The sequence below is a fragment of the Cryptomeria japonica genome, chromosome 7 (assembly GCF_030272615.1).
Source record: "Cryptomeria japonica chromosome 7, Sugi_1.0, whole genome shotgun sequence".
In the NCBI taxonomy this organism is placed as follows: domain Eukaryota; kingdom Viridiplantae; phylum Streptophyta; class Pinopsida; order Cupressales; family Cupressaceae; genus Cryptomeria; species Cryptomeria japonica.
In genome coordinates this window covers 178,167,421-178,235,726 of record NC_081411.1, presented here as the reverse complement: position 1 = coordinate 178,235,726, position 68,306 = coordinate 178,167,421, and the positions used below count along the sequence as shown (strand labels likewise).

The 68,306-nt window shown below is 33.3% G+C and overlaps 2 protein-coding genes across 2 annotated transcripts; both read right to left on the bottom strand.

The window, feature by feature from the left end:
• Window positions 1–44,508: 44,508 nt before the first annotated feature.
• Window positions 44,509–46,116, bottom strand: LOC131048453 (probable disease resistance protein At4g33300). The gene is made up of 2 exons (XM_057982400.1): window positions 45,915–46,116; window positions 44,509–45,381 (listed from the first exon to the last, which is right to left on the bottom strand). The coding sequence occupies exons 1-2, from the start codon at window positions 46,063–46,065 to the stop codon at window positions 44,564–44,566; spliced, it is 969 nt and encodes a 322-aa protein (XP_057838383.1). The 5' UTR covers window positions 46,066–46,116; the 3' UTR covers window positions 44,509–44,563.
• Window positions 46,117–46,206: 90 nt separating this feature from the next.
• On the bottom strand, window positions 46,207–48,625 carry LOC131048469 (probable disease resistance protein At4g33300). Its single transcript, XM_057982420.1, has 3 exons — window positions 48,387–48,625; window positions 47,203–47,609; window positions 46,207–46,566 (listed from the first exon to the last, which is right to left on the bottom strand). Exons 1-3 carry the CDS (start codon window positions 48,607–48,609, stop codon window positions 46,207–46,209), a joined length of 990 nt encoding a protein of 329 aa, XP_057838403.1. The 5' UTR covers window positions 48,610–48,625.
• Window positions 48,626–68,306: the final 19,681 nt, after the last annotated feature.

Genomic DNA, 68,306 nt, shown 5'->3' with positions numbered 1-68,306 from the left:
AAAAATTACCTTTAATTATTAATTAAATTTATAATATTTCTACTAAAATTTAGATAAAATGTCTCTCTGTCTTCATAATATTACCCAAATTTTATATTAATACATCAACACATGTTTTTACCTTTAGAAAATAATTGCTCTCTAAGAAACATTCCTTGGCCAGATCATCTAAGGAATTCAGTACTAGAATCCAAACATCTAAGTATCCCATCTTCCTGATACTTTGACATAGTTTCTTCAAATCTTGTTCTTGCCAGCTCCCAAACTACTTGAATTTGTCCGTCTAAGCAGCTTGCTATAGCCTTTAGATCAAGTGGCAAACCACCATATTCTTCTTGCACCTATAATTAATGAAATGACCTATTGTGAACCTCATCTGTGTCACTGACTGGCAAGACATGAACACATATGGGCTCGCATCCTACTATTTCTTCATAATTAGCGCTAGCCCAACATGAATGCAACTCTATGAAGTTTTAAATTTCGGCTTCTCCAATACTGATATGGTAGAGCATTCCGTAGTCTCTTGTATAACTGGAAACTCTCAGTTTTGTGTAGGGTTGAAAAGAAGTATTGAGCAATTGAAGGTGCCATTGTTGGAGATAGCTGCCTCTGTTGTTGGCGTTCATTGCATTGGAGGTGGTGGGAAAACAACTCTCGCATTGGCTCTCTGCAAATTAAAGGTTATCTTACTTTCACTACAATAAAACAATTGATTATAAGAAGACCATAATAGTAGTGAAAGGGAGATAACATTTAATTTGAGGATCATTGCAGAGAGCCAAGGCGAGTGTTGTTTTCCCTCCATCTCCCATGCAATGAACCTCAACAACAGAGACATCTCTCTCCAACAAAGGCACCTTCAATTTCTCAATTCTTCTCTTCATCCCCACACAAAACTGAGAGTTTCCAGGAGTGTGACTGACTTATTAATATTAGGCATTCCTGGGGCGGCTTAATATACAATTATTAGAGAAGCCAAAATTGAAAACTTCATAGACTTTCATTCATACTGGGCTCTGGGAAATTATGAGGAAATAGTCTGATCTCAGCCCATTCGTGTTCATGTCTTGTCACTCAATGACACGGATGAAGTCATAGATTGAGCTAAACGTCAGCATCAAGCACATTATAAAATGTACCAATAGTCAGATGACCATTGGTTTAGTTCGCCCACTATCTATGGTGGGCCAGGGCTTTGAATGTCAAGCCCATCCTTTTGAGTAGCCAACACGTTATGTGACCAAATTTCTGTAGAATTTTCGGATATAGATGTTTCAGAGTAGTGCCCGAGATTTGGATTGGTAATTCTGATGTGTGAACTTTAGTAAAATTGCCGGCTTCGTGCCTTAATCTTGTTAATGACAACGTCGCTGCGTGCTATGTCCTTTGTTTCTCTCTGTTGTCCGATATAGTTATCTGTATTCAGATAGACACTATCGATTATTCAAACTTGTATTGAATATGGGTTGTGCTAAATTTTGGACGGCAATGCAACAACGGGTTTATTTCCATAAGATTGCGAGTCTTTCGAGAATTGAAATTTGATAAAGCCAGGCGTTTGTTCATCCACGAATATATGAAAACGTAGTTAGTAGTTGTTCCAAGTGCCATCTCTTTTCTCTAAATTTAGGTAGTTACTACTTTAAGTAGAATAGTGTACATACTATTTTTTTATATTTTTAATACGGGACTTATAATTTTGATACACAATTTAACTATTTTGGTATGCTAATTAAATTAGTATTTAATTTAAATATATTATTATTAAAAAGCTATACAGCATGGTCATGAATAGAAACCAAGGGAGGGATAGTCCAATGCAACTATGACTGAGCCTGGAATTGGTATAACCAATAGCGATGGATGTTCAATTACTAACACCTCTCGTTAGAGTATCTAAGCACCCTTGAAAGAAAATATTAAAGTTCTCCATTCTGATTGTGGTAGAATCACTAGGCTACATTGGCAATAGTTTATGCCCTATCGCATAGAAAGCTTTTGTTGTATCTTCAAGTTCTCCAAAGTCTTCATAGTGATAACCTTAAGAAAGCTAGAAGAAAAATTGAAAAAAAATGAAAAAATTTCATTTGTTCAAAAAGAAATATTAATTTTAATGGGTGAATTTTTTATTTTTGGAAAGAAAAAAATTAATTTCTTTTAGTGATTCTTTTTTCCAAAAAATTATTAATTTTATAAATGGTTTTGCTTATATCACTCAATTTTTGTAGAAAATTTCCATGCAAATGGTAGGAAAATGTATTAATTTCAAAGGCAAATCTTTTCATTTAATAAATCTTAAATTCTTATGAAAATGTAGGGGCTTGAGGGTGGAAATGAATGATGGGTTTAAGTGTTAGACTCTATAATATTTAGTTTGGATTAATAAATATCGGGATAGGCTCGAACCTTTACATAACTGCTAAAAAAAAAGACTTAGGACACATGAGGAATGCACACCTAGCGAAAGATAGAAAACACCAAAACCTGCAAGGGGCCACCCAATGACCGGACAAAGACCAAAGACAAAACCTAAAAAGAAAAAAATAAAACCAACAAGCTAGCCACAAAAGACATGGAGGGATGGTCTACTAGATAGAGACGTTACTCTCTTGCCAATGTTTACACAAACAAATGACTTTATAAGAAAGAAATTTTCTTGTTAGAGTCATTAGGAAAGGTTGGAGTACCAGAATCTTGAATAGCTTTGATCATAGAGGTAGGGGGCTCAATTGAAGCAGAGGGGGACATCACATTTGTCTTTTGTTTCACTTTGTTGTGGTCAATTTCCCCTAAAAGAGCCTGTAAGGAAGCCATATTCCTCAAGGCAATCTCCTAGCTTAGCTTAGACATTTCCTCAACTTTTCACCTTAGAAAATTCTAGCTTTCCTTCATCACCATTACTTCCTTACTTTCAATGCTCTAAGAAACCTTTACACTAAGGTCATTTCACATGCCCTTGACCTTATCCCATTTCTCAAGATTTCTAGCAATACTGCTAGAAGCCTCCTAAACCCATTCATCCTTCTCCTACATTGTCCATTTATCAATCCTAGCTCCCACCTCAATCGTTGCATCAAGCCTATTGATCTTTCTAATAGCCACATTGAACTGTGAGAAACACCACTTAATAACCAATTCCTACACCCCAATTCTCTCTTCTATCCTTAACACCTTAGCAACTAGAGTAGGGGGTCAAAATTGGGGTTAGGGACATCCTATTTAGAGACATCATCCCCCAAGGTCGTAGGAGACCATTCAGATTCTAAAGCCAAGGAGGATACATAATCCTCAAAAACTTCCTCCTAGGCCAAATCTAGCAACTCCACATCATTTAAAGGTATATTAAGAGAGATTTTCTATTTTAGACCTCTGATAGGGTTAAAACGGGCAGGAACTAGCTTGTGTTTAGAAGAAGAGGTAAGTTTAGGGTCAAGTTTCACAATAGGGCACCTGAGAGCTCCATCACTAAAATAGGAATTGACAAGGGGGCAAGGGGATTGAATAGGAGCCCACTAATTGTGGATAAATCCAGATGAAAACTATAGAGCCTAAGGTTTAAACCTTGATGAAGGGGAAGGAAATTTTTGGACTTGGCTCTAGCAACCAATTGAGTCAAGTAAGAATAGACCTAGAAGGAAAAATTCATTTTTTATAAAATACCTTAGATGGTTTAGCATAGAGAAAAGTTGGGTAAAAAGTTTCTTAAATATCCCATCCAAAGTGAAGTACTTCACAAGTAAAAGGGCATCATCCTTCCAAATTTTGGGTAGTTCTTCTCTATTATACCCACTCTGTAGCCTTGAAACCCCTTTTTTGAGCTTGAAAAACCTCATAAATTCCTCCTTGTATAATCTTTTTGGATTCTTTTGAAAATTTATACCCTCCTATGGTAAATTAGTGATAGTGACAATCAAGTCCAAGGAGACTCTAAACGCAACTCCCCCAATGTTCACCTCCCCCTTCTCCCAAGACTAAGAAATTTTTTTGGAATGCTCAAGATCAAAACCTTATATGCCTTCAACATAACTGGCAAGGTTCCCCTTAACCAACTTCTACCACAACTTGGCATTAGTTCTTAGCTCATCACAAGTATCAGGTTTAGTTTGAATAAGGTCTCCCCCCATCATTATCATAGAAGGAACTAAATATGGATAGCTAAAGATAGCAGTATGAATGTGACAACAATTAGGAGGGAAGATTAAAGTGATATTATTATTTAAAAAAGAGATTTGCTACCTAAACCATAACGAACATGCCAAAAGGGCATCAATAATAATGAAAAAAGTAAACCTTGGATTATACTCCATAATGATCCTATATTTCCTCAAAGACAACAACACAAATCATATTTGAGAATCATAAATACTTGTCCATATTTTTAAATGATTGCAAAATGGACCTAATGAAGCCAGCCTTTCTGTGATTTTATTTCTTTCCCTTCATGTGTGACAAAGGAGAATGTGTCTTAACTTGTGAATGAGATCTTGAAACTTGGGAATGAGATATTCACATTTCTAGTTGAGTTTGGCTTCATTCCTGAATAATAAGATATTATTTTTTGAATCACCTTGTATGATGATTTGATTGTACCTTCTTTCATTCACAATAACTAGGCCATAATATATCCTTTCCACCTCTGCAAAACTCAAATTCTATGAACCAAAATTGGTCATGTGGGTGAGGATTAGATTACTTCAATGGTCATGAATGACCCCAACCCCACCTACTCGATCTAGATTTCCTTTAGAAGAGTCTTTGATGTTCAATTTCAGCAAACTAGAGTTGGAGGGCCCATCCATAATATTTATTTTTCACCATCGATTTAAAATATAATGTATCAGCTCTAGCTGTATTCTATGAGGTAAAATATATCAAAAAAAATTAATTCTCATAGGGCTCAAAATTTCTCTTAGACCATCGTTCTCTTTTGAGATTAATGATCAAGAGAAATTTCAGGCTCCATGAAAATTACAAATCATGAGTACATTTTACATCGTTGAAGAAACTAAGGTTCATTAGATTATATTCCAAATCAATGGTTGGAATAAAGATAGTGGATACGGCCCTAAAGGTGCCCTAAAGTAACTAATAGCTATGATATATTATTGGTAAATTAAACTAGATTTCTATAATAAATTTAAAAAACCTATGATATTCCAGATCCTCGAAGGACATCAAACCATTTATTGTCACAAGAAAATTTTAAATTTACTTCACTTCAGGACTTTGGGTCCCTAATAAATCAAGATACATCAATAACATGGCCTCTAAGTATCAAACCTAGATTGAAAACTCAGAGCCAACACCTTATACAACTAAACACATCTTCTTTGGGGCTTTAGGTCCTGATGGAACCCAAAGACAAAGCTCACATAAACCTCAAAACTTTAGATATCTGAAGCATGCAATCTACTATAGCATTGAGTTTATTATTTAGGACTTCTAGTCTTGATAAAAATCTTGAGCTTGTCCTTTGAGCCTAAGAACTTTGATGCAGCCATGGTTTGGAGGGTCCTCAAAGACAACAATCTGGATCATGCAACAAGAGTGACACAATCGAAGCAACAACACATGCAATAGAAAATGCAAGATCAGAATCTGCAATATCATAGATTAATCATAAACTAGCCGATAACATGCGGGCAAACATGCAAGCTTACAAGCCTTATTACAGAATATATTCTATAATACAATCCATCCAGACCTCCAAGAGGTGCTCTGACTATAAATCATGAATTGATATCATAATACCTCTTTTTTATCTCACACATGACCAAATACAAATATATATATACATAACATCCCAAACACATCTAGGCTAGTCACAAAATGTTACATTCTCCAAGACAAGAAAATGAAATATGTAAAATAGGTCAGACCCAAAGCATTGAGATATCCTCCGCCAAAGACATAAATGAAGTGTGGGCCATAAATGAAGGTCAGCCAAGGGTTTGTGAACATTGTGTGAGGTGCCAATTAGATTCACAAGTCAAGAAAACATTCCAAAAGAGAAGAAATCCCCATCTAGTTGTTAAGCTCAAAACTGCTCTAGGAACCAAGAAACAGACAATCTGAAAGTGACAACTTGCCAAAAAATGGTCCAAATGAACTAAAAATCTAGAATAATGAACAAGAACGAGTCTGGAAGCAAAATATCTTATCCACAATGAGAAATGAACAACTTTCGGAGGATGCCAAAAGAAAAATAGAAGCTACAACACAGAACTAAATAGGAACAAAAATAAGAACAAATATTTTTGGTTGATGCAAGATTTCTCATTGATCGAGGATGCTCCTACATAAGACACCCAAAGTAGGAAAGATGTTCCATGAGAGGAAGCTCATGAACATCAAAAGGGATTCAGGATATAGACCCCATGCTCATTTCTAATCCAAATGTCTTCTTTGTCTGCAAATTTCTTCCTGCTTACCTCTTTTGATACTTCTGGTAGATTCTGCAACTTCTTCTTCTCTTCTACACTATTTCCCTACTTCATACCTACACACTGCCCCTTACCACTATTCTCCTTTTGCTGCAAATCTAATTTATTTCTTCTACCAAAATTCATCTTATTTGCTACCATAACTCCACCTTTATTGTCATCTGGTACCACCTTTCTACCAGACCTATCCATAGGGTGTTTCTTCAAATCCATGCCATCCTCTCCATCCTCCTTCTCAAAACAACAACTCTTCATAAAACTCAGGTTCTTCATTTCCTTCTCCTTATCCTTCAAAGAAGCCAAAGTAAACTTTTGTCCATCCTTAATAGTGATCAGGTTTCTTCTACAATCATAGATAGCTCCTCTATCAAATTGCCAAGGTCTACCTAGCAAAATAATACAAGCACTAATAGACACAACATCACACGAGACTCCATCTTTGTAAGTTCCAATATTAAAATTTACCCAACACTTCTCTCTCACTTCTTCCACATGATCATCTTTCAACCTACTCACCTTATAAGTACAAGGATGCTCAAGCCTCTTTAAACCAAGTTTCTCTATCATTTCCTTAGATACCAGATTATCAACACTTCCGCTATCCATAATAACCTTACAATACTTACGTCCTGATTTGCATAAAGTCTGAAAAATATTATTCCTTTGTGTATGTTCGGTCTCCTTTCTACTTTGCAATACTCTTCTATACATAAGGGATTCTCCTTGCTCCAGTTGTACCATACTCACATCTATAGCTCTAGTTTCCTAGTCTTCACATGCCAAGAAATTCCTTGTTATTCCTTTGCTACCAGTTCTTGGAGAACACTCATAAGATCTATGTTTAGTTTCTCCACACTTGAAGCATGTTAGCATTGTGTTGTTATTGATGTCAACCGGTATAGGATGTGATGTCTTGGAAGTCACCGATAAGGAAAAGAGTGTCATTTAGCATAATGATCATTGGAGTCATCGGTACACAAGTTAAGTGTTGACTTGTGTTGAAGACATGGACTGGAGACAGGTATGGTATAAGACCGATAAGTGACATGTTGGCAATGCATAGTTTCCAACCGACAAGAGAGAAAATGTTGAACTTTTGATTGTGATGAAGAGACAGAAAGTTACAAAAATCACATCAACATTGGAGGGAAAGTATGTGCAAGCAACCAGTATGGTTTTGGATGTTTGGTTGTCAAACAATAGGACTCCCACTAGATAAAGATGCGGTCACTAAATGAAGAAGATATCACAGGGTAAAGAGAAGTCTGACAGTGAGTGTGCCCAACTGAATTATATGTGCCTGATTGAAGATGTATATGATCAATGTCAGCCAAGGCATGTCAGTACAATACCAAAAGTAGAATGAGATGACAAGGATCATCTCCCACCGGTAGGTGACAATATTGAGATTATCTCTCAATATGCATGGAATGCAGAATATCTCTCTGAGATAAGACAAAAGAATTAAAGACATGTGATTGAATGATCACACCAGATCAACCAGTGAAATACTAAGTTGCCTTAGGTGCATGAGATCAGAGATATGCACTGGATAAGTCAGGTAGACATGATGATTTGTTGGTACAAAGAAGGAAGAATATGTTTGTCACTTTGACAAACCAATTGATAGGTGAACCAATCTATTGGTGAATAAGGAAAGTTGGAACAACAATAGATAGAGAATGTTTCCCAAATGAAGATGAAGTATGGTGCCACCGGTGTGCATGGTATCTTGCTAGTATACATGCAAAAGATACTACCGGTATAGATGTCAATCAGTAAGATGATAAAGTAGAGATGCAGAAGGATCCCATCTGTTGAAGATGTGCATGAGGAAGGTTGGCAAGAGTGCTGACCAGTTTAGGTGTTCCTCCAAAAGAGAAGTAAAGGAGAAGACAAATCGAATAGGGTATAATCAGTAGGGTTCTTGTGAATCGGTAGATGAGCCCGGTTGTGTGGTTGGCCAGTGATCTTGTTTGGACCAACAGAAAAGACTTAGCAGAGGTGGATGTCGAGTATAATGACACGTAGGAGATAGGTGTCATGCATACGGTGGTCAGTGAAGAGTTGTCGGTGAGGTAGGTGGTGACTGGTTGACATTAATATCGATAGCGTGTTTCATAGGTCAAGAGTAGAAGAGTGTAGCTCGAGACTGAATAGCAGACAAAGACCTGATTTGATGACTCCATGATCAAGACCAAGTGTCTAGGTGTTGATCAAGGTAGGTGAAGCTATCTGCATGATCACCTCATAGGTGTTTGACATGTATAGACCAAAGAAGGTGTCATTTTTGCCAAATAGGGTAGACGTCTTCTAGACGCAACACGATTGGCGGTGATATGTGTTCAATTGTAGGTGGTCGATCTCTAGAAGGAGATCTAATTGGATTTGGTCTACCTCAAGTTCGATGAAGAAACCCTAGTGAGCCAAAAGTTTGAATGTTGGTCATGGCAAGAAAAATCAAGTATAAGTATGTCGACTCATGACTGAAGAGGATTGATGATGTTGCAGGCTAGATGATAAAGGATAAAGAGTGAAATACCATCAGTGAGAGAAGCAATGAGCCAACTAGTCAGAGACCTCATTGAAGATCATAGAGACTGAGTGTTTAAGGTGCAACCGGTGAGAGGTTTTGGTAGTGGCAAAACTGACATGGACAAGGAAACTGGCAAACTACAAAGTGAGTTGCAGTGGTGTAAATCGGTAGTGCTAGAACCTGCAAAAATGTAGAGAAGGAGTTGCAATGCAGTGCAAGTAGTTGAGGAGATATAGCAAGGTAGAGAGTAGTGCAGAGTTAAACTGATAAGCTGAGAACTAGTAGTGATCAAAGAGTAATGAGAAGAGAGTAGAGTGTCAACAAATAAGAAACAAAGGTTGAACCAATAAGGTTGCAGTGGTGAGAAGGTGTGCAAAAATTGGCAGATAATTGGATAGAGGAGAATTGGTGGAGAGACTTGCATAAGAGTTACAAAGTTCTTTTGTAACAATGATATTACTCTTGTATCTGATATATGTTCACTATCGATCACTGAGTTGGAGCTCGATGCAAGGGTTAGTGCCCTAAAGCAAGAGTGGTACTCCTTGGCTTGGTGCCCTAAATGTTGTAACCAAGGTTTTCATTACGAGGATGGATTGGAGTAGTAGTCTCTAGTAGCATTTCTCACCAAGGTTTTTCACATATTGGGTTTTCCTCATACATCTGGTATTATGAGATGTCCCTTTTATGTGTGATTGCTTTTGTATTATCCTCTCATCTAACCAGTATGTCTGCTTTATGTTAGATCAGTTAACCGATATATACTTATAGGATAGAAAAGGGAAAAGCTTTGGAAACCACTAATTCACCCCCCCTCTCAGTAACATCTAGTGTTCAACAAAGTATTTACCAAAGAGCTCCCTATTGCTACTACCATTTCCTTTTCTTTGTGTCTTTTGGTCTGGTTCTTTAGTCCATTTAGATTTTGATTCTTCTTCAGTAGTCTGCTTCTCCATACTGACACTCATTTGCCCTTTATTCACTACATATCTATCTCTTCCTCTAGGGTTATTTTATTGTGTTCTTTCCACCTTATCTTGTGCTTTTAGAGCATATTGGTAAGCCTCCTCAACTATATAAATTTTCAGCATACTCATCTCATTCTTAATGTTAAATCTAAGTCCATTTATGTATCTAGCCACCTTCTCCCTATCCATCTGTCAATGTCTAGATCTAATCGTCACCTTGTACAACTCCTCAATATACTCTTTCACACTCATGTCCTTCTGCTTCAAGTTCTGCAACTTCTTAAATAATTCCAACTCATAGTCTATCTCTTTGTAACTCTTTCCACCATAAAGAAGCATGCCCTTTTAACTTAATTTGTGCTAGCCTAACTGTTGGCAATTGACACTCATCCAGTGACTTCTGGTGATTGATTATTGGTTTAAGGTTGTCATTGATGTAAACTCTTCATGAGATTAATATCCAGTGATCACGAATCTTAATTTCTGGAACAGGATGTTAACCAATAGACAGTTAACCAGTATTTCAAGTTAAACAAAGCAGTTTTGGTCCAGAAGCTTTTCGATGATTGTGGTGTATTAAATCATGTATGGGATGATTGAGTCGACATAGAAACATCATTTTATCATTGTTTTGGTGATTTGGTCAAGCCAACATATGACTACATGTTACATTAGCAGGCCGACATGACAAATGATCTATTTTGTGATTGTGGGTATATAAGTTTGGTGTAGATAATCTTTTTGAGGTATGGTGTGATTTTATGAAAGCAAGTGGTGATTGTGACTCCATTTTGGCGTAGTTTCACATGCAAATTCTTGATCCACTAGCTAACTGAGATAGTTAACAGAGTAGAATAAAGCAGAACAATAGAGGTGATATAGTCAATATATTTAGCTCTTAACCAAAACTCTTCCAAGCATTGTAGATGCTATTTTGGAGTTCACTTGCTATAATTCATCATTGTAATCAAGGCAGTGAGCCTTCCAGAGTTGAATCCCTTATTGTATTTATGTAGTGATCTCTAGGAAGTGTGCCTGAATACCTGTGCATTCCCCATGTTCTAATATTGTTTTGCTACTGGCCATAGTGGAATAATATTGTGCGTTCAAATCCCACTGTGGTCTTTCTGATTTGGGTTTCCACATAAGAAATCCGGTGTTATCACCTTGTGGTTGATTATTTTATGTTTCTACATTTCATGTGTATGCTTTTAGTGGTTTAAGGTTAAGTTTGATAGATTTCTAACCAGTAGATCACTGATTCACCCCCCCTCTCAGTGATCCCTAAAACTAAAAATTGGTATCAAAGACTAGTTCCTCTGAGGAAGCTTAACCGCTTGAGGAAGGTCTAGGAGATTGAATCAATGGATTCTGGTTTTCAGGGACAACTTAGTGTGGGACTTGAGGACCTTGATGCTACTAGAAATGAGATCAGTTCAATGAAAAGAAACCCAAATATTGTTGATGATTTCATAAATGACTTGAAGGATCAAGTGAACACATCAAGAGACAAGAGTAAATAATTGATGGACAAGTTGAAGAAGAAAGAAGATCAAAACATGTAAAATCAAGGTAATGCTGATGAAGTTGACAAACTTGAGAGAGAGAATCTTGCCTTGAAGAATGAGATGCAATCCATTCAGATGAGGCTCACTAAGGAGATTGAGGATCAAAAGAAGAATGAAGAGAATATGGTGCACTCATTGAAGGAAAGAGTTGACTAATGCTACAGGCTTACTTATGAGAATGATTAGTTGAAGCTTGAGTTGACATAGTCAAGAAATAATGGTCAAGAAATTGAAAGATAGATTGTTACTCTAAGAGATGAACTTGCTACTATAAATGAATACAAAGACAAATTCAAAGCTAGCTTAGCAAGGATTGATGAGATGCTAGAAAGTCAGAGACATGGAAAGGACATAAGAGGACTGGGATTTGAGAAAGGTGAATCCTCTAGATCTAGACAAGGCAATGCAAAACCTAATCAAAAGAAGAGCAAAAATCCTCCAATAAGACAACCTAATGCCCATAAATTCAATGGTAGATGTTTTACTTGCAATAAATTTGGTCATATCACAAGTCAATGTATAAGTAGGATGAATAATAAAATTAACAACATGAATAATGTTCCTACCTTCACTGGTCAGTGTTTCATATGCAATAATTTTTGTCACAAGTCAAATATGTGTAGAGAAGTAATGAATAACTTCTAAAATAAGATACGATATGCTGGTGGGATGTTTGGACATATCTCTAACTAGTGCAGGATGAAACCAAATCAGATGAACTTCAGACCTATGCAAAATATTATTTACCATGCATGCAATAAAACTGATCACATTGCAAAGTACTGTAGAAGCAAGAATAGTGCTTCAATAGACAAGAAAAAATCAGATGAGAAGGGAAAAGAAAAGGTAGAAGAAATTAGAGAGAAAAATGAGAAGACGTGGGTGAGAAAAGATGAAACTAAAGTAGACAATGGATCTACACACAAATCCGATGCAGGATCTTCATCTGGTAACTAGGGATTTATGCCTTAGGGGGAGCTTTTTCATGTAGATTATAAGAACCACCTCTTCGCTGATCTGCAATCAATTTTGAAAGGTTGTAGAAAGTTAAATAATATGTGAAGATGTTATCTAGAAGTTTTAGAAGAGATTTGATACTTCGATAAGCAATTCTATGAAAATCTAGGTAACAGGTTGCTGCATTTATTGCAATGAAGAATTAAGTTTTCGAAGGTTAAAAGAGAATTTCAATGCTCCATTTATCACAATGTGATCAAGAAAATAGTGAAAAGAAAAAGAACTAAGAAATTTGGTCATCTCAATAGTGATTTCAGCGATCCTAAAGAAAATTCCAACATCCAATTGCGAGTTAAGGTATTTATCTATTCAAAATATCATATTTTACAAGCCCTAAGTTCAAAATGGCTTCAACTTCTAGAATTGCTAGCCCATTGGTAGTCGAGATTAAGGATAGATCCAAACCTGTTTTCATGACCCTTTCAAGTATGTTGAAGACTATCCGGAAGGCGTATTTTCTTTGGTAACCTACGGTATTCTTCACATTGAGAATATTAGGGCATACATCCATTGTAATCTTCAAGAGATTGGCAATGCTAACATGTTGGCCCTGTATAAAAAACATTTAGCAAACAGTTTGGGGAACCTCAAACCAGAATATAAGGTTCTCCAGGACAAGGGTTTTTCACGGTTTGTCCATTTTCCATTGTTTGACGAAGCAGAGTTGATCCGATATATTCTCAATAGAGACCATGATGAGTTAATATTTCTTGATAGGCCTCACAAGATCACCAACACAGGAAATTCAATTTGTGACATACCTCAGTAAATCTGGTGAAGTACCTAGCCTAAGAAAAGTATTGATGACATAGTTATAGTGACTACTAGTTCCAAGTTCGACAACAAAGCAATGACCAAGGACACTATCTACCAGCAATATAGATAAAAAATGAAAGAAAGAGAGTTGATAAAGGTTTTCTCCTATATCACCCAAGATGAAGTCAAAAGACTCATTGAGGAAGCCAACAACAAGGAGTTCAGAAGGAAAAATAGGGTAAACAGACTGATGATAGGTAAGGAGGAAGAGGTTAGAAAGGAAATGAAAGAAATATGGAAAAAAATAATTGTGAATGACCCCTTATCCAAAGATACATTTAAGTCTTCATAGCCAGAAGAAAAAGGAGGCATTTCTGGTGAAAAAAATGATGAAATTCAAACTGGTGGACATTCGGAAGACCAAGGTAACACAAATCTTGATAATCCTTCGGTGGTAGACAATTCAGCAGCCCCTAAGATCCAAAAGGATGATACTGGACCAAGTGACAACACCGGTGCACAAGATAAAGGTGATGGAGTAGAGAAAAAGGAAGATGAGAATGCAGAGGTAAAGGTTGTAGAGGCAGAAAATGACAAAGGAGTTGTTTATCCAACAATTGACACTCCTCAGTTTAAGACCCTACCCCAGATATCAATAAATTTTGATGGGCCATTAGATATTGGTAAGATGTCTCCCATAGAGAAGCTAATGCTAGTTGTAGCAGTTCAGGTCCAAACCAGTCAAGACCTAATTAAGTCAGAGAGTGAGGATAGAAAGATTATTCAAATGTTATTTGATGTTTTGTAGAAGGTGGCTCTGGATGTACAATTGGATTCCAATGCTAGCCCCTCTGGTAAATTGTCACAATTGATTAATAGTGTAAATACTAATTTTGATTCTTTAGAGAAGTCTGCTACTAAGAAAGTTTTGGATAGATTTAAGGATGCAGACATTCTGGATGATTATTGAAGATGATAGAGTTAGATTGAATAAAAGTCTATAAATTATTTTTGATGCATTGAGAGAAGGTGGTGAATTGTATAAGTCTTTTCTAATTTTGCCTAAATTTACTGTAGATATAAACAAGCAAATAAGAGTTTTCCAGGGAAAACTTGCTAGTATTTCACAGTCCTTTGATCCCAATGTAGCTCTAACCAACAATGTTGAAGGCAAAATATTGGCTCTAAATGATCACATATCAAGCCTCAATGTGGACAAGGATAGAATTTTGAGGAGAGTTGGTGAGCTCCAAAACCTGATTGCCCATCGGTTGGACACCATGTTAAGCAATAAGGTAGATTGTATAAAGGAAATGGCTCAACCTATACCATTTGATCTGAAGAAAGTAGAGATTCATACAACTGTATTTAGCACATTCATTACAATTTTGGATAACTTAAAGAGTGGGTGGGACACTCAACTAGGATTTTTATAGACCATTTATGCTAACATTTTTAACTATTTGTAAAGTCTCTGGCAAGTATCTCTATATATAAATTTTGGGTAGCACCCAATCTTTGGCATTATTTTCAAAGGGGGAGAGATAAGGTAAAAAATGTACAGAAGAGTTTAATTATAGATTTCATAATTCTTTGTCTAAGGGGGAGCCTTAGAAATTCTTTTGATCTGGTGTGCAGTTTTTAACACTTAGCCATTGGTCATGAGTGTTGCCATCAATGCAAAAGGGGAAGATTGTTGGAAATTGACACTCATCTGGTGACTTCTGGTGATTGATTATTGGTTTAGGGTTTTCATTGATGGTGAATCTTCATGATATTCCTATTTTGTGACCATGGATCTTGATTTCAAGAAAAGGATGTTAACCAACAACTAGTTAACTAGTATTTTAGGTTGAACAGAGCAATTTTGGTCTGGAATCTTTCCGATGATTTTGGTGTATTTAATCGTGTATGGTATGATTGAGACGACATAGAAACATCATTTTATCATTTTTTTGGTGATTCGTATTTATTTTTGGTGATCTAGTCAAGCTGACATATGACTACATGTTACATTAGCATGCCAACATGAGAAATGATCTATTTTGTGATTGCAGATATATAAGTTTGGTGTAGATGATATTTTTGAGGTATGGTGCGATTGTATGTGAGTGAGTGGTGATTGAGAATCCATTTTGGCAAAGTTTCACGTGCACATTCTTGATCTAGTAGTTGACTGAGATATTGAACATAGCAAAACAACAAAGGTGATCTAGTCAGTGTATTTAACACTTAACCATAAATCATCCAGGCATTCTAGATGCTATTTTGGAGTTTATTTTCTACAATTCATCATTATAATCAAATATTAAGGTAGTGAGCCTTTTGGGGTTGTAGCCTTTATTATATTTGAGTACTGAGCTCTAGGCAGTGTGCCTGAATGCATGTGCATTCTCCATATTGTAATATTGTTTTTCTACTGGCTATAGTGGAATAATATTGTGGGTTCAAATCCCACCATGGTTTTTCCCATTTGGGTTTCCACGTAAAAAATCTAATGTTATGATCTTGTGGTTGATTGTTTTATATTTTTCATCACATGTGTATGCTTTTGGTAATTTAAGGTTATGTTTGATAAATTTATAACCGATAGATCACAGATTCACCCCTCCCTCTCAGTGATCCTTGAAACCAACACTAACCCTTTGTGGGTCTTTAATATCTTCAAACTCAAATTAGTCCTCCAACTCTACAATCCAATCGATCAAGTCTTCCAAATTTAATGTACCAAAAAAGTTAGAAACCTCAACTTTATGAAATTTACTCATTTGTGCCATCGCTCTCAGAAATCTATCTTCAACCTCATATGTCGGTCCTTCAACCTCTTCGACCTCTATATCTTCTCCTGCCTCTTCATACTCATCCTCTGATTCTGGATTCCTCCACAAACCAACCAGAGTGTTTCAGATCTTATTCCTCATCTCATTTTTTAAATCCTCCATTATCTGCTCTACCCTTGTAGAGTTCATCCGTCTCGATGGGATCTCCTCCATTGATTAGGTGCAAGTACCTCAGCTTCACGTTCTGACTACAAAGTTCCAATTGCCTCTTAGCTGACAATCTATTGAACACACTTGCAGCCTATCCCAATTCGGTTCTCTGTTCACCCAAAAGAATACCTCAAGGTTCACAACCATCTCTGATACGATCTAATGTAGCCATAGTCTGGAGGGTCCTCAAAGAGAATAATTTGGATGATGCATCAAGCATAAGACAATGGAAGAAACAACATATACTGTAGAAAATGCAAGATAAGGCATCTTCAATATCATAGATTCATCATAAACTAGCCAGAAACAAAATATATTTCTAAAATACAATCCATCTGGACCTCCAAGAGGTGCTTAGACTATAAATCGTGAATTTATATCATCATACCTCTTCTCTATCTCTCAAAGGACCAAATACAACAATATATATATATATATATAGCATCCAAAACACATGTAGGTCGGCCACAAAAGGTTACATTCTCTAAGACAGGAAAAAGAAACATGTAAAATAGGTCGAACCCAAAGTGTGAAGATCTCCTCCACCAAAGACACAAATGAAGTGCGGAGCACAAAGTTAGGTCGGCCAAGGGCCCATGAACATCATGTGAGGTACCAATTAGATATGTAAGTCAAGAAAACACTCCACACGAGAAGAAATCTCCATCTATCCCTTAAACTCAAAACTACTCTGGGAACCAAAAAATAGACAATTTGAAAGCAATAACTTGCCAAAAAATGGTCCAAATGAACTGAAAATCTAGAATAAGGAACAAGAACAAGTGTGCAAGCCAAATATCTGATCCACAATGAGAAATGAACAACTTCCAAAGGATGCTAGAAGAAACATGGTAGCTCCAACACATAACTGAATAGAAATAAAACTAAGAACGAATATTTTTTGTTGATGCAAGATTGCTCATTGCTCGTGGATACTCCTACATCAAACTTCCAATTTTACATTTCTCAAATTTACACTTAACCATATCAAAATGATTCTTTTAAGATTTTGTGACTAGAATTCAGCTTTGGACATCATTCTCATAACCTCCAAACTCCCAAAGCCATACTTCTTGAACTATAGTTTACCCTTCAAAAAAAATTTCATCAAGACTTCAAGACTTGAAAGAATATTATGATCAAGTCCTAATATCCTTATTCCATTCATAAACCCTCTTTTCAAAACTCAAATGTGACTCTTTCAAATCCCAAGGTGAGGAAATTTCCTTTTAAAACTTGAATGATAAGTTTTGAGTCTCCTTTTATCTCAATTTTGTTGTATCCTTTATTTCAATTTCTTTATTCTCCACAAAACTACAGTTGCTTTAGCTTCATTATTTATGGTCTTACCAAGACTCTTAATGTAACCTCCACCAATTTTTTTTATCATATCTTATTATTACTCTAACAATAGCCTCTGATAGATTTCCTTTTAATAATCTATCAAAGTTCAATTTAATCCATCCAACATTTGAGGGTTTCTAGGTGGAGTTATCCCTCTTGAGGATGTTGAGCTAGTTGATATCAAATAGGTCATGAATGATACCCAGGTTTTGTTTGATTCTTAGATTAATATTAAATGGTAAAAAATGATAGTAACGATAACCTTTTGAGTTTATATTCTCCTTAATGCTTTGAGAAATTCTTAAGAATAACTCCTTACTACTACTTTTTTGGTCTCTAAAATTGTGATTGTTCCTTTCTTTCTAGAGGCCGTAAGAAACAAAAGAGGGAATTCATTTTCACAATTCTTATAAAATATTATGAAAAAAAGAGGGTTTGAAATACCATCTAATCATTATTTTTTTCGGAGAATTAGGGGTGATCCAGTGGTAAAGACAAGATTGAAATATATATGAGACCAACATTATCTTGAGACAAAGAAATGAAAGATATAATTATCTATATTTTCTTCATCTTGATAGCATAAATCATATCTATTAATGAATTGGAATCCTTGTTTTGTAAATTTTCTAAAGTTAAGATCTTATTATGGGTCACTATCCTCTAGAAGCAGTTTATCTTAGGGACCAAATTTGGACTCTAGGTAAAATTAAAATTAAAAGTTATGGTTTATATTTTCTGATCTTGTAATGAACAAGATGACTTCACTAAGAAACTTCTTGAAGAGATAGGGTTCTCGATGCATTCATCCATCCTTGATGAGGAACAAAAAATATTTTTGCTAGTTTTATTTTGCAAGAGCTTAACAATATAAAGTAATATTTTGTGTCTTTCATTCCTTGGCATTGAATATCCCATCATTTGTTCAAAAATTTGTTTATATTGAGTTCTTCCTTCCTCCCATTGAGTATATCCATGAAGAAATATTCCATTAAGTCTACAAAGAAAATGTTTAAGCTAATTAAAATTTTTCTTTGAAGATAAGGGAGGACCTTCCATCCAAGAATAATTCTAGAAATCAATTTTTTTCTATCTCCTATCCTCTATTTGATTCCTTTTGAGAGAAATTTTTTTATCTTTATAATGTTGCTTCACATAATAGGAACCATTTTTTAGTTCTTGATTGGATAGAAGACAACTCTTATCAAAGTTTTTCATATATTTATCTCTGATAATGACTCCCCAATTCCTTTTAGAAACAAAAATGTTCCACCCTACCTTAAATAGTGTAGCTTTATTGAACACTTGAAGTTTTATGTCCATGTCCAAAGGAATTTTCTCTTAGCTTTTCCTATTCTATTAGAGATGAAAGTAGGAATCTTGAGAAAGGAGAGATAATATACTAGGATATTCTTGCAAGAGGCCTTTAGAAGTTGCAATTTACCAGATTGGATAAGAAGTTTTCCTTTCTACACATATAATTTCTTTTGAAATATTTCACATAAACTTATCCAAAATGAGTTATGAGCATTTTTTGTAGTTAATGATAGACCAAGATATTTAACTACTACTTTAGCATGTTGGCATTGCGTTATCCTTACACTTTTTTCTTTACCATAGTTCATTTTATTGAAAATATATAACTTACTTTTGTAATATTTTAAATATTGACCTAAAGCTTTAGCATAATCTTCAAGAGTTGAATTTCATTACTTATCTTCCATAACGAAAGAATCACCAAATGGGATAGTATTATCAACTAATTGTTGATGTTTATTGAACACTTCCAAAAGGTGAGAGGGGAAGGGTGAATCAATATATATTAAAATTGCTATTTAACCTTTCATTAATCATTCATTCCAATTGTCACACGTGCAAAATTAAATAACCTTAAAAAAAGGTCAATTACACAAGGACACCTATATTTTTACATGGAAAACCCAATATGTGAAAACCCATGGTGAGAACTATCTTACTATATATAAACTGACTACAAAGTTTTAGGCTCTTGGCCAAGGAATCTTATTGCAACTGATTTAGACTTATAGGATAAGGCACACAATGTTAGGGAAAGATAAAATGGACTTGAAAATACTGAACATCACTTCTTCTAGGCAAGATACAATAGATTTGATTACAATGAAATCTTATTTCTGAATTGAAGAGATATGCATCCTTAGAAATGTTGATTATAATTCATTGTTCTAAAAATTTGAAACTGACTTCATTACTACTCATCTACAAATGTTCACCTTTTCTTCTACTTAACACACCATGTAGTACTACATATTCAACATACACAATCCTCCAAAATATCCCATACCTTATATATCATCTACAACAAAAGGATACATCAATTAGGTTATCCTAATTAGATGTAAAATGTAGAGTATAAACAACCAACCCCAAAAATAATCTCCAAAGTTATGCACAAGGTAAAAAAGATGTGTGAAGTAGTCAAAATACCTTCCTATTGACCTCAAATCATCTCTTCCAACTCCACATGGTACCACACAAACCAAAATCACTCAAGTCAGCTCCAAAAGATAAAATCAATAATGCAATCCAACCCATAATGCTCAAAATATAATTTGGGGCTTCCAAAAACTAGTAGATGCACAACATAGAATCACCTAACACCAACAACATTATATCAACAAACCCGAACACCAAAACTTCAAAAGGAAGACAAATGTAAAGCATTCCTACAAACATGTATACTATTTTTACATGACCAATTCTTAGACCATCACCTTAGACCATCACCAAATTGACTATGGATCAAATAGGAATATTAAACCTAAGATATAATATGAATCAATTTGTCACAATACAGGCCAAAATATTGAACCCTATCTGACAAATTATTTATCAAAACAGTCATACTTAGTCATAATCTATTGCAAACACCTCAATATATCTTCAATGATCTATAATAGACATTAACCAACCATATATATTATCTATAGTTACTAACATCAATCTTCATACATCAATGTGAGTGCACAATCTCAAGAACACAACTGACCTCATACATTCAAAACTTAATTAAGAACACATACTCATATTTGCAATAAATTCACCCTTTGTCATTGATGGAAATACTTGTAATACCTCTGCATTAATAGTATATCTCTCCCCAATAGACATCAAAGATAAAAATTGTCTCTATATCACTATACAAATTTTGTATCACTCAATGTTCTGTACATTACTCCCCATGAGTAAAACATTTATCCATCTCTAAAAATATTTTCCCATATATACATCAACTCCCTCTTAGGGTATGAACAAAATGAATGCGACAAAAGACAAAACTATGTTCCAACAATCTTCTATGTATTTGCATGTGTTTGTACGAAACCAATACTATCATACCAAATTGAAATTGAGTATCATACTTATATGGGAACAATATTGTCTTGTGAATGAACTTGAGCTGAGTGTAGGTGGATATAAAATTATCTCCAATAGAAGCCAAAATGTTGCATTGACTTTCCATCCTTAAAAAAATATCCTCTACCTTCTTATCACTATTTATAACCTCAACTGTGTGATCAATTTTCTAAGAGTCTTAAAAAAGTTTCACCTTGCAGGTGAGTTTAAAATCTAAAACATCTCTCAAATGACAAAATTTATTCTTAATTTTCTCCTTCTAATCAACCAATAGATTCAACTTTATATACAAATTTTCTAACTGAATCCTTCAAATATATTTTATGAGAAAGCTTTAAAATTTGTGACTCTATAATGCCTGTTTGATCCTTAATACTCTTATTAGATATGGGCCACTAATGAAAAAATTGGTAGACCTCTACTACATCATTTACACTCTTTCCAAAAAAAATTATGCTTTGCAGCTAGATATGTGCTACTACACACCTATGTATCAATTTTTCTATCATTTTCTCTTCTAACTTATTTTGTACATCATTAAAAAATATGGCTTCTAGTTTGAAATTATGCTTCTTCAATCGATCAATCGATATAGCTACTCCAAACTTGTAAGAGTCTCATCCACAACCACTTCCAGAAGTCTTTCATGAAGGACTTTACTACATTATCAATAATCTTTGTGCTTTGCATATGGGGCCTAATAAACTACTTGTGGGTGGAATGTTGAAGTATGTTAGCCAAATAAAGCTTATGCAAGGGAGATAGTTGGTTACTAGGTCCTCCTAACCTTGAGACATTAGTACCTATAATATGGTGAAAAATTAGGGTTTCACCCAATGATGAAGTAAAACCCATAATTTTCTTGGGGACCAATTACATTAAAGAGGGGTGAATCCAATAGATCTAGCCTCAAATTAGTGAGCATAGGGTTGATAATTCTGATTAGATTCACTAATTGGAATTCAATACCCTCTTTTAAGTTGAATTGTGAAAATGTTGAAATTAGGGTAAATGTGTTGAAATTGAAGAGTAAGCATAAATAGTGAGCTACAGTTGTTGAACAAAGCCACAAACCTAGACCTGAGCAATGTGAGAGTATATGGATTAGTTCTCAAAAGGTCATCCTAAATTGTCAGGACCAAAATGCCCGTCAATTTGGTCCTCTAAACTTTTTGCCATAGAAAAGGGAATATGTTCATCTTTGTGAATAAAATTTATCTTGATAATTATAGCTCCGCACCTATTCCTATGCATAGTAGAGAAGGGGAAATGGTTGGGAATAGGGGGTTTCCTTAGTTCAAACCCCAATTTTGGAATTAACCATAAAATTTAAATGAAATATAAATTAATTGATGCAATGGAAATGATTTCCTTTTGAGGGAAATGTTGAAAATGTCTAAAACACTAATGATATACCTTTTTTTTATGAATTTTTGTTTGTCTTCACAATGAATTAGGGTTTCACGTAATCTTCACAAAACATAGAACATGAATGTCAACTCTAGTGCTTGAATCTTCACCTTACTTATGGTCCAATGTCTGAAAGAAGGCTGATTGATTTCTCACTTGAATTTAAATGCTTGATTTCTTGATGGATGCATGATATGTTTTCTTGGATATCTCAAAAAGAGAGGGGTATACCTCCTTTTATATTTGCTAGTCGAAAAAAAAATTAATTTTCCAACATGAGCCAACACGGGATTAGGATTCCCACCTATTTCAAATGGCCATTAAGAAGTACCAAAATGGGCCTTGATTGGGAAGACTAGGGTGATAGTGCTCTATTTTTTACCAATTAGGGACACAAAAAATTGGGCCAAAAAGCTTGTGTGCTGAGAAAAATGAGTTTGGTGCATGGTGTGAATAGAATCAAGGCTCTGATCAAGCCTTAGGAGATGAACACCAAGGTGAGGGCCTAAATGAGGAAAAAAATGTAATGGAGTACAATTTACGATACTATGTTTAGCCCCCACTTTAGTGGGAGTATGAGTTTAAGCATACTCTTTATAAAGTACAAAGGTTTGCATTGGAAACTTTCATCAAGACATCTAAGAGGGAAGACACACCAAGCCCCCAATTGACTTTAGTATCTTACTACATCAATATCAAGATAAAAGGGATATCATAAGAGAAAGAGAGAATGAATCATGACTACTAGCCTAGTAAGGTTTTCTTAAACTCGGTCATGAAAAAGGGAAATATGAAAATTAGCGAAGTAACTTAAGTATCAAGATATATGATAGTGTGCGCAAAAAGTGAAATATTCATTGGAGTGTATGCCCCAATGCTAAAGAAACTATATATGCCTTATGAGGAAAAAATTCTTTAAGGTAGCATGCATCTGAAAGAAAATAATGTTACCACAATGATATGCCCCTAGGAAAGAACAAATCAAAAGATAATGTTCACAAAACACATAAGGGTTCTACTAACTATAGGGTCAGAATTATTTTATGATAACTAATATATATCATGAAATATATTTGCATTTAATTGACCTCGTCCCCGAAATAAAGTAGAACCAGAATGGAAGAAGGGTACATCTATCTCTTGAGTCAACATGGAAGAGACCAAAAGAAATCTCAATGCTTTGCATCATCCCCAAGGAGACAATACAAGAGAAAACAAATAAAATAATTGAGAAACAAATAGAAGAATGTTACCAAAAAGGAAGAGAGAGAGAGAGAGAGAGAGAGAGAGAGAGAGAGAGAGAGAGAGAGAGAGAGAGAGAGAGAGAGAGAGAGAGAGAGAGATAGGGAGAGAGAGAGAGAGAGAGAGAGAATCTATGGCACGAATGACACTAATCAAGCAAGTCATCCACCTCCCAATCTTGTCAGATGTTGTTTTGAAAAGATGGACAAGATGCCAGAGGAGCAACTTTGAGCATGGTAGAGGAAGATACTACAAGTTCCAAACAAGGACCATACTCTAATGATGAGATACTTTTTTAATCACTAGGAGCTAGGATTAACGCTTCTGAAAATTATTTAGATAAATCATTTTCAACTTCAACAAGCTCATATTAATCATTGGAATCAACATTGTTATCATGAACATTATTTTCATATATTTTTTCATCAAGGTTAATAAAAATAGGATATTTAATATGAATTGAACATGAACCATCGTCTTTCTTAAGCATTATTAATCTTGGTGAATTAGGTTGAACTTCCTCCCTATGGTTAGATGAAGATTAGAAAAATAGGACTATGTCAACATTTGGTGTCTTTGGGGAGAAAATAGATTGAGAAGCAAGTTCACGAGCCTTAGCATGAAATATTTGTCAATGTTCTCTCGCTGAATAGTTTATTTTAGTCTTATCTAAGGGTTGTGAAGATTTAGGATCAAAAGACATATGCTTCTTCTTTTCCTTTAAAGACGGATGAATGGGAGAGGGACTACTAGGTTGAAAGATAGGATATGTCAAACTCTTCCCTTTCTAAGATGTAGGAGGTGGAACTACATCATATAAAGGAGGAATGGAAGGTGTAGGAAGGAGATTGGATCCATCATGAGGAGGAGGTATAGGTCTAGGCTCTCTAGGATTACTCAAAGATAAGACCATCTCATTCTTCCACTTTTGATAAGATTGAAAAAGAGCATCACTTTAAGGCTTAAGAGGCTAAAATTGTTTAGGCTAAAATTAATCAAGGTTGACATCTCCATGCCTAACCGTGGGTTGATACATTCTATGATTAATTGTTATGATTTTGTCATATGAGGGAATTTGAAAAATTAATAAATAGTAGAAGGGATTTCTTTGATGGAAGAGAGCCAAGGATGTCCCAACTTCACACAAAATCAATTGGATGTAGGAATAATATAAAAAATGACATCTAATAACTTAGTAGCAACCTCAATATGAAGAGTAATAGAACCAATAGTAGGACAAGAGAAACCATCATACATCTTAACTACTACATCAAATTTATCATATGTTACTTGATGCAATTGTAGAGTATAAAGATATTCTTTAGTTATCACATTCACTATATGCACTAGATCAATAAGCACCCCTCATGAAAGTTTATGTTTGATCTTCATAGTGACATATTGTTGGCCGTTAGGTGCATCAATAGTCTCACTAGGATCAAAGGTAATGCATAGTTCTTTAGGAGGTGTAGGTTTATCAACAAGATTTACCACATTGTTAGACTGAAGGCCAAGGTCATTGGGAGAAAAATCAAGATGCTCAAACTCAACTACATTAGTAGAATGGGAAGGAAAAGGATTAGTAAAGATTTCAATGTTTAGATTAAGAGGAGCTATGGAATTGTTTCCTTTGTCATTCACAGTGGCTATGAATATGGTATTATTATTAATAAAGTATTTAATAGTATTCCTTATGGTATAACAATTTTCAATATCATGACCAGGTTGATGATGAAATTGGCAGAAGGCTCTAGGATCATGATAGGGTGGAAAAGGTTTGGAGGTATCAATTATCTTGATGGGAGGAAGTTTCAACATATTTTTATTTAATAATTGTGTCATAATGCTATGCAAAGACTCAAAAAGAGGAGTAAATTCATCGCTAAAATATTTGGATAAAGGAGCCACACCTGATATCATGGCTTCCACTTAAGTAGCGATGTTGTCATTAATCTTGATGTATCCCTTGTTTGGTTTAAAATTCACAAAATATTGTTGATCACTTTCATTATTATCAACTAGAGCCATTGAAGGTCACTATTAAAATTGACTCACTTGAAGTTGATAATTATGAAGTACTATGCACAACTATGTAAAGGAAGTAAACTCAGAAAAGAGAAGCTTATCCCTAATATCTTTTTACGAATTAGAAATAAAATTTCTTTGAACATTTTGATAAAGCATAGGATAAGAAATTTGAGAATACAAATTTTTATATCTACGAATAAAATTAGTCGCTTTTTCTTTAACATCGTGCTTACAATGAATCAAATTAGTGAAAGTAGTCATGGGACCAATATTATTGTTAAATTATTGAATGAAAGAATTATCTAATTATTGAAATGATGTAATAGAATAAGGAGGCAAAGAACAATACCATCACAAATTTTTATCTCTAAATGTTCCAATAAACAATTTAGTTATAAGTCTTTGATCATGAACAATGCCACTACACAAAGTTTGAAATATTTTCACATAAGTCAAGGGATCAATTTTTCCATTATAAACCTCCAATTGAGGTACTTCCATATGTTTAGGAGGGAAAACACAAACAATATCATTGAATAACAGGATTTCTACATCAAAAGTGGTCACATTACACTTGGATTGGGTAATGCAATCTAGTTGTTGTTAAGATGAAATAGTTTGGGCTAAGTTATTGATGGTTTCTTTAGTGGATGGGTTAAATTGGACATATTGGATTGTGATGGAGCAATAACATTGTTGTATGTAGGTTGAGGTTGAGAGTAAGGAGGTGGAACACTAAGGTATGTAGGTATGGGAGATGATTGGGTCAATAATGGTAAACTCGCTGAAGGAGGTATGAAATAATTTTGATTAACAAAATTTCCCTCTTGACTCACATGTTTAGGATTAACATTTTGTGTGGAAGTAGTCATGATAGAATATGTGAATGTGATAACACTAGGCAAGGATGTAGCCATAGGAATTGAATGATTAACTTGACTAATAGCTTGATTGAAAACAAGGACTTTGACACAAATTTTCATAGGAATGATATTAGTATCAACAATATAAGTAAGACCATGCAACAAATCAACATCGATTTTATCAGTTTGAACCATTCTTTTTAATCCTTCAATCAATGGGATTGCCTCACTTTTCAGGTATTGTTGACTCATCCTTTGTTGAAGATTTTCAAATTCATTGTCAATTTTCTCCAATTGATCAATGGAAACCATAGTTATTAATTCATCCACATCATGAGAATTATGAAAAGAATGAGGATAAATGACATCATTTGTCAAGGATTAGAGGAACCACCAACATTATAATGAAATAAGTTATCCAAATTAGACTCCATATCCTTAGTAATTAAACATTGGGAAGCCTTAATTCTACAAATTATTCTCATGGGAATAGTATAGGTAGGACTAATGGTAATAAAACTCATGCACAAAAGAAGGAAATTTCAATTCCAATTTAAAATTTATGATAAAACAATGCAAAATTTTATAAAAATGACTAATTAACAAACTAATTATGAAATTTGATTTGCGAATTTGAAATATAAATGCCTCTAAATCATAGCATAGCATAAAAAAAAATCTGAAAATAATGAATCCAAATTAGACAACCGACAATTTCAATTTTGGAATTAAAAGTTAGGGTTTTTGTGAATTTAACGTCTAAATTTTTGGAATTTTATTGGAAATGAGTTCTATGAGTGCAAATTTGAATTTTAAATTTCTATGTATTTATATCTGAAATAATTAATCAAAATTAGGCAACCCACAAGTTCAATTGTAGAGTTAAAATTAGGGTTTTTTGTGATTTTACGCTCTAAATTTTTGGAATTCAATTGAAAATTAAAATTGTAAATCTAAATTTGAATTTGTAAATGCATGAATAATCAGATTTGAGAACATAAATAAAAAATTAAGCCTTTTCATGTTGGGTTCACCAAAATGTAATGTGGTGAAAATTAGGGTTTCACCAATGATGAAGTAAAACCTTTAATTTTTGCTTGCAAACTAGTTACATTAAAGAGGGATAAATTCAATATAGATCTAGCCTCATATCAGCAAGGATAGGGTTGATAATTTTGATTATACTCACTAGTTGGAATTCAATACCCTATTTTAAGTTGAATTGTGAAAATGTTGAAATTGGGGTAAATGAGCTACAATCATCAAATAAAGCCACGAACTTGGATCTTAGCAATATGAGATTATTTGGATATGTTCCCAAGAGGTCATCCTAAATTTTCAAGACCAAAAAATGGCCATCACTCTAGTCCTCTAGAAATTTCATCGTCCAAAGGGGAATTCCTTTGTCTTTATGAATAAAGTTGATCTTGAGAATTGTAGCTCCGCACCTATTCCTACACACAATATAGAAGGGAAAATTATTGGGAATAGGGGTTTGTCCTAGGTCAAACTCCATTTATGGAATTAACAATGAAATATAAATAAAATGTAAATAAATTGTTGTAATGGAAATGATTTTCTTTCTAGGGAAATGCTGAAAATGTCTGAAACACTAATGATATACCTTTTGTGAATTTTTGTTTGTCTTCATAAGGAATTAGGGTTTCATGTAGTCTTCAAAAAACATATAACATGAATGTCAACTCCAATCCCGATGATGGATCACAAAGTGTGATCTGAAATATTAATGCAAGAAAGAAACACGAAATTAAAATCCAAAAAAAGATTGATAGTCAAATCCAATGCTTCAATCTTGACCTTACTTCTTCTCCAATGTTTGAAAGAAGATTCATTGCTTTCTCACTTAAATTTAAATGCTTGATTTCTTGATGGATGTGTGATTTATTTTCTTGGATATCTAAAAATGAGAGGTCTAGACCTCCTTTAATACTTGCTAGTAAAAAAACAACTTAATTTTCCAACATGAGCAAACACAAGATCAAGATTCTCACCCATTTCAAATGACCATTATGAGGCTTCAAAATGGACCCTAATTGAAAGGACTAGGGTGCTATCACTCTAGTCCTGACTAATCAAGGACACAAGAAATTGGAGAAAGCATGGGTGCTCAAAAAAATGAGTTTTGGCATGGTGTGAGAAAAATCAGAGCTTTGATCAACCCTCAGGAGATGAATGCCAAGGTGAGGGCCTATATGAAGAAAAAATTGTAAGGTAGTACAATTGAGGATGCTACAGTACCTAAAGTACCATTTTAGGAACCACAAGTTCAAATTAGAACTAAATTTTCAATAAATCCGATTTTGAATCTCTAAAAGTTTTGAAAGGTTCTCCACTAAGCTCTAGATTCTATTCTATATCAATCAACATCTCCTCTTCTTTTTTCTTCTGTAGAATCTTCTCCTTCTCCATAATCTTCCCTATAAACATCTCCAAAGCCTTTTCTATTTCTTTTTTTTTTATCTATAGTAGCTCTTACACCCATATTATTACCTTTCAACTAATTTTTCTCCCTTCCCAATGAAACTTCAACATTGCCAACTTCAGTAGTTCTCATTCCAATCTCCACCAGACTATTATTTGTATTTGCTTTCTTGGAAAGAGAGAGCACAAACTTCTTCAGTTCTATTACAACTTGTGTTGCTTCTTCTTTTGTCTATTTGATCAGCCTTTGGTAATCATCTAGATCCTCTCCCATGACTATATTAACTCTCTTTTGTTGTAGTCCTTGTGCTAAGATTTTGGGCAATATTTTCCTTGTCATCATGAGATAAGGGACCACATACCTTGTCTATGCATACACCGTGATGTTTGATTCTTTTACTACTGTCTCATTTCTCCTTTTGGTCAAGACCTCCTCCAACTCCTTAAGAATTTTATTAGCAATATCATTAATATTCATGTTATAATTGATTAAGTGTTGAAGATAGTCTTATTTATAGTCACCTTATCTACTATAGGGGCATCCTTCTATAACCCTTCAGTCACCTCCAAAGAATAATGCTAACTGATAGAATTTACCAAATTGTTGAGATCAAGGGTATCAACCAAAAGGGTATCTGATTTCTTCTTCTTTGCCTTCTCCTTTTTCTTCTTCATTACTTTATTATTTCTATTTTCTTTTATTTATTCTTTTTTGTTTTCTCCTCCTTTTTATTCTTAGCAGGGATTTCTACAAAAGAGACCTTTGTTCTCTTTCTTTGGATGAGAGGTAAATTATCCTCTTCATCCTCATGATCCTCCTCTTCTTCTTCTATCCTATTGGACCTCTTCTTTAATACATATTTATCCTTTTTGTCCTCTTTATTGATGTTCATATTGCTAACCCATTCCTCAATAATTGTCTCCTAGCCTGATTTCTCCCTTTTGGACTTCTTGTTTGGTCTTTGGTACTTCTTCTCAATTGATGTAGTTTTCATACATGTTTTGAAGGAACCAATATTCACTAGAGGGGAAATAGAGGTGGACCTTGTTCTTCTCTAAGATTTCCTTGAAGATTCTTCTTTTAGAGGCAAACCGAAATCCACACACACTTGGGGAATATTTTTGCAAGGTGTGCACCCTTGGTCTCCTTGTTTTGTGAAACATAGTGCTCTAGTTTGTGACATGGCTTAAACACCACTTGTGGATTCTATAAGTATAGTGGTTGTATTGGGCATTAATAGGTCAATATTTTGGTGCAATGGTAATGGCAATTGTAACTAGTGGTATCAAAGCTTGGTCATACATTCAAACTCCTCACTTGCGCTAGGGGGAATGTTGCAAGGTGTGCACCCTTGGTCTCCTTATGTTGTGTAGCACAATGCTTGGTTTTGTGACATGTCTTAACTGCTTCCAATGGATTTTGTAGGTCTAGTGGTTGTATCAGCCATTAATAGGTCAATCTTTTGGTGCAACAACAACTACACTTGTAACAATATTAAATTCTTTTGCACAGTTATTTATTCTCTTAGCATGATCTTTCTCAGCCTTCTTCTAGATCATTTTATTTGGCATCTTAGCAGTGGTTCGAAACCTTTCTTCTTTACAATAAATTTACAAATGTCAAAACACCTCAATTTTTTTATCAACATCTTCTACAAATATCTCATATGGCAACTCTAGCAACCAAGCAGTCCTTGGATCAAATACTTTAATATAATAGTCATCCCTACTAACCAAAAAAGTGATTTCATTTATATACATTCAAACAAATCCACTAGGGACTCTCTCCCTCTATTGTATCTTATCCTAAAAAATTTTGAAACACCTTCAATATAGGGTATTGTATACCTTTGTATCATTGATTAAGATCATAATATGTTGTTTTTTCACTAATAGCGAGTGGAACATGTCCCAAACTTTAATCCTAATTATCAAACTCTTATTCATGAACATAAATGTGAGACATATTATCAGTGATCCGTATCTAAATTGATATTTGATGTTCTGTTTCCAAATCAATTCTTAGACTTAGTTGGTGTTATTGAGGGGGCAGTTTGCATGTCAATGACACCACCTAGTGGCTAAATCCTAGTTTAAAGTCCTACAGGTAGGCATAGGTAAGTCCTAATAGGCATACAATAAGAACTATATAGGCATTGGTAATTCCTTTAAACTTATAGGTACACATAATTTAGTCCTTTATTGTTCAAAATTGTTGAAAAATATTGGATTTCTAAGAGGAGGACGAATTAATAAATACTAAAACTTGATTAGACATGACTTACTACTTTATCATGAACATAAAAATAGATAACTAAAACCATGAAATCAAATACACATGAAAAACAAAATTTTACAAGAAAAACAAAAATTGGGAAAAACTATGGTGAGAAGCAAACTTAATATATATATTAAAGAATTTATACCAAAGGCCAAGGAGCTCAGTGTTGTGGAAGTTGAAAAGTTGCATGATAAGGTGCACAACATTAGGGTAATATACAATAATTACTTTCACACTCTAAATATCACTACTTGAGAGAAAGATACAATCTTCCTAATGCAATAATGTCAGCCAAATTAAACTGTAAGAAGGAGGAATCTTCTAAAATGCAGATGGCAATTCACAATTTAGTACACATCTAAGAAAATATTTATCTTCCCTTCCTTGTGCATTGTAACCTTTGAACTATATCTCAATGACTACACACAATATTTCCTTGCATCATTCATCCCCATTATAATAATTCATTCATATATATATTAACCACTATCTTAGTAACATCCACTAGGTTGGCCTAACGAGATGTAACATGTCCATTTGAAACCATCTACCCAAAAAAAGTATACAAGGGAAATGTAGAAGTCAAATGAAATGTTTTAAGGATCACACCATGTTTGTACACCTTCCTAATGCCACCAAAATAGGTCCTATGTAACAACATGCTATCATATGGACAAAATAACCATGAGTCATCCTCAAAAGGTAAAATTGTTCTCTTTCCAATACAACAAGCTCAACCTTCAATTTGGGCCATCAACAATAATAGTGGTCACCCAAAGAACCAACATAATATATAAGGGAACCTTATCCCACCATTCACAACACTTAACCATCTTCAAGCCCAAGAATGCAACACATTCCTTCAGACCCCTATATTACAACTCCAACATAATTAACTCCAATTATAGATGAGTTGAAAATCTAAAGGCTAAAATGTGATAAGAAATTTTATCTACAAACACCGTGTTTTGACAGTATAACCATCTTTCATAGTTCTTCCACAAACTAGATCAAAGAGCCATCTATACCACCATATTGTTATTGCACAAACTGACATCTCTTTAATTGCACAATAATTGAATATTTAAAATATAAAGAATATGAACTCAAAACCACCATATATCAACTACATAAATATTTGATAAACATGTGTCACATACTATTTCAAACTATATGATAGGCTATTCACTCGAATAGGCAAGTATGACTAAAACTTTATACTCATATACCAATAATATCAATAACGTATTGAAAACATCATAAGAAAAAATATTATTCTATTTAGAAAGTCTTTAAGTGTGTTCCATATATCCACATACAATCAAAAATCACTAAACTATATCAAACAATGCAAGTTATAGACTTGATCCAACAAATAACCTCAATAGATCACTTATCACCAAAGTTCTAGATCCTTCACTAGACATTGTACAATGTATGAAGACATAATGACAATTCACCTTTCATGATTCTATGGCACCGCACTATATCAAACCATATCTGGACTAGTCAGACTACATTTCAACCAACAAGTTTTACATTAATGACAACATACACCTATATTTGCAACAATCTCCCTATTTGTCATTGATGGCAACACTTGTGTAGATACAAAATACTTATTTCTAAAAACACTTCTCCCCCTTTAACATCAAGGACAAATGGTTTCTCTTATCTCCTTAATGTATATATATATATATATATATTAGCTTCCCTTAACAACAATAGTTCAAAAAACTAAACTTGAAAAAATAAGAGATCAACATGTTGAGCTCATATATCTTCATTCATTGTCTATAGTACCTATTAATAAGGAAGATCATCCCGTAAGGCATCAACATAACTTAAGACCTTTTGGTGGTCTAAATGTTCCTATTATTTCTCCCAAGATCCACAAGGGAAGAATCCCATGAACATATTGTAGATGAGAGGATTTGAATTTGACATTCACACTGAAGATACAATTCTACTACAACATCAAGGGAATTTGGGTTGTTTACATTCTATTATGTATTTTTAGTAACCTCCAAAAGTTTGATAAGAGAAGGCATCTCTAACTCAACTAAATCTTAAATAGAACAAAACTATCCTTTCTATTTATATTTCTGCTCTTGTAGCATGAATATTTGTGAATGTAGATGGCATATCTTGGCTCTAGTAGCATTATCACTATCCTTGTATTTATTAAATGAAATATCTAAGTCAGTAAACTATGAATCAGTTGAATAAATTTGTTCTTTGAATTTGTTAGTGTCACTAGGCCACATTTTAAATAATAATGATATAACTAAACAAAATGTTCAATACATGTCATGAGATTCTTCAAGTAGGATTTCAATCTATGAAGTGCATTTTCACGTTTATCTATCTTCCTAATTATAGAGATTTCTTGTTGTCTTATCTTCTATATTAAGTTCATTTTCTTCACTCTTCTTTGTATCTTCACATTCAATATCTTCCAAAGCCATATGCTCTGCTAGAATTTCTACCAAGACTTTCAAAAGTAGATGAACAATGTGTGTGGCAATCAATTTGTTCTAGATAATATAAACAACAAAGTCTTGTCCAATGATCACCTAATCATAGGTTGGTACGACAAGATACAAATCACTTAAAGCTTTAAGTCTAGTAGGGAACTCAATCATATCCAATACTCTGTGTGCCTCTAGAGAATCTTATGTATAAACTATATGGGAGAACATTTCTTCTTCCACAACTTTCTTTTGTTTATCATCTTTCTCTAGTTTATCTTCTTCACTCTTTACAATTATAGTTTTTTCCTTTATATTCCTAATAGAAGGAACTTGTTTAGAATTAATCATATTAAAAGAGGATGAAGCCTCTATAGATGTAGTAGCTAATCTCCATGTCTTCTTAACAAATGCAATATATTATTTTGAATATCTCTCTAGATCTGTCTCTTCAATGCATGCATAAGTACCCATAATCTCATCAAAAATTCCAAAACTCTCTTCACCGAGATCCTTGGGTATCTTAGGAAGAGTTTCCACAATTTCCATGCATTCATGTTCAAAGGCTTCATAGGGAAGTTTGAAAACATATGAATTTTTAGGATTCACTACTTCCATAAAACAATTGTCCTTATCAACTATAAAGGTAAAATTGTTGAAGATATAGCTGGGATAGAGATCCTCAATGCAATATTTATTTGTTGTTGTTTTGATTCATAAGCTTCCATTTTCTTGCCTTGATCACCTTAGGTGGTTGTCAATGACTCTTCATTTTGTTGTGGCTATCGGTGAAGTTGATTTGGTTGTAAGTATATTTGTGGTTGTCGGTATTTATGTGGCTGTCGGTGCTGATGTAACTATCTGTGCATTTCCCTCTTCTTTCATGTGTCTCTTCACTGACATTTCTGATACATATAATATTGGCTTCTCTCCTTTGTCATTGAAAAAAAAATCAAGAAGATGGTGAATGTAGTCTTTCAAATCAAATATATTATCTATTTTCTGTGATCAGAGATTTCAATCTTATGAAGGTTTATAGATTGGTTATGAGATGTATCACTTGACTTCATCATTTTGATTGATTTGTAGAGAATAAAACTTATCTTATTGATATTGATACTAATGTGAAACTATCATCAGATGTATTCATTTTTCAGAAATATAATAAAGTTCATTTTTGGGTGGCTGGGTTTTTCACCCTCAGGTGGAGGGTATTCCTAGAATAAATTATGTGTTGCTAAAACATTAACATGGTATCAGAGCGGGTTCCTCCTATAGAGCCTGACCGCTTGAAGGTAGATCCTATGCTTTTGTCCTAGGATGGACACTACAGCTTAGGATTCTGGCACACCCTGCTATAGGTGGATTTATGTCATATTTATGTGGTTGGTCCATCACTTTTCTATGGATGGTATTAACAACAGTTATTCAGATGATACTCAAAATATGCATGAGAAAGATATTGTGGATGAATGATGAGTGATGGCAAGGTCCAAAGGCCGCACAACCATCATATCATCACTAGGTGCTTCGGTTTGATCAATCCAAGTGAATGGAAATTTCATTGCTGAGGAAAATTATAAAAGGACGAATCAGAGATTGCATCCAAGGAAGGAAGATTTCTTGCATTTCATTGAAGTGGAAGGATCAACATTCCTAGGGAGTGTGACATATCATCAGAAATAACCTTGGACAAGGAGGTCAGAAGATTGATTTCAGCTTCAGAGGGAGCTTGACATTTCAGCTTCAGAGGGAGCTACCTCATCATGAAGATTTGGTTAAAGAATTTTTCTCTATGATGGATAAATTTGAGGTGAAATAATGAGTTCTTCTCTGCGAGGGAGAAGTTCGAGGTGCAATCCCTTGTTAACGAGTTATTCTCTGTGAGATAATTTCAAGGTGAAATCCCTTGATTAATGAGTTCTTCTCTACAAGAGAAGTTCAAGGTGAAATCCCTTGATTAATGAGTTCTTCTCTGTGAGAGAAGTGTGAGCTAAAATCCCTTGATTAATGAGTTCTTCTCTGTGAGAGAAGTTCAAGGTGAAATCCCTTGATCCACCCTCTGGGAGTAGCTATGGTGGAAGTCATGTGTATGACTTTATGATTTTTATTTCTGGTTTCATTTACCCTCTAGGAGTAGCTATGGTGAATAGTGCTATTCTAAGATAATAAATTTATGGAATAAAATCTATGATGAGCTTTTTTGTTGCCATCTTCTAAGTTGCAGTTATGTGTACTTGTCATATGATGACATAACAAAGATCTCTCTTGCTAAGAGGGAGTGTTGAAGATATTTATCTCTTCTTGTTTTCATTTATTAGCTTCCATTTTCTTGTCTTGATCTCCTTAGGTGGCTGTAGGTGACTCTTGATGTTGTTCTAGTTGCTGATGAAGTTGATGTGGCTATCAGTATATTTGTGGTTGTCAGTATTTATGTGGTTGTTGGTGTTGATGTAACTATCTATTTCTTTCCCTCTTCTTTCGTGTGTCTCTTCACTAGCATTTACGATACATATATTATTGGCTTCTCTCATTTTCTTTGAAAAAAAAAATCAAGAAGATGGTGAATGTAGTCTGTCAGATCAAATATATTATCTATTTTCTATGATCAGAGATTTTAGTCTTATGAAGGTTTATAGATTGTTTATGAGATGTATCATTTGACTTCATCATTTTAATTGATTTGTAGAGAATCAAACTTATCTTATTGAGATTGATAGTAATGTGAAACTATCATCAGTTGTATTCATTTTCAGAGATATAATAAAGTTCATTTTTTGGGTGGGCTAGGTTTTTCACCCTCGAGTGGAGGGTTTTCCTAGGATAAATTTTGTGTATCTTGTTTCATATTTATGTGTTGCTAAATCATTAACAAAATTTACTTCTATACAATTTTATAATCTTTGGTTGAGCTATATTTCTAATTATCATATCCTTCTAGAGATCCATGAAAAACTTACAACAAGATACATCATTGTTCCTTGCATTACCTAAATAGTCTTTTATCTAAGTACCAACAATTGTATCTTTTCTCCATGAAACATTATTCTTAGCAGGCAGTGCATCTAGGAAATAAATTATTAGGAAAATAATAAGATATCCATACCAGAATGTGTACATTTATTCCTTTTTCTTTTGAAGAATCTCCAATAATTGAAGTCTCAAGAGTTCACTCAAGTCATAGTCTTTGTTCTCCTTCACCATTTGATGAGTGTCATACACGATCATGGAGGACAAGGATCCCGCCATATTTCTAAAGGAAATTTTGTATGATATTCCCATTGTTGTTTGCCTTACATTGAGATCAATAATTTTTTCAATTCAAAAAAAAATTGTCAGATATTACTCTATTTAGCTTTTGGACTACCTCATTTTTTACTGACTTCAAAACTAGAACCTCTCTAGTGCACCTTATACCTATCACATCACTTAGGGAATCCTTAGTAATTCAGTATGGCCACTTTAGCCATGTGGAATATTCATGAATTATACTTAGTGAAAGCTTTACCTCTTCTTCTAGAAACATGAAATGGTCATTTCAAGTATCTAACCCCCTATGCCCTAGATTGGTAAATTCAGTTTTTTACTTTTGCAAATTATCAACAAGATGCATTCTTCTAAAATTATTGATCTTGCTATGATCATATTCATCCAAAGAAATATGAATGTAATATTGAATATTTTCCTTATGAATAATACTGGTAGAAAAAATAGAGAATAATTCAACTGGGTTTTCTTTAAAGGGTTTGAATGGATGCATCTTGAAAAATAGGTCGTGGATCATCCATAATATTAATAATTCTAATATTTTCAATTCAAGAAAAAATTAGAATGAATAAATATGTTTATATGTAGCTCAAGTTGATAAAACAATGCATCCAAACGCTCCTTAAATTTGTAAGTGATCATAATGAACTTAAAGGCAATATATATTTGTTGTTCCTACCTACTTATGGTTTTACCGACTTAAACACATTTTACTATTACAACACAAAACCTAATTCTCTTTTTCCCTATATTTAAAAAATAACAATCCAAACCAATGAAATCATCAGGTGTCCTCAAAAAATGCATTCCTAATCTTTGTCATTTTGAAGAAAATAAAACATCCTAACCACAAAGGGAGCACTCAAGATTAGCATTCAATTCTCTCCCTCAACCAATGCATATCTATTTATTTTTCAAAAGAGCAGCTAGTACCAAATATAGGTGTGAACCCATCCTTACACTTTTTCTCCATGTTTTTATCAAATTTCTTTACCCACATCTTTTGCATCTTCTCCTTTTCTACATTGACATCAATCTTATCAAACCATTCTTTCTATTTCTATATTTGCAGAATTTGGTACTATCTTCAAATTCGTTACAGGTATAACATACCGAAACTTGTTGATGAACATTTCCATTTTTATTCTCATTCCTTCTCAAATTAGATATGCACACAACAACCTTGTTCCCATGTAGGTCACAAGAGTATCAATATTCATTGAAAGATTGGGTATTTCCTTAATTATTCCAATTCATCCCACCTTTGCATTCACTTTCATTATATCCAAACTTATTATAATTGTGACATCAACAAATAAACAATTGAGATCTGATTTGAAATCTGCATTCACTATCCCTATGTCCAAACTTATTACATGAAAAATAGTTACTGTTGAAAATTGATGAGTACTTGATTTGATCAAGAGGAGTCCTAAATATTTTCTTTTTTTGGATCTAAGTGAAATTTTGTTGATCATTTTTATTGTTCATCAATCCATCCTTGATCCTTTTCCTTCCATCCATCCTTGACAGTTTTCCTTCTTTCCATCCTTGACTTTGTCCTTCCTTCCATCCTTGACCCTTTTCATGTCTTCCCTACTTAGAACTTTAAAACTACCACCATTATCAAAACCTAGTCCTCCTTTATCTTTTCTCTATTTTTAATAACTCATCATCACATCAAGCACTTGACTACCACTTTTAAGTTTCAATCCTTTGTCAATATGCTCTTTTAGATCCTTCAATTCCTTCTTCAACATAGTCACTTCCTTTTTAAGTCTGGTGAACTCTACAGTCTTGTCATGTACCTTTATTTCTAGATCATCCATAGTCTTTCTTCCTTCATCAAGTAACCTTCTCGTATAGACAAACTTCTCTTCTACTTTATTGCATTTTTTTTTTTGCTTTCATCTAGATCCGCCAAAGCATATCTCAATTCTCCTTTCAAATCATCAACAACTTAGGAGTCCAATTCATTTGAATACATATTTTCTTCCTCAAACATAGTGTTCAAATCTTAGATCTACCTCAATGGTTAAATTACTTCTTCAGGAACCAAGCTCTAATACCAATTTTTGAACACAACTAGATTGTTGAAAAGAGTGGTGAATTAGAAAATACTAAAACTTGATAAAGTTTAACTTCCTACTCTAATTTGAACATAAAAATAAATAACTGAAACCATCAAATCAAACACACATTAACCCCAAGATTTTACATGTAAAACCTAAATAGGTAAAAACCAATGTGGTGAGAAGCAAAATCATAATATATAGAATTAATTATAGAGTTTAGGCCAAAGGCCAAGGAGCTCATTACTCCAAAAGTTAACTTGCAAGCTAAGACATACAACCTTAGGTTAATATACAATAATTATTTGCACATGTTAAATATCACTTCTTTAGAGAAAGATATAATCTTCCTAATGCAATAATATCAACCAAATTAAGTTGCAGAAAAGAGGCATCTTCTAGACTATAGATGTCAATTCACAATTCAATACACATCTGAGTCACTCTTCATTTTTTCTTTGTTTCACATCAGAACCTCTAAACTATATCTCAATGAATTCACATACTATTTCCTTGTATCCTTCATCTCCAATAAAATAATTGAGTTCTATATATATTAACAGATATCTTAATAACATCCACTAGGTCGACCTAACAAGATGTGACGTATCAATACAAAACCATTGGCCCAAAAATAGTCTCTAGGGAAAATGAAAAAGGCAAATGAAATATGTAAAGGATCACACCATGTTGGTACACGTTCCATATAGCCCCAAAATAGCTCCTATGTAGTCACATGCTACCATATGGACCAAATAACCATGAGTGAGCCTCAAAAGGTGAAAATGTTATCTCATTTCAATAAAAGAAGCTCAAATTTCAATCCATACCATCAAAAAGATTTGTGATCAATCAAAAAACTAACCTAATATATAAGTGAACCTTAACTAACCATCCACAACACTTAACCATCTTCAAGCCAAGGAATGCAACCTCCACACCCTATATTGTAGCTCCAACATAATTAACTCCAATTAGAAATCACTTGAACACCTAAAAGTTAAAATGTTATAAGATATTTAATCAACCAACATCATGTTTTGATAGGATAACTATCTGTCATATTTTCGCCACAAACTAGAACAAACGAGCATGACTTCAATTGTAAAATATTTAAATATTTAAAATACGAAGAATAAGAACTCAAAACCACCATATATCAACCACATAAAAATCAAATGCACATTTGCCTTGTATCAAATCAGACTATATGATATACTATTCATCAAAACAATCTAACATGACTAAAACATTATATCAGTATACTAAGATTATCAACAAAGTTTTGAAAACATCACAACACCAATTATTATTCTATTTAGAAAGTCTTCAAGAAACTTCCATATATTCACACACAACCAACAATCATTGAACTATATTAAACAACACAACTTATACACTCAAACCAACAAGATAACCTCACCAAACAACTTATCACCAAAGTTTCAAAACCTTCAATAAATATTATACAATTCACCTTTCATAATTATATAGCACTGTAATTTATCAGACCATATCTAAACCAATTAAACCCCATCCAGACCAACAAGTTTGACATCAATGATAACATACACTTATATTTGCAAAAACAATATTACAAGTAGGAATTAGTAAGTTCTAGACACATGTGTGTTATTCCTATGTGTATATTGTAAATTATTCTCCTTAATCTTCCACTTGTAAAAACATTGCATTAATTCCTATGGGAAGTATGTAATGAACATGGGGAGAGGCTAACTTAAGTTGACTACAACTCCAATATAATTTTCTTATAAGACCTCATAGCATCATTTTAAAATGTTGGGATTATAAATTATGACAAGATGACTTTCATGTAGTTCGAAATGCATGATCTTTATGTGGGCATATATTTTTCTCCTTATTTATCATTATGAAAGAAGACAAGCATTACTAGGGTACTTCATTTTTTCTTTTATAGAATTGACGTGTGATGCTCCCTAATAACATTAAGAGGGGTGTTAGAACATAATGTTAGTATGGATCATACCTTTATAATATTTATATATAATGATCTAATATAAGGTATATTATGTTAGTATGGATATGGATCATACCCTTATAAAACCTTATATATTATATACTTTATAAGCACATCCCATTTGAAATAATTATAATCTAATAACTATCAAATTATTAATTATTTATGAATGGGAGTTATTGAAAAGGTGTGACTAGTAAAGCCACCCTTCCTCCTATAATAAGGAGGTTCTCTCTCATTTGAGAGGTGTATGAATTTGAAACTCTGTAGTAAGTTGTGCATCTATGCACAAGAGGTATTATTGACCACGTGGAAGTATATGGGGAAGAACCCCATTGTTCAATTCTATTTTCTTATAGACTATATTTGTAAGTATTTTAATAAAATGATGCTTTGTGGGGTTTTTTAACCTAAAAGGGTTTCCCCATGTATATCTTGTGTAATGTGTACATTTATGCAAGTATGATTCTCATTTCATTTATTTTATATTCTTCTTATAATGATTACTATCCTAATATCCTAATTTCTAATAGTAATCCTTTTGAGAAATGATTCTAACTATTTTCCATGCTTTATCTTCATGCTACATAAATTAAACTGCAAATTTAAGATTTTATTTTATTCTTCACGTCATACATTTTCCTAAGCTTATCCCATGAATATTTCGCTATTGATTAGTCTCCCATAAAGGGTTGAACTCGATCAAACACACATTGAACATAATGATCAACTTGGCCTTAATATTGGCTAGATTGAATTTCTTTTGTTTTTTAATTTCATTTTCATGTCATATAATTGTACCACCAACCATATGCCAAATTTCTTCAAACTTCAATCGAATTTTGATTTTAGTTTTCTCCACAAAATAACTATTCTTGCAAAGCAAATAGAAATTTGGAAGAATTTTTTTAAAGAACTACTTTGCATTTTATTAGCCTTATCCTATTTCTCATCACTTAGATAAACAATTTTTTTTGAAAAAGAAATAATTTACGATAAAAATTAACACCATAAATAAAATATAACTCAGTTCAGGAAAACAATAACACAAAGCCTACCTTGTGTTTGGAGATACCATAATATCCAAGCAATTGTTCAAATATCTAATGAGAAAGAATAGCAAAACAACATGATCTGGAGGTTGAGATGATAATAATGCACTATGATTATGACCGCATTCTTCTAATCTTCGAGAGCTGCCAAAGGCATGAATGACTTCATCAATATTACTGACATGAAGAAGCGGGTAAATCTTTCATCATTCGATCACTGTCTTGTGAAGGAGTACGTAGGATGCTTAAATTTTCCCACACACATTGCAATTATAGATTAAAAAAACATGAACGCAATTTTTTAATATTATCTATCGACTCATGGTCTCAATTCACGGGACATATTAGTTATCATATTTAATCTCTTCATTATAATCTATACTTCAACTCCATATCAAATAAACCTTAATTAGAATCTCAAGAGACAAAACTAGAAAACACTATCCTTAAGGAAGGTCTGGAAGAGCATCTACAGACAACCAAACAATAAGAACCATTGGAAAGGTTCTAATCAAGGTATTACTATATGAGGAAGTGAAATTCTACCGCTACCAGGATATACAGATTATGCGACCGCTTGTAAATTGCAATCTTTTCGCCAAATCACTTTAAACACCTCGAAAGAATCTACCATATTTTGCCCCTTCGAGGCCTGATCTACAGCTGCAAAACTTACATTAATTCACCCTCCTTGACACCTGGGTGATTGTAAAAATTGAAGGAAGACATGAAAGCCGAGTATCGTTGGCCTTCAGTGTCTCGCGATTCCATGCATGGACACAAATTGATTGAGTGTCAACGACAGCTATCCACCACCAAGTGCCAGACCGACTCCCGTAGATGCCATGTTTTCTCCCTCTCAATGTTCTGATCACAAAATAGCAGGTACACAAGAATAACCTTGCTACATCAGCGGTAAAGGTATGACTGGGCTATGTAATTGAGTATTCAAAGGAGCTGTTGCATCAAACTAATGATCTTCACATGGAGTTGAAATGGACTGGGAGTAGAGCAACAAACAACATAGCAACCAACAATACAGAAGCAGCCAAAACAACAAGAACATGAGGCTCTAGTAGGGGAAGTTCCAGTTGTCAAGCATCTTCTTTAGAGTAGCTTCCCATCTTGTAGTAATGGTAGTCACTTTGCCATCCCTTTGAGCTGCCGATCTATCTTTATTTACTTGCCTTTTAGCTCTCTTTTCAATCTTAGAGCCTACAACCACCACTCCCACAACCATCTTTCTCATCAAAGCAGTGGTAATTTTAACAAATTTACACATGGCGTTTCCAAGAGACACAATTGTGTCCTTGGAACAAACACATTGGTAATACAAATTAATATTTAATAATCAATTCAATTTTCATGTTAAATTTACGTAAATATTAGCTTAAAATTTAGAAAACTCAATTCTCATGTATGTCATAATTGTATAAGTACTTGCATGAACATATGTGTTACATTTTGGTTGTTTGGATGATTTTTTTTCCCATATCCTTTAGGATTTTTTTAGAGGATTTTTAATAAATAGATTAATAAGTGGGAAATTTCTTATTATCATCAAAGCAATTTTATAAAGTACATTTTGGTTAGAATTATCTCTCATCTATTTCATCATCTTGATAATGGATCATTGAGTGTGATTCAAAAACTAACACAAAAAAATTGAAAACTTGAATCCAAAATCACTTTCAATCATAAATAATTCTAACGATTTAGAATATATATATATATATATATATATATATATATATATATATATATATATATATATATATATATATATATTTTTATGAGCAACCACATAACACAAATTACTATAAGAGCATAATATAAAATGCGATGTAATTTTGTATAAGAAAATCATAACATATATTTTTTAACAATTGAATACAAAAATCAACTTAAATTTGTAGATCTAAATCAATGACACAATATTCTTTGAAATTTAGTAAACCAAATGACCCTTTTTAATCATTTAATAAATATATATGCAATCTATATGCAAATGAATACTTTAATGAGTTGTAAGAAATTAGAGATGAATTTAGGAGATATATATGCAAACTATATTTTCCTTTTAGCCCTAAAATTTAATTCATTTGGATCCTATTTATGAAGTAAATATTAAATGTAAAATATATGCATAATAAATTAAATTCAGTTCATACATTAAAAATGTGTACTTTAATGAAAAAATATATAAAGCTCGATTTTCCATCATTCAAAGAATATATACAAAAATAAATTTCACATCACATTTTCATGATTAACTTTAGGTGAACTACATACACCCAAAAAAATATTTTCTTTGTGATAGTTCACAAATAAATTCAAAATAGAAAATTACATAACACCTAATACCTATTGAAAGTTTATTTAAATGTATGTTTGTTTTATGGGCTTGGAATGAAGTCAATCATCAAGCCAATCCAAACTAAACTGTACTTCTATAATTTCTACTTCAAGTGTGGAGATAGATATCCTCTTAGCTTGTAGCCACTGCTTCCCAATCTTCTCATCACACATGACATGTTTCAAGGAGCTTAGTTGACAAACAGTTTTTGGAAGCCTCTTCAAACATGAACACTCTCTCATATCAAGTTCAATCAAATTTTTAAGCTTTCCTATCTCCTTTGGAAGTTCTCTTAGATGCTCACATGATGAAATGTCCATATATTCCAGCAATCCAAGATTTCCAATTGATGTAGGAAGCTCTTTCAACCCTGGCAATGCTGATAGCCTTAACACTCTTAGATTGAATAGATTACCAATGCCATGTGATATATTTTTTACAAGATGGCAATTAGTGATGGACCATAGTTGAGCATTTGGCATTTGAAATATGCAAGAGGGTAGCTCCTCTAAATCACTGCAATGATCCAAGTTAAATGATCTCATTTGGGTATTGCTAAAGTTGGGTGTATTTCCTATCCCATCACATAAACTTAATGATAGATTCTCTAAGTTATCTATTATATTTTTATTTTTTTCATTAGGGATTGAAATCAACCTCTCCAAATGGACAACCTTGAGTTGAGTGAGTGAAGATAAGACATCAAGACCTTTCAATATGGCCCTTTTTGAACCATAATTAAAAACCATGATAATTTTTAAATTTTTCATGGTTTTTAGAAATGGGGGAAGGAAGTATTCACTTGCATTGAATAGTAATACCAAAACCTCTGCATTGGGAAATGTCATTTCATGCCATTGAGATTCCTCCATAGGTCCTACACAAGAATATCAAATATGAAATTCAATTAGAGCATTCTAATTTGACTACTGCTAATTTATGAATTACTAGTCACCATATTATAGAGTAAAATGTAAAAACTAAAGATACGATTCAATATAAATATGTTTTTTCCTATGAAGGAAATAAGAAGGTACAACATGAGATAAATAACTAAAAAAACTAACACACATGTAGCATTAAATTTTAAAAGAAAGAATATTCTAAAATCTATGGTTTGCATAAGAAGGTAATTAATGAGGAAAATAAAATCAAATAGTTTTATTTATGAAAAAATAAGAAAAATGAAGCAATTTCTTTTAAAAATTAGAATAGCTTACAAGTAATTATAAATTATATATTTAAACATAAACTAAAAAAAAATTAGTGACTTTTATGTTTCAAATACAAGAGATATTAGCAAAATAGTTGAAAGCAATATTGTAAATAAAAAGTGAGATACATGAGTGACTAATGTACAGAACATCATAGTTATATTTCATGCCTTGGAAATTATTTTGAGTGACCTACCTGTGTGAATTGAAACCATTTGAGCATTAAATGCTATGTTACTATATAATCTCCATTTCTCTGGAATAACATGCTCCCTCCTAGGCATAAGTAACCTCTTCCTATGCTCTAATTTATCTTGGCATCCCAAATACAAGGATAAATCTCGCATTACATCATGCTGAGAAAAGTTCAACTCTGATGCATTTCCATAACAAAGAGTCCTTTTGTTCCTATTTATCACAGGCCACACATTAGCCCAATGTTTTAAAAAAATATTAAAAATTAAATATAAATGTAAGAAAATGAAAATTTACCTTTGATTGCTACTTAAGTTTATAAGATTTCTTCCTGCAAGTTTAAATAAAATATCAACAGCATCTTTCCACTCCATCTTCCTAAAGTTAACCCAAATTTGTAGTAGTGCCTCAACACATATTTTTTTACCCTTAGGAAACAATCCCAAGTCTAAGAAACACTCTTTTGCCACATCATCTAAGGAATCAATACTAGATTTCAAACATTTAAGGATCCCTTCTTCATGATAACTTGATATAATTTTGCCATTGGAAATCTTGTTCTTTGCCCTCTCCCAAGCTACATGGGTTTGTCCATTCAAGGAACTCCCGATCACCTTTAAAGCAAGTGGCAAACCACCACATTCTTCTTGCACCTATAATTCATAAAATAGAATAAAATTATCACAAACTTTTATGCATAATAAATTACATATATAATTTAAAAGGTTTGTGTTTAAATGACCTATATGTATGTATGTATGTATGTATGTATGTAGGTATGTATGTATGTACGTACGTACGTACATATGTATGTATGTATGTATGTATGTATGTATGTATGTATGTACGTACGTATGTATGCATATAAATATATATGCATATACATATATAGATATACACATCTATTTATATATACATGTGTATATATGTATACATATATATATATACATAGACGTATACATATACACATAAATATACATATACGTATAAATATACATATATATACTTATATATACATATACATACATACATACATACATACATACATACATACATACATACATACATACATAGGTACGTACATACATACATATGTATGTATGTATACTATTCATATGTTTTAATATGGAATATATTTGCAAGTATTGTCAATTCTAGATTTTAGAAAATTGATGAACATTTTTTGTAATTTTTTGATTTTAAATGAAATATTCAAAAATATTTAATAAAGAAAACCAAAACTAGATTCATGTATGTCTACAATCATAAAAAAGTTTTAATAATCATACCTTTTTGACTAGATTTACTTCTATCGTACTTGGAATTGATGTATGTCCAAATGACCAAAAGCATAAAAGGGATAGAGCATCTTGTTCACCTAGCAATGGTAATTGATACACTTCAGTCGAGAATGTTTTGGGGATAATGGAACTATCTCTTGATGTTATAAGTGTCTTATATCTTGTTCCTTCAAAGAGTAGCTCATCTAAATCTTCCTTCGACCAAACATCATCTAATATCATTAAGGTTGGCTCAGATTGCATTAGAAGTTGTTGTTGTAGTTGTATATGCCCATCTTCAATGTTTTGGAACTTGGCTTTATTTCTTTTAAGAATTTTCACCCACATAGTTTCCAATATTCCTTTGAGGTCTGGAGACTGGGATACATTAATAAAAATTACATTCTTGAAGTAACCTAATAATCATCAAGAAACAAATGTATTTTAGAAGGTGAATTAGATAGTATAAAGAAAATAGAATGCAACCCTATAATAGAAAATGATATTGAATAATCTATTAGATAGGAAGCCTTAAGAAAAAAATTAGTATGTAATTATTTTGATTAATAGAAAGTTAGAAAGCAAAGATCCTTAAAAACAATTTCAGCTTGACACTAATACAAAGGTCTAAAAAATGATATTGTATATTTTGTATTTTTTTCATATGTTAAATAAATAACTTCTTTGAAAGATTTTTTATTTGATTAAAATGTTTTTATTTTAAGATATGAATTCATTACATTAATAGAAAATGATGCTAAATAATTCTAAATACTAAATACTAAAAATGGAACAACTTTGCCTCCCAATAATTTAGGGGATTGAAATATGTATTCTATTTTAATTGATAATTGCAATAAATATTTTCAATATAAATATAAAATAATAGAAAAAATAGAGAATAATTATGATAAAGTTTTATTGATGCTTTTTCATTAGAACCTTCCTTTTCTTTTACATAATCTCTTGGATGGTAGTTTATTTTTGTGCCATATTTCAACCATGTTGTAAAATTAAGTGGTATTTGGATTGAAGGCTTATTTTGAAAAGCCATTCCCTTGTACAACAACTTTGACTTATGTCTATCTTGGTGCAAAGGCACATATGTATGTTGCAAAGAGAGACCAGAATATCACAAATAATAAAATTATTGAGTCAAAATAGACCGCAATTTCAGTGAAGGGGGAAATAACCTTTAATTTGAGGATCGTTGCAGAGAGCCCTCGCGAGTGTTGTTTTCCCACCACCTCCAATGCAATGAACGGCAACAACAGACACATCTCTCTCCAACAAAGGCACCTTCAATTCCTCAATACTTCTCTTCAATCCCACACAAAACTGAGAGTTTCCAGGAATGCAAGAGACTACGGAATCCTCTACCATTTCATTGCTTTCAACCATATCAACTGAAGCCATTTTTCTAGCTTGTCGTTGTGATTGATAACTTTTTTGATATTGGACAAGCCTAGGGACAGCTTAATATACAAGTGTTTGATAAACCGCAATTGACAAATTCATAGACTTCCATTGATATTGGTTTCGGGGAAATTATGGAGAAATAGTCGGATCTGAACGCAAACGTTTTCTTTACGTAAGCATCAAGTTTTCGGCCAACCGTTTTCAGACGGCACATTGTAAAATCTACCCAGTCAATATACATCTTCTAGGCCATTAATTTTGTCATGGCTTTAAATGTCAAGCCCATCTTTTTTGAGTACCCGGCACGTTGTGGGACCAAATTTCTGTAGAATTTTCGGCTATAGATGTTTCAGAGTAAAACCCAAGATTTGGCTCGGTATTTCTGATGTGTGAACTTTTGTGAAGTTGCCGGCTTCGTGCCTCAATCTTGTTAAAGACGCCCTCGTTTCGTACTATGTGTTTTGTTCTTTCGTTTGTCCAACATTGTCATCTGTATTCAGACAGACACTATCGATTATTCACACTTGTATTGAATCTGGGCTATGCCTAATTTTGGACGGCAATGCAATGACGGGTTTACTTACATAAGATTGCGACTTTTTCGAGAATTGAAAATTGATAGTAGTTTGATCAACTACGCACATTACGAAAAAGTCGTTAGTACTTGTTCCAATTACCCATCTCTTTTCAAACTCCACGAATTTACGTGGAAACCGGTATATATATATATATTTTTGGATTCAAATATGAGAGTTCTTTCATCCAATGATAGATCATGGGATGCGATCTTAATTGATATAAATAAAATATACATAATTGAATCTAAAAATATATCCAAAATCAACATTTAATATCTGATATATTAATTTTTTAATTTTTAATATAAAATATATGATTTAATTATCTTTTAATTTAAATATACTCTTTCTTATTTTTAATGTATACAACCTGCCCATGAATAGATAGGGAGGGAAAGACAATCCGGCAAAACTGTGACCTAGCCCGGAATCGGTATTACCAATAGCGTTGGACATTCTTTCAACGACTACCGCCGCTCGTTACTGTGTTGGAGCCCCCATGAAAGGGAATCCAAATCCTTGTTCGTCATCGAAAGCAGTGGCGAGAAACAGTAGGCTGCATGGACAATAGATTATGCCCTATCATGTATATGAATAGATTAGTGCGGCATCGGCTCTTGTATTTCCTAATTCAGATTCACCGGAATATGGGTTTTACTAGTTACAAATTCATCGAGTTTCCGTGGGAGGAGGCTTAGTCGGGAAGAAATACATTCAGGTCTTTTCCAAGCAATCTTCACACTAGACTAGCAATTATCTCATTGATTTGGTTTGGTTCCAACTAATTTTCGTTAGTAATAATGACTGCATATTCTATACTTTTTGTTTGAAACCTTCAGCGCGGATGACAATGAATGCCATCATTTACTTGGAAATGGAAGGGGAGTGGGATCGAAATCATAAGGTGGGTGAGTGTGATCGACATCATAAGGTGGGCGAGAGAAGAATCAAAAAAGGGTGGGATCAGCTAATTTTGAATCCACATCCGAGTTCATACCATGTCCCCAATGAGTGGAGTGGGTAAGACCTAAAGCTATAATTCCCATGGGCCTCTCCTCCTCCCACCCTTCCTACTCAATAGGGAGAGGAACTGAGAAAGAGAAATCCTATGGCCCCGAATTTTAAGGCTGTTTTGTCATAAATTCTTGCTACAGTACAAACGAACTTTCGTAAAGTAGATCTAGCTAAAACTTTACTCTTCTTCTAAATAAATAAAAGCAGGCACGAAGTAGAATACCCGGAATTGAAGTACGCGAAGAGCTTCCGCGTTGGAGAAAAAATGATGAGCCCTACATCCGTGTCACACATAATGGAAAGCTCCTGTGCGTTTTTCAGCAAACCCCTCCGCCTGTAAAAATTGACTTGCCTGGCCGCCGCTTTTTCTATTTTCTTCAGCACTATTCTTTCTCTGCCCATCTGAAATCTCAAAAACTTTACCTGCAAGGAGCTTTAGAAATTAGACAAAAACTTACGGAAGACGGATAATTTAACGATTACCCGATATTGGAGCACTGGGAGAATACGAAGAGGAGCTAATGGGGCGGAGCCAGTCTAGATGGTGGCAGCCCCGTATTAGATTTTCCCTGTTTGAACTAGTGGCTGCCGGAACAAGATCCCACCGGATCGGGATGCTCGGGGAGAAGGTTAATCAGGTGGGATGTGAATGTTGATGATGGGAGAAGAAAGGGAAAGAGGCGCTGATGACTCTCTCGGTGGGTATATCCACGATGGAGAGGAACAGAGGAGGAGGGAACCGACCTTTAGATAAGCACTTCCCACTTTCCTGATTAAGGCGGGTAAAGCGATGACGACCCTCTAAGGCCCCTTTAACATTATTTTTATTAATAGGATAATAGTATTTTAGTCGAAAAAGGGTGGATGGTAAAAAGCATGTCATTTAAGTCAGGATCATATTATGTTCAGACAACAAGGCAGAGTCTAACCATCAACTGACAAAATTAAAATTATTAACTCGCAAGATCATGAGTAGGGGTGGGGAAAGTAGGGGTCACCGTCATCAAGTCTGTCTCATAAATTTTAAGAGATAAAACTATCACCGATAGACTCTTAAAAAATAAGAGCATCGTCTTTCTCATTGTTTAATAGGATATTAAGATTAGGGAAATAGCCAATTCCAACTGAGGGAGCTTATCATAATATGCTACTCAAGAGCACCATGTCCATGAGAAGAGGCCAAGGTTAAGAGAGTTGAGACCAAGAGCACCATGTCCATGAGAAGAGGCCAAGGTTAAGAGAGTTGAGACCAACAGTGGGTAGTGTAATTCTTGGAACCTTGCAACTAATAGCCTTGATACTTGGATCTTTGATTTCATCTAGCAAATCAATTATGACCATGTCTATACCCATGAGGTCAAGAAGAGGCACAAGCTAGGGCTCTCGCGATCTATAAGAAGCATTACCCTAGTGATCAAGAAGCTCTTTCAAATGTTAAACTTCTAGAATAACTTTAAAATATTTCACTTAAATTTACATAAGAACATTCTAAAGAGGGAATCAGAGCTTTAGTGTATAACCAAAAGTGAACATCATCTTAACAATTATATGAAAGAGTTTAGTTTCTATTTTTCTAATTATTTCACCCAAAAAACATGCAAATTCTAGACAAATTTCAATGTGAGACATAAAGGTTTGCCCTTAACATTATACATCATGGGGGTGTATTTGAAAAGACTTGAAGAAGTTATGTATCTTGCAACACAAAACTTCTTGATATAGTATAGAACCAAATAGATGCTTGAGAGACTCCAACCATCCATCAAAAAAATAACAAGGGTTGAGAAGTCTCATGTGAGACAAAAAAGAACCAATTAGAAGACCCTAATAAATAATGCACCATAAGAAGAAAATCACTTTATGCACAAGAACACATGTACTTAAATGTTAGTATTTGAATATAATATTCCTAATTATTTCATCAAGGCTCGAGGGAGTTTACTCCAATTTTTGTGAACCAAATGGAGAGGGATGACATCAATAATAATAGAAAATATCTCTTGATCATAATTTGATCATAAGAGCTTCAATTTAGCTTTAAGCCAAGATAGAAAATTCTTGGTGTTTCTTATAAAGATATTATAAAGGGTTGTGGTTCCTTTATTAAAGAATTTTACAGCATGAAGCTCAGGGACTTTAGAGAAAAAAATGACCTAGGTATAGGTAGAATAGGAGACCACCAAATTAGTATATAGTTAATTAGACATTCACAAAGGTAATTATTATTTGAAAGAAGCCAATGCTTAATAGACTCCAACCACTTCTTAATTCTCTCTGTAAAAAATATGCCTTGCAAAAAAAATGACTTGCTAATGGTGATTAGAGTATAGAAGCTAATAAATTCTTAAGTTTATCATATAGTAGGAAATACTAATAAAATATTATTTGTAATGACAATTTGGTAGGAATAATTCTCTTCTAGGAATTTGATCATCCATTTAGCATATATAGAAACTTCTTTTCAATCTATTGAAAGAAGCCCAAAGCCATTTATATCATGAAGGGATAAAATAGAATTAAAACCACATGACAAAAACCTTTGTTCTCATATGTGGATTCCTCAACAAAGTCCTACAAAATCTATTCAATTTTAATAGAAGAGGCCTTAGAAATGACCCAAGTAGAGGAATACTAAATATGGGTAGTGGTTAAAATACTAGAGTACACTTAAAGTTTTGTAGTAAGAAAGCGAGGCTAAGTGATCCAATACCTTAGCCTTTCTGAACGATAGAAATGATAATTTACCACAAGATAGTAGGAAAGGGTTGAAAAGAAAATGGACTTCTTAAAAATTCATATACTTTCCATGATTAGATCGATTTCCAATCGAAAGAGTATAACAAGCCAAGTTTGGGAAGAAAATATTGCTTAAAGAATTTGGTTATTTACATTGAATACTCAAGCTAGATCTCAAAAAAATATATAAAGACAAAGAAGGGGTTGTTTGATTTTATTTTAGTCCCCAAGAGGAGTGAGGAAAGAAGCATAAAAAATGCTCACTAACCAATTGAGTAAATGTTTTAGGAAAAGACTATACATTTAAACAATTTTTGTTCGACCACATGGGGAAAAAGAGCTATCCTTCAATAAAAAATATGTAAATTGTACGAACTAAAGAAAATTTCTAATGGATAAACTAGAAATACCCAAAATATTGGATTGTTTACCATTTATAGTGATACGATATATGACATTTGTGAATAGGATTTCAATGAGAAGGAGAAAATAGGTCCTATAGCCAAGTGGCTAAAATATAGAAATAAGAACCCTTCAATTCAATCATAAGCTCTGGAAAATTCATTTTGATGAAAACTCTAGGTTGCTAAGAATATTATATAGGCATGGTCGAGGGGTTTAATAAAATAGCTCCACCATGCAACTACAATAAAAAATATCTACATAGAAAGAGTAAAATCCAAATCTTTACTCATTAGAAAAATCCAATTTATTTTCTCAACTACAATCAAATTTATTCAAGTTATACTATTAATAAGAATACAAAGAAAATAAATCAAAATAATTGTGTTTTAATAAAATTTCTAAGCTACAAATTAATTTACTCTCAACTTTTATTTATTTGCATGCCCCAAATCTCATATCATGATCCAACTACTCCATTATTGATCTCTAAATTTATTATTATCTATTGGTGGAGCCCAATATTGAATCCACCCTTTCAATTGTGTTCATGATCCATATATGTACGTTGCTACAAGTTAAACTACCATTGGTGGAAGTTGAATTTCATCATCGAAATGATATTTCCATATGTTCACAAGTAAGAGATTATCAAAACTAAATATTTTTTGGAGCTTATATACCCTTTAGGCACAAAAAATAACCACATTTTTGCATTCCTATTTCACATGAAACTCTCAAATTATCTTTGCTACTCTTGTGAGAGATTTTAACCTTATAAAAAACTAAACACTTGGTTAGGATTTTTAAACCTATCAAAAACTCGACAATTTTTTTACACTGACGGCTTGTATTGGGGGCTTTGATCCTAATGGGAACTAGTATCATTCCCTTTAAGTATTTAATATTTCAGTTCTTTTTATTTCATATATGGTGATAGTGGGAATTCAAACTCTTAGGGTTCTCAAGGTTTTAATAACCTACTAGAACTCTAATACGCACATGTTAGAGATTTTAGATAGAATTAGAATCATTAGGGGTTCCTAATCCACTTACAAGAGTTAAAAACTTATTAAAATTTAAATAAATAAGAGCTAAAGAATTTATCAATATCATAAAGAATAAGAATGATTAGGAAAAGAGTGAAAATGAGCATTCATGAACAATTCTAACTCAACTGAGAACTAGAACATCATTATTGGTTTTCATAGGAACCAAAACTATCAAGGTTTCTTAGGGTTCGTAAACACCCCAAACCATTGACTTGTTCCAAATGAGGTTGAAACCTCTAGCTTTGCATAAATTTTTAAATCTTGCCTTTTTTCACCAAATTAAAATTGTAGCTACCCATTAGAACCCTCTACAAGAAAATGATTTAAAATTTGACAAAATTTATTCCAACAGAAATAAACTATACAAAAATTAACAGAAGAAGAAAAAATAAACTAAAACTTTCTTTTTTTTGTCGATGCTTGGTTACTTACAAACCTACATGATCTAGCATCTCACACCTTAGGAAACTAAAATATTTCTAATTTTTAAAGGAACTCATGGACATATAAAGGTTCCTGGGATGGTGATCCAATGTTTATTATTTATCTAAATGCCATATTTTTCCACTTGATTTCTTCCATTTTCTCTCGTCCTCTCTTGTTCCTTGTCTTCAATACATAGGTTACCTTGGCATGTCCTACTCTATAAATCTAATCTATTTACTTAATGAGAAAATTTAAATTTTCCCAACTATGACTTAAGATTTTTTCTCTTTTAACCTCCACTTTTTAAGTAATATTTTGCAATCTTAATACTTTTCTTTCTTAATCTATATGACTTCTTTGATTCTTAACTATAGTATAATGTTCAAGATTCTTTGTCATTCTACTTTTAGTCCATTTCTTCACATTCATGACTTATTTTATTGAATCATGTTAAACCTTTAGAAATAAAAATTTACTTATATCCATCCTTCATAATGGTGTATAATCCCAAATATAACTTAGGATGTTTCTTCTTTGAATCTCCACTTCATTGATGATTTTTTTCAATCCTTTTGTTTCTCCTTCTTTCTTATGTAGCTATGACGTGATACATATACCACTTCTCTCATTCTCAACTAGAAAATGTTGTACAAGATCCTTTATCATGATACTTTGAGTCTCTTTGGTCAGCTTCATGACTAACTTTCTTACATTACAACAAATTATTGGAAATAATTAAGGTGTGAGGAAAAGAGGTAAAATTTAATCCTTGCACAAGAAGCATCATTGTGCTCTTTCGCACCATTCCCTATTATCCTACCTATAATACCATCAAGTAAAACATTTTTTTTAAGGTATTTAGGACCCTTTTTGTTCCCTAAACATAACTCCACATTTTTAGGAAAACGTTTCTAAGGTTAGTTAATTATGTCGACACTAATGTTATCAAGATTTAGTGTTATAAATTATATTTTAGAGGATTTTTTATGCATAAATGGAAATAGAGAAAATCAAAATTAAAATGTGTACTATATTCTTTTGCTATTATACATATATGATATGAATATTATTTACTCAAAGAATAAATTCCAATATAAACTTTATAATGTGATATGATGATGTTTCAAAGTAAAACACTAACCTTTCATAGGTAAAATTTTCTTATTAGTTGAAGGAAATCAAATTTATAGTAGATGAAACAGATTACAAGAGATCAATAAAAATAAATAACTATAGAAAACATGAAGTTTACTAAATAATACAACAATACTAATAAAAAAGGAATGCTACAGCTCATAGAAATGTTGATTTGATCATTTCCAACAAGAAAATGCAGCAATAAAAAATAATCAACAACAATAGTGGTCACAACAAGAAAGTTACAACTAACAGTATGCTGGTCTTGACAACTCCCAACAAAAACGAAAAAATATCAGTGAAGAGAAGAAAGCCTCGAGTATCATTCTAGAATAAAGGATTCATAGTCAAGAGAATCAATAGGAGTAATATGATCAATAGCATGAGTTGAATGCATAGCATATATCTAAAGAAGAACATGCACATCACTAGAAAGCATCAAATTATGTGAATGATTTAAAAGGAATCTTGGAGAGTCTAAACTATACAGTTAAAAAATATCCTATTATTGACAATACTAATTACTCTTCTTTATTAATTAAATAATTATTTAATTAATATTATTTTGTTCTTCTAGATTAATATTTCTTCATTACCAATTATTTAAATTTCTCTCAAATTATTTAATCATTTAACCTTCCTTTCCTAAAATTAATTAAATAATTTTATTATTTAATTGATGACCTTAATTAAAATATTTTTTTCTATTTTAATTAAATTGAATTTCTAATTCACATAATTAAATAATTTCTTTGAATTATTTAAGTATCTAATTTATTTCCTAATATAACATGTTAACTCATTTTCTCTCCACATTCAAATTAATTTAAATTTTCAAAATTCAAATTTCCCAAATTCTAGTTTCAAATTCATTTCAAATAAGTATGCATGTCATTACATATTTTTTTAAATCCAAATTCAAATCAAATTGAATTTCATGCCAAATTCCTATAGCACATGTCAAAATCCTATAGCGCATGCCAAAATCCTAATTGGCACTGACTCTGAGTTCAACTCTCAATCACCTTTTCTAGGTAGGCAATCAAATCAGTCAACTAGACAGTTAGCTTAGTTATCTCCTTAATCAACTTTTTTTAACTCTCAATTAGCTTTTTCAAACAAATCCATCTAATCAACTTTATCTCATCAATCAATTTATTTCACTGATCAATCAAATATATCCAATTGATCAATCAAGCCAATCATCTCCCAATCAGTTCAGTCATGCAGCTAGTTCAATTTCTAATCTTCTCCCATCATCTTTGTCTCAATCAATCTTAACCATTGATTAATTCAGTTCTCGAATCAATCTTGACAATTTGAATCTCGTCTTTGAAAATTATAAATTTACTACAACCACTATCTTCAAATTTTTTGTTTCATTTTCATGTATGTTTTCCAGTGCAATGCTGAGAACCACCCAACTGCAAGATGCATAAGAGAAATGGAAGCAAGAGCTTAAATTAGTAAAGGGAGTTTTACTTAATTGATTTTTATTGTCATCAAGGATTAATTAATTGGATTTGGGCTTTTAGTGGTTTAACTCATTAAATCTTACTAGAAATGATGAATTTTCCCCATAAAACATCTGGTGAACCCAATATGAACGAATTGCACTCTAATTTCCTTTCATTTTTCTCTATTTTTGCAAGTGTTTCATACAAATTTTTGCATTAGTTTCCAAGATTTTATATTCGAATAAATAGAATTTTGCATTCACCAATGTGTAGTTCCACATTTGGTCTCTGGGAGTTTTGCATTCAATAAGGTCTTTATTATTGGTTCTTTTAATGTAAAGTTACAAATTAGTTTCTATTGATAATTTGGTTGCAAATTAGGAATGTCATGATAGAGTAAACTGTAGGTTTGAGATGAAGCTAATGAAATATCTTGCAAGATAAAATCAAGCCCATAGGTTTTAGACATAGAGTAGAACTGAGGCAGCAACAAAGGGAATTTCAATAGATATTGCAAGCAGAAAGGGTGTTGGATTAAATTGAAGAAAATCTTAAGCTCTCCAATTGTCTAATGTGGGTTTATGCTTACAAAAAAAATACAACATGTACCCTGGCTTCATATTAATGTTCTAATTTTTATTTAATTGTCATATTTTACAAACTCATTTCTATAGAATCAATTGATAGAATTTCACATCCGAGGCATCCTAATTGTTACACAACTCAAATAACCAGAGGACAACTAAGAGAGGGGGGTGAATCAATTGTCACCAGATTACCAAACTTTAAGCATTCAAATCCTTATTACTAGAACACATAAACTCAAAACTGGAATGCATAAACCAAATCCAACACCACCGATCACTAGGAACATGAACAAGATAACCAACAACATCCCGAAACCCATCTAGAATCCGCACTAGCACCACTTATCACGTGCATCAAAATATCTTCAACAAAGCTCTGTTGATAAAACCCTTACCGATGACCAAAAGGCTTACTAGAACAAATGATAGCTCCCGAGTCATCAAATCCCGAACCAACTGATCGTGATACACATCTAAATAACATGAATGATAGATCCCAATCAATTCCACAAACCAAAGCATACCGGAACATACCAGATCAATATCACAATCCAACCACTCTACCAGAACCAACAGGAAACTAGTAAACAACCAAAATAGTCGGTGTTGCCATCAATGACAAAACATCAATGCAACACATAATCAATTCCTCCAAATTGCCAACAATCTCCCCCTTTGGCATTGATGGCAACACTAGATGTGAAAAACATCCAAGTGCCAAGAAATAGCAAACAAGTTTCCCCCTATGGAAGACAACCAACAATCTCCCACAAAATGATATATTAATGAAACTCTGAAACAAACTCCTCTAATGAAGATATCTCTCCCTTATATTTTTCACAAGAATAACTATCCCCCTTTGACATCAATGCCAGAAATATGACATAAACATCAAAGAAAAATCATAAATCCTTTGAATCTTACAGCTAACTAATTCCCTTTAGTAGTAGCACCACCACATCAATCCGGAATGAGTAATAGCTCTGATAATGCATACCGGACTGATGCCAATCAACATCACCCAGGTCTCTACTGGAGGGGAAGAAACCCCCAATCTATCTCTAAAGTACTCAAATGATTCTTTAGGCAAAGGTTTAGTGAAGATGTCTGCAATATTCTCTTTAGTGTTCACATAAACCATTCTGACTTCATTTTCTTCCACCTTCTCCTTCAAAAAGTTATAATTGATAGATATGTGCTTTGTCGTAGAATTCAATATTGGATTCTTTGATATATCAATAGTAGTAGAGTCATCACAGTGAATAACTACTAGTTCATTACAATCCACCTTTATATCCTTCAACAATTACTTCATCCATAGAACTTGTGTAGAGTTATTAGCAACAACAACATACTCATCTTAAATAGTAGATAAAGAGGTAAATGACTACTTTTTGTTGATCCATGAAACAAGTTTCTTTCCAAGAAAGAAAGCTCCACTGGATGTGCTCTTCCGGTCATCAACATCTCCATCCCAATATACATTTGTATATGCATATAATTTAAAGTCATCATTTTTAGGATACCACAAACCATATTCAATTGTTCCCTGCAAATACCTGAAAACCCTTTTCACCACACTCTCAAGATTCTCTCTAGGATCACTCTGATATCTTGATACAATACAAACTACATTCATTATATCTGGTCTAGTCTAAATTAGATATAAAAGACCTCCAATCATAGACTTGTACCTTGGAGGATTTACCAGTGCAGATGCATCATTATTTGTCAATTTCTCACTTGTAACCATCGGAGTACTAACCAGTTTAGAATTTTCCAACCCAAATTTATTCAACATCTCTCTACCATACTTAGTTTGATAGATGAAAATACCTTTATCAGTTTGAGTAATCTACAAACCTAAGAAAAATTTCATCTCCCCAATCATAGACATCTCGAATTCATTCTTCATATTGTTAGAGAATTCCATACAAAACTTACCTTCACCTCCAAAAATGATATCATCAAAAAAGACCTCAATAATCAATATGTTTAATCATTAGTGATCTTATAAAATAAATTACTATCAACATTACCTTTAGTGAAATCAAGCTTCAAAATATATTTATCCAATCTTGCATACCAAGCTCTAGGGGCTTGTTTCAATCCATATAAGTCTTTCTTTAACTTGCAAACCATGTTTTTGTCATCTAAAAGTGAAAATCCATTAGGTTGCTCAATATAAACTTCCTTTCCAAGATCTCGAATCAGAAATGCACACTTAACATCCATATGATAAACCTTGTACTTCTTATGTTCAGCGTAAGAAAGAAATAATCTCACAGCTTCAATCCTAGCTACCAGTGCAAAGGTTTCACCATAATCAATTCCTTCCTTCTGATAATATCCTTTACAAACAAATCTAGCTTTATTCCTCATAACTTGTCCATCTTCATTCAATTTATTCCTAAAAACCCATTATTCCAATAGCATTCTTATTTTTAGGTCCAAGAGCTAAAGTCCATGTGTTATTCTTTTCTATTTGATCTAATTTTTCTTCCCCAGCTTTCATCCAACATTCATCTTTACAAGATTCAATTACTGATGCTGGTACAACTTGAGAAATAAAACATACCTCATCAGCTACCAACCTTCTTCTTGTCATCACTTCTTTGTTTATGTCTCCAATAATCTGATCTTCTGAATGATATAACCTTACATACCTGGGAGTCTTCTGATTTTATGTTCCTCTGTCCTAATCTTCAGTTACTGTTGAATTTTCTAAAACTATTGGAGTAACAGGTTCAACATTTTGTTCCAGTGTAGGTGCTACCATTTTAGTTTTGATCATTTCCACTACTGGTTCTATCTCATGAGTTCTTATTTGACTTCTTTTCTGCTCATCCACCTTGATAGTTGTGCTCTCTATAATTCTCTACAATCTTTTGCTATAACATCTATATGCTTTGCTTTCATTAGAATAACCAAGAAATATTCATTCATCACATCTAGGATCAAACTTTCCAATGGAATTATCTCTTTTGATATAGCATTTACTACCAAAGACTCTGAAATACTTAACTGTCAATGTATGACCAAACAATAACTCATAAGGTGTCTTACCAGTATGTCCTTTGATATTTACTCTATTGAATGTGTATAATGTCATGCTTATAGCTTCTCTCCAGTAGACATGAGGCAGATTAGCTTCCATCATCATAGTTCTAGCTGCATCCAAGATAGTTTTGTTCTTTTTTTCCACAACTCCATTTTGCTGAGGTGTCTAGGGTGCAGACAATTGTCTCCTTATCCCATTCTTCTCACAATAGCTATTAAATTCACCGAATGTGAATTCTCCACCCTGATCTAACCTTAAGCATATAATCTTCAATCCTGTCTCTGTCTCAACTTTAGCTTTAAATATTTTAAACTTTTCAAATGCTTCATACTTCTCCCTTAGAGAAGTAACCCACATCATTCTTGAACAGTCATCAATGATTAGCATGAAATATCTATCATCCTGAAAACTTTTTATTCTAGCAGGACCACACAAATCAGTATGAATAAGATCAAGAACATTATTAGATTTTTATTGTATACTCTTAAAATGAGTTCTGACTTGCTTTCCCATTTGACATTCCTTACATATCAAATTATAGGGTTTTACAATCTTAGTTATATCTCTAACTACCTTAGTAGAACTGATTTTCATAATGCAATCAAACTTCACATGACACAACCTCTTATGCCATAACCAAATCTCATCAATTTGTGCAACCTTGAACATGTCTTCTCACCGGAGTTCAAATGAAATATATTACCTTTAGTCTGTGTACCGGTTGCAATCCACAATCTAGATCTGTTGATAATCTTGCATTTTCCATCCTTGAACTATAACTGAAATCCCTTATCCACCAACTATCCTACACTCAAAAGATTATGCCTTAAACCTTCAACATAATAAGCATTATCAGTGTTATGCTTACCATCCAATGATATTGTTCCTCTTCCCTTGATCATGCATGCTTTGTCATCTCCAAATCTAACCAAATCTCTCTCAAATTCTTGCATAGATAAGAACTTTCTTTTATCTCTAGTCATATGATATGAACATCCACTATCAATTACCCATTCATCCTTGTCTTCAATTTCAGCCATAAGGGCCTTCTGTTCAGGTATTGGATCATCTTACTTGATAGCCAAAAAAACCCATTCGTTTCCATTGTCGGATCCACTAGCTGAATATTGTGTCAGTTCATCATCAAAATCAGTCACACCATCCTCATCAGAAAAGTAGCATGATTTGTCTTTGTTCCTCCTATACTTATGCTTGTTCTGATAATCATGGCTAGGCCTAAAAGATCTTCTAGCTCTTTCTTCAAATCTTGAATTCCTTTCAGGACATCTAGATGCAAAATGACCTATCTTATTACATACAAAGCATTTAAAAGGTGATTTTCCTTCATACTTACTTCATGTCAGTCCTTTAGGTACTCTTCTAGTAAATAAGGTTTCCTGTTGCTCAAACTCTTCATCTTCTTTCTTCATATCCTCTAGATACTTCACATATAAAGCTTTCCAATCACTCTTGCTGGTAGATGATGTGGATGCATAAAAAGCAGATTCAGATTTCACAGCTCCAAAAGGTCCAAATTCCTTAAGCTCAAAAGCAGATAATTTCCCAACCAAGGTATCCCTATTAATAGAGGTGTTTGTCATAGTTCTCAACTCATTAATTGTAGTAGCCTTCATCTCATAAGTCAGTGGCAAAGCTCTCAGTTCTTTGGAAACTATTTCATCTTCGATCAAAGATCCACCACAATATTTAATTCCCAAAACAATCTCATTAACTCTATCCATAAAAGAAGTAATCCTTTCATCTTCTTCCATCTTCAGGTTCTAATACCTTACTCGTTAACCATCAAGTTAAGAAATTTTAATAGTAGAGTCACCTTCATTCAGAGTCTCCAATTTGTCGCATATAGCCTTTGCATTTTATTTGTCAATTAGTCCCATTATTTGTTGATCAGAAAGTGCACACAAAAGGGCTTCTCTATCTCTACAATCATTCTCAAGTTCCTTATCCAAGCCTACCAGAGGAGGATTTCCAGATGCTGGATTAAAATATGTTACACCTTTCTTAGTGAGCTCTCAAATTTCCTTTCCAAGATATCTCAGATGAGTCTCCATCTAAATCTTCCATACCTTGTAATTTGTTCCATCAAGCCTAGGAATTTATCTTCGGAAAACAACTGCTAGATGCCATAGGGTCTTCCTCAAGTGGTTAAGCTTCTCCAGAGAGGACCAAGCTTTGATACCAATTGTTAGACAACTCAAATAACTAGAGGATAACTAAGAGGGGGGAGGGGGGTGAGTCAGTTGTCACTGAACTACATAACTTTAAGCATTCAAATCCCTATTACCAGAACACATAAACTTAATACCGAAATGCATAAACCAAATCTAACACCACCAATCAATAGGAACACAAACAAGATAACCAACAACATCCCAAAAGCCATCTAGAAGCCACACCAACACCACTTATCACGCGCATCAAAAGATATTCAACAAATATCTGTCAATAAAACCCTTACTAGTCACCAAAAGGCTTACTAGAACAAATGATAGCTCCTGAGTCATCAAATATTGAACCAACTGATCATGATATACATAGAATGAATGAAAGATCTAAATCAATTCCAAAAACCAAAGCATACTAGAACATACCAGATCAATATCATAATCCAATCACTCTACTAGAACCAACCGGAAACTAGTAAACAACCAAAACAGTCGGTGTTGCCATCAATGACAAAACATCAATGTAACACATAATCAATTCCTCCAAATTTCCAACAAGTTTCACATTTGACAGTGAGGCATATCGCATTTGATTATTCTTTGTTTTACATTTGACATTTTAGAATTTTGCATTCGCTCTCTCGGTTTTCTTTAATTGCTAACTTAGCATTTTGTATTTGTCTGATGAATTTTATTATTTTTGTTTTTATCTCTGGTTTTTATTTGTTACTAATTATTTATTTTTAGTGTGCAACAAGTAAATTTTTTTAGAGGATAATTAATGATCGGTTGAAGACAAACTAAAACCAAACCACTAAATAAATTTGTTTTTAGTGGTAGTTAAGATTGTCCATGTTTTTCTTAGCAAAGATAAAACTTACATTCGCTCTTGATGCTATAGGTAGGTGAGAGGGAACGACCCAAGTAGTACTTTAACCTAGTCTACTATATAAAAAAGGGTGTGATGAAAGTCAACCTGTTGGCATTAGCTCATATCATTCTCATTAATCCGAAAGGGATTTCACATCCTAAGTATGATTATCTTGGTGCACGCAGACTGCTGGAAACCCTAGATTCTTGCTAAGAACCTTAATAATGGCCTACATGAATCACCTCCAAATATGGCACTTGCAATAATATCAAAGCAACCTTGGGCATAGTTGTTTTTTCCCCCAAGATACTCACCATTAGACTCCCTTGAAATGATACAAAACCGCTTTTCTTTTCATTAGCTACTTGTAGCTTTCTAGGGAAAGGGTGATCGAGTTATCCTTTTAGTCCTGGAGGTCCCTACCTTTCCTCTCTCATAAAGACAAGAGTGAATACACCCCTTCAGGTGTCCCTACACTTGCATCGATAGAGTTCCAAGTTGTGAAATAAGTTATTGTAGTATTAAAGAAAACCTCTTTAAGCTAGGCATTGTTTGATCTATCTTTGAATGTGCTAAACCCATGGAAATTTGGGGCTAGTTTGGCCCTTTGGACATAAACAATAATAATTAAATTTACTGAGTCCAACAACCATATTGTCTTTTTTATTGCTAATTTGTTTGAATTCTACTTGAATTGTCCAAAAACTTTACAAAATCAAATTTAGAATTTCCAAAAACTCAGAAATCCACATTTGCCCTTCTTCTATTTTGCATTAGCCTTGTCGAAATTTCTCATTGTACCTTCTATAATTTTGCATTAGCTCCATTATAATTTCTCATCCACTCAGTTTTTGTCTCATATTTACCTAGTCAATGTTCTGCATTTGATAATCTATCTTCATGCATTTGTTCAGATCTAAAATTGTTATCAGACTGACAAAATTGGTGCCTCTCCAGAAAATCCTCGAGTTGCACTTTGAAGTCCATACTTTCTTGTACCTTTGCAATCAAAAATTCCTTTTAGAGTCCATAGATTCCTATAGGTTTCATACCTATATTTTTCATCATTTTGCTTCTTGGAATAGTTTGTATTATCGAAAGATCATGTCTTGACATCATGCTAGAGAGTCATTGAAAACTAAAGACCCTGTTTATCTATCAATTCTCTGACAATCTCATGCCCATGCTCATAAGTCTAGTATAGGGTGTCAGAATTTAAGATCAACCTTAGTCTTATCAAGGGTCAAAAAAATCCTCAATATCTCTTGCATAGTGTCTTAAACCTAGTCCTTTAATTTAGTCCTCAGTTACCTAGAGGTCCTCACCAAAATATTTGATAGACTTGAACAATATAAGGTCTAGTTAAATCCAAAAAAGTATGTGTTTGGGGTGACAATAAGAATTTTTTTTGGGATTCATTGTTTCTAATGGAGGCCTGTAGGTAGACCCTCCAAAAGTAGAATCTATTCTAGAAATGCCCCCTCCTTCCAATCTAAAACAATTAAGAAGTCTACAAGGGAAGTTGTAGTTTATCAGGAGGTTCATAACACAACTTGCCAATAAATGTCATCCTTTCCAACATCTTCTAAAAAAATGAGTCACCTTCAAATGGATGCAATAGTGTCAAGAAGATTTTCAAGCCTTGATTGATTACCTTCTATAGCCATTAGTACTATTAACTCCACCACCAAGAAATCCCTTGTTGTTATACATCTCTGCAACCAATTCATCTCTTGTGGAACTTCTAGTACGACATGATGACCAAGGGAAAGAATGATCCATTTACTATATCAACAAAACACTAGTGGGATATGAGTTTAACTATACCCCTATAGAAAGTGTTGAAATTAGGGATCACTGAGAGGAGGGATGAATCAGTGATCTACCAGCAAATAAACTTCCAAACTTAATCTCAGACAATCGGAATAAAATGCATGAATAGAAGATGATTAACCATTAAATCATAACACCAAGATTTTTACGTGGAAACCCAAATGGGAAAACCATGATGGGATTTGAATGCACAATATTATTCCACTATGGATAGTAGCAAAACAATATTATATGAAAGGGAATGCACTAGCATTTAGGCACATTGTCTAGAGCTTACAACTCAATTACAATAAGGGCTACAACCCCGAAAGGCTCACTGCCTCACAGATCATTTACAGTGATGAATTACAATGAATGAACTCCAAAATAACATCTAATAATGCCTAGATGAGTTCTGGTTAAGTGCCAAAAACTTTGACTATATTTTCTCTTCAACTCTGCTCTATTTTTTGTTCAATGAGCTATCGGATCAAGAATGCATACGTGAAATTGCAGAAAAAGAGATTCTTGATCACTACTCGCTTGCATACTATCATATCACACACCAAAAAGATCTTCTCCATCGGTCTTATATATCTGCAATCATAAAATAAACAATTATCAAGTCAACTTGTTAATGTAATGTGTAATCATGAGTCGGCTTGCATCGGATCACCAAAAACATATGCAAATCACCCAAATAATGATCAAATGATTTCTTTAAGTCGACACTATCATCCCAAGAACAAATTTGTCTACCGCAATCACTGAAAAGCTTCTAGACCAAGATTGTTCTACTCAACCTGAATTATGGGAGCTAGATTACCAGTTACCAGACCACAATGAATTTCAGATATCAAAATTCATGATTACCAGATAGGATTTATAAGGAGAGTTGCCATCAATGAAAACCCTAAACCATTAATCAAGCATCGATATCCACTAGATGAGTGTCAATTTCCAACAATCTCCCCCTTTGGCATTGATAGCAAGACTTGTGAAAAATGACTTAATGTTGAAACCTGTACACCAGATCAAAATTTCTAAGGCTCCCCTTAGATCAAAAACTCAAAAACATGTATCCTTCTATACATTTTTTAGTCTGCTCTCCCCCTTTGACAACAATACCAAAGATGGGGTGCTCTTCAAAAACCCATGTACAAGAGTGTATACCGGATATACTATACATACTTGAAGATATCTGCAAAAATGGTCTTAAAAAATCCTAGGTGACTATCCCACCCACTCTTCAAGTTATCCAAAACTGTGATGAATGCACTGAAAACATAGGCATGAATCTCCACATCCTTCAATTTAGTTAGAACAGGCTATGCCATAACCTTCATACAGGCTACTATATTACTCAACATGGTATCCATCCGGGGGCAATCAAATTCTAGAGTTCACCAACTCTCCTCAAAATTTTGTCTTTATCTGCATTAAGGCTCAAGATTTGATCATTTAGAGCCAATACTTGCCCTTCTATGTTTCTATTCAAAGCTACATTTGAGTTAAATGATTGTGAAATTCTAGCTAGCTTGCCCTGATAGATACCAATCTTCTTGTCTATATGTATTGTGAAATTTGGTAAAATAAGACTGTATATGGTGAAAGTGGATAACAACAATATTGAAAGACTAAATGAATTAAACCACAAAACCCTAGCCTAACAACAACAAAGATTCACCATAACATATGAAGATTACCTAAGACAATGCAAATCAAATGAAATCACAAAGATTATACCATCACATGCCCAATAGGGTTTAGATCTCCATTCTTCCTATCTCCATTGATCTTGCTTGATATATTTGCTCTCAAATTTTATATGTGCACAAGAGCTCAACAAAGAACGGAAATGTGGTTGCAAGTAGGATTGCATATGAAAGTTTGAAAGCATAGTGTAGTCGATTGATTAGTCTATTAGTTATGGTGCATAGGGTTGATAATGAAGAAAGCATCTCCTTATATAGAAGACACTATAAGAAATGGAGGGATAAGATTGAGAGGTGTAAAAGATAAATGGTCGGCTAAGATTAAAGGGTAGGTGAATGAAATAAGAAAATAATGACAGGGTAGGTAGTGTAGGAATTAAGAGATGAATGACATATGTCATAGGTAGAAAATGTTAATGAATTAATTAAATAAATAAAGATTTAATTAATTAATAGAGTAAGTGGGATCAATTAAATAAATAAAATATTTATTTAATTTAGGAAAAGGATAATTTAAATAAATAAAGGTATTAATTTAAATGAGAAATAAAGCTAGAAGAGGATAAATGAATTAATTAAATAAATAAAGATTTATTTAATTAATAGAAGAATTAGGCTTAAAATAATTAAATAAATAAAATATTTATTTAATTAGACATG

Excerpts from the sequence above, each read along its gene's own strand:
- LOC131048453 (XM_057982400.1), bottom strand. The coding sequence starts at position 46,065 with ATGCGAGATTTATCCTTGTATTTGGGATGCCAAGATAAATTAGAGCAT. Across the intron at positions 45,382-45,914 it reads AATGGTTTCAATTCACACAG|GACCTATGGAGGAATCTCAA; the intron begins GTAGGTCACTCA and ends ATTCTTGTGTAG.
- LOC131048469 (XM_057982420.1), bottom strand. The coding sequence starts at position 48,609 with ATGGCTTCAGTTGATATGGTTGAAAGCAATGAAATGGTAGAGGATTCC. Across the intron at positions 47,610-48,386 it reads CAACGATCCTCAAATTAAAG|GTTACTTCAAGAATGTAATT; the intron begins GTTATTTCCCCC and ends GATGATTATTAG. Across the intron at positions 46,567-47,202 it reads AAGTAAATCTAGTCAAAAAG|GTGCAAGAAGAATGTGGTGG; the intron begins GTATGATTATTA and ends TATGAATTATAG.